The sequence below is a fragment of the Gobio gobio genome, assembly GCF_949357685.1.
Source record: "Gobio gobio genome assembly, chromosome: 22".
In the NCBI taxonomy this organism is placed as follows: Eukaryota; Metazoa; Chordata; class Actinopteri; order Cypriniformes; family Gobionidae; genus Gobio; species Gobio gobio.
In genome coordinates this window covers 37,629,836-37,701,924 of record NC_137118.1, presented here as the reverse complement: position 1 = coordinate 37,701,924, position 72,089 = coordinate 37,629,836, and the positions used below count along the sequence as shown (strand labels likewise).

At 40.3% G+C, this 72,089-nt stretch overlaps 2 protein-coding genes across 4 annotated transcripts; both read right to left on the bottom strand.

Annotated features, from left to right (window-relative positions):
* Positions 1-9,698: 9,698 nt before the first annotated feature.
* LOC307119265 (uncharacterized protein) lies at positions 9,699-16,064 on the bottom strand. 3 transcript variants are annotated; one of them, XM_079805455.1, is made up of 3 exons: positions 15,757-16,061; positions 14,608-15,084; positions 9,699-10,533 (listed from the first exon to the last, which is right to left on the bottom strand). In XM_079805455.1, exons 1-3 carry the CDS (start codon positions 15,867-15,869, stop codon positions 10,413-10,415), a joined length of 711 nt encoding a protein of 236 aa, XP_079661581.1. In that variant the 5' UTR covers positions 15,870-16,061; the 3' UTR covers positions 9,699-10,412. The 3 variants fall into 3 exon arrangements, 2 of the variants coding, with proteins under 2 accessions (XP_079661581.1, XP_079661580.1); XR_013815628.1 differs by lacking the exons at positions 14,608-15,084; positions 15,757-16,061 and adding an exon at positions 11,082-12,354; XM_079805454.1 differs by lacking the exon at positions 9,699-10,533 and having other exon boundaries at positions 13,569-15,084; positions 15,757-16,064.
* Positions 16,065-27,366: 11,302 nt separating this feature from the next.
* On the bottom strand, positions 27,367-57,556 carry clmpa (CXADR like membrane protein a; the record flags this gene model as incomplete). Its single annotated transcript, XM_079804021.1, has 6 exons — positions 27,367-27,715; positions 32,359-32,500; positions 40,576-40,698; positions 51,440-51,607; positions 53,995-54,193; positions 57,266-57,556. 6 exons carry the CDS (start codon positions 57,554-57,556, stop codon positions 27,367-27,369), a joined length of 1,272 nt encoding a protein of 423 aa, XP_079660147.1.
* Between the last annotated feature and the right edge of the window lie 14,533 nt (positions 57,557-72,089).

The following is a 72,089-nucleotide window of genomic DNA, read 5'->3' as shown; positions in this document are numbered from 1 at the left end:
CTCAGAGAACATAGGTTACGCAAGTAACCTGAGACGTTCTCTTTCATAGGTTCACTCGACGCTGCGTCACTTTATGACGTAATGGGAACGATATACCAAACACGCCAAGCTAAAGCGCTGCCATATCTGGCTCAAAGAATACCAGATAACCTGCATGGCCAGGTTAAGCAGATAAAACATGCGAACCCGGAGCCATGTCGAGATCCAAGCTATAGAACCTCACAAAAGTGTGCAGGGAGGACCAACCTGCCGCTACACAAATATCCTCCAGAAGAGCCCCTCTAAAAAGCGCTTGAGAGGAAGCCACACTTCAGGTAGAATGCGCCCTAATGCTAAGAGGTGAAGATATACCACGCACCTCATAAGCCAGCGAAATAGCCTCCGTCCCCCAATGGGAAATCCTTTGCTTCGCGGCGGCCAGCACCGAAGCACACCAAGAGCTGGTTAGATTTCCTCCAACCGTCAGACCGGTCTACATAGCACTTCAATGCTCGAACAGGGCAGAGCAAATTAAGCTTCTCGTCCTCCTCCGAGTCGAAAGGAGAGGGGGGGTGAAAAGAGTGAAGGATGATAACCTAATAAGGTCCCATTAACAGAGAGAGCCTGTAGGTCGCCCACTCGCTTCAGGGAGGATAATGCTAGCAAAAGAGGAACCTTGAGAGTCAGAATCCGCTCTGGGCTGACTCCAAGGGCTCAAAGGGAGCTTTTATTAGACCCTCAAGGACAACTGAGAGGTCCCAAGAAGGAATACCAGGGGGGCGTGCTGGCCTCAGGCGCCTAACCCCTGGCATAAAAGACGAAACCAGTCTATGCTTGCCTAGAGGAACTTCGTCCAACTCCCTAGGAGCAGCGATAGCTGCAACATAAACCCTAAGGGTGGTAGCCGCTTTTCCTGCAGGAACTCCAGAACTGGACCCACCAGGCAGTTAACTGGGTCCACCGCATGGGAAGAGCACCATGACTCAAAGACCCTCCACTTGGAGGAATAGAGCCTCCTAGTGGGGGGAGCTCTAGCACTCGCAATAGTCTCCTGAACATCGGCAGGAAGACCAGTATCCAGCGCTACTGGCCCTTGATGGGCCATACCCACAACTTCCAAATTTCCGGGTGAGGATGCCAAATCCTGCCCTGAAGCTGAGACAATTGGTCCTCTCTGATCGGGATCTCCCAGGGGGGAGAATCCAGGAGGAGAACCATCTCCGAGAACCAAGCCTGGGACGGCCAGAGTGGAGCCACAAGCAGAAGGCTGACTCCACTCTCTCTCACCCTGCACAGAACCGCCGGAATCAGGGCGGGAACGCATAGAGTTTCAGATTGGGCCGTGGATGCGCGAACGCATCTATCCCCAATGAGGCTGGGGAACTCAGAGAGAACCAGAGTCAGCACTGGGACGACTCCTTCGAGGCAAAAAGGTCCACCTCCGCTTTTTCGAACACCTCCCAAATCTGAGATACAGTTTGAGGGTTCAGCATCCATTCTCCAGACCTGAGCTTCTGCCTCGACAGGTAAAGCGCTGCGAGGTTCAAGACTCCGGGTACATGGACTGCTCTCAGGGACAGAAGTTTGTCCTGAGCCCACAGGAGGAGACGGCGCGCATGCCTGTCCAGGGTGCGTGACCGTGATCCCCCTTGGCGAATCACATGAGACACCACCGCCATGTTGTCCGTCCTGACAATGACATGATGTCCCATGAGGGAGGGGAGAAAGTGCTGAAGGGCCAGGGACACAGCTCTCATCTCTAGGCAGTTTATGTCCCAAAAGAAAACGTCCCCTTCCCAGACCCCGCATGCCGGTTTGCCCTCGATTACCGCACCCCAGCCGGTTAGAGAGAAGTCCGTCGTGACCATTTGGCGACGGAAAACAGCCCCCATACTGACCCCCTTCCGAAGAGAGATAGGGCCCCCCCATACTGATAGGGCGCAGAAGCAGCCGCGTGACACCTTCAATAGGCGAAGGGCCGATCCTGTTGACCGAGCCCTTGAGTGTTTCATCCACCAAAGGAAGGGTCTCATGTGGAGCAGTCAAGAGAAGTTGCGGCCATGAGACCCAGGAGCCTGCGACATGTACTCACAGAAACATGATGGCCGAGCCTGAAGCGGGCCAAGCATGTTACAATACTGGAAAACCGAGCAGGGGCCAAGCGGGCCTACATCGGAACGGAATCCAGATGAACCCCTAAGAAGGTGGTCTGCTGAGCTGGGGTGAGAACACTCTTGTCGGTGTTCACACTCAAACCAAGAGACTGAACGTGCCGAAGAACGACATCTCTGTGGTGAGTCACCAACTTCCTGGAGTGGGCCAGAATGAGACAATCGTCCAGGTAATTGAGAATACGGATGCCCTGGAGCCTCAGCGGGGCCAGAGCAGCATCCATACACTTTGTGAACGTCCTCGGTGCCAGGGCGAGGTCGAAGGGAAGGACTTTGAATTGCTAAGCCCTCCCCTCGAAGGCGAATCTGAGAAACTTCCTGTGTCGCCTGACGACCTGAATATGGAATTATGCATCTTTCAGGTCTATCGTAACGAACCAGTCCTCCGCACGTATCTGTGACAAAATAGCCTTGAGTGTTAGCATCTTGAACTTCCCTCTGTAGAGGGTGAAGTTCAGACGATGGAGGTCCAAAACGGGACGCAATCTGCCGTCCTTCTTCGGAACCAGGAAATAGCGGCTAACGTAACCTCCTCTATCGCCCCCTTGAGGAGAAGTAAGTTCCTGTTCTAGAACAGAAGCCTCTGAGGCGCTGTTTACAACAGTTTGAATGACCCCGTCGAAGCGAGGGGGGGTTGCGACAAAACTGGGGTGTGTAACCGGACTAAATTGTGCGGAGGACCCAGGATGATATCCCTGGCAGAAGCTTCCACTCATGGGAGAAATGTGACAGAGGGAGTGGGGTGTTGAGGTGCGGTGGACATACCTGAGATAGGGTGTCGAGCTAAACCTCGAAGGATGGTGTGGCCATCCGCGAAGGAGAGCACATGGCGTCCTGGCGCAGAGTGGGAGATGTCACAGCCAGAGTGGGAAGACTGGGTCGCTCTGTTTCCCGGAGAAGACCGAATGTGTCTCCGTCTGAACGAGCGGTGGATGGTGAGCCAATCAGATGTGAGGGGAGAAAGCAAAAGGCGTCTCTTTCCTTCAGCGCCGGAAAAAGGCGTGGGTCGGGCCAGTTCTGTACTTCGAAGCGCGCTGGCGACGAAAGTAACAGAGCTGGATAAGGAGAGCTGGTGAGAGGCGGGCAGAGACGCTTGCGCGGTCTGACCCAGCTTCGGACATGTGCTGAAGCTCTCCTTTTTCTGACCGGAGGGTCAGGAGCGACTCGAAGGGGCCGGAGCAGAGGGCCGGGCGACCACAAGCTCCCCAGATCGTGGTGGGTGGGGGATGGCTTTGGTCTCTCCTCCTAATGGTAAACTCCCTTCTATAAGAAGGGCGTTCTCTGAGAGGGGGAGGGGCTAGGAGAATCCTTGGCTCTCCTAGACATGGACTGCTTAAAAAGCGGCAGATTGAGATTTAGAAGCTCTAAACTTCTCAACCACCATGTTGACTGCCTCCCCAAACAACCCAGACTGTGAAATCGGAGCGTCCAGTAGGAAAACCTTTTCCTATCACGGATTTCCGTGAGGTTGAGCCACAGGTGGCGCTCCGCCACCACTGCGCCCGCCATTGAACGTCCTATGGCGCGAGCTGTGTGCTTCGTGGCTCCTAAAGCCAAATCCGTGGCTTAGCGCAGCTCCTTAACTGCTTCCGGTGTCAAACAGTAGCGCGCGAAAGCACGTCGACGAGCTCCGTGCATGTCGCTGAACGCAGCGCTTCCTAGCCGTTAGGCGGGAGAGTGTCGTCATTAAAAGGCAGGCCCGAAATCCTCAGAGTCGGTCGCTGCGGTAAACACGACATCATCCAGTCCGGAGGAAACCGTGTCGCGTGCCTCCGGGCTGGGACACAAATAGTTGTGTGAAAAACTCGACGGGCGGAGTCCCGCGCACGTGCTCGGGGGAGAGAGGGAGAGAAAGGGCGAGGCCCGTCTGCTGGCACTCCAATCCTCGAGCTCTATATCTGAAACCCCAGGTCGCGGATCCAAGAGAGGCCTGCGTGGCCTCGGGAGCGTGGCGGGGAAAAGCGGATGACTCCTTCACAAAAACCGCGAGCCTCGAGCGGAGGGTTTTGAGAAGGAGATTAACACAAAATGTGCATTTTGAAAACCCCTGAACCGCCTCGCGCGCGTGTGAAAACCCCAAACGTTTAACACACTTACTGTGGGAGTCGTTCTTCGCGATGAAGCGAGTGCATGGCGGCGGGCAAAGACGAAAATCCATGGCACTTCACCGCAAGGAGAACAATGTTCCACTATCCACAGTCGCTGAAGTGCTGGTGATAAAAGTCGAATGAAATCCAAGATATTTGGGCCAGAAAAAACGAAACCGAAGGGCATGAAATAGCCGCTTCGTGAAGGTAGAGAAATCTGAGGAGCAGATGGCGCGCACGCGCCAGTATAGTATGGCGACGTCAGAGCGTCGGGGCGGCGCCTGCGCCATCAGCCAATGAATTGGTGTGATTCGATAAGGGCTTCAGACAATCGGCACACCCTGAGGGCGTTCCCATTACGTCATAAAGTGACGCAGCGTCGAGTGAACCTATGAAAAAGAACATTAGATTCATCTGATGCACAACTCACGTACAGATGATAAATCCATGAATAACTGCAATTGCAGGTTTCAAACAGAGATGGGGACATAGAGGCAAAACTTACGGACTGCAGCTTTAACTACATGTTTTGAACTCTGAACTTTTTCAGACAAAAAACGAAAATGAGTAAATGAATAGCACCGTTTAATGCAAAATATATGAAGACTTCCAATGTCAAAAGCCTCTAAAAGCCACCTGGTCAAAAATGAGATAATGATACTGAGTGAATGCTCTCCGCACATATACGTTCATCAAATACTTTCACTTCAAACCCACTAAATCCCAGCCTCAGCCCATTCAGAAGTACTGGTTCTTAGGTAGAAACCTATAGGAAGCTTTTGCATCTGAAGTCGTCATATGTTCTTCTACATTGTTTTATGAGCTGAATAATGGCTGTAACAACAGACATGTACACTTGAAATTAAAATAGGTTACAATAAACACTTGTGATGGCGTAAAAAAAAAAAAAAAATCCACAGAGAATTTGTTCAGCTGCCTGGATCTAAATACACTGTAGCTTGTTGCCAAACGTTTTGGGACATCTGCCTTTACATGCACATGAACTTTAATGACATCCCATTCTTAATCCGTAGGGTTTAATATGGAGTTGACCCACCCTTTGCAGCTATAACAGCTTCTACTCTTCTGGGAAGGCTTTCCTCAAGGTTTAGGAGTGTGTTTATGGGAATGTTTGACCATTCTTCTAGAAGTGCATTTGTGAGGTCAGGCACTGATGTTGAACGAGAAGGCCTGGCTCGCAGTCTCCGCTGTAGTTCATCCCAAAGGTGTTCTTTGCTTTCCAGACAGCTTTCCTGTAGCTCAAACAGTAGAGCGTGGCGCTAGCAACGCCAAGGTCATGGGTTCGATTCCCAGGGAAAGCAAGAACTGACAAAATGTGTACCTTGAATTCAATGTAAGTCGCTTTGGATAAAAGCGTCTGCCAAATGAATAAATGTAAATGTAAATGTAAATGTTCTATCGAGTTGAGGTCAGGCCAGTCAAGTTCCTTCACACCAAACTCGCTCATCCACGTCTTTATGGATCTTGCTTTGTTGGAACAGGAAGGGGCCATCCCCAAACTGTTCCCACAAAGTCGGGAGCATGAAATTGTCCAAAATGTCTTGGTATGCTGAAGCATTAAGAATTAATTTCACTGGAACTCAGGGGCCAAGCCCAACCCCTGAAAAACAACCCCACACCATAACCCCCCTCCACCAAACTTTACACTTTGCACAATGCAGTCAGGCAAGTGCCGTTCTCCTTGCAACCGCCAAACCCAGATTCATCCAACGGATTGTCAGACAGAGTGTGATTCATAACTGCAGAGAACACGTCTCCACAGCTCTAGGGTCCAGTGGTGGCGTGCTTAACACCACTGCATCCAACGGTTTGAATTGCACTTGGTGATATAAGGCTTGGATGTAGCTGCTCGGCCATGGAAACCCATTCCATGAAGCTCTCAATGCACTGTTCTTGAGCTAATCTGAAGGCCACATAAAGTTTGAAGGTCTGTAGCTATTGACTCTGCAGAAAGTTGACCACTAACAGTTAACCGTGGAATATTTAGTAGTGAGGTATTTTCACGAATGGACTTATTGCACAGATGGCAACCTATCACGGTACCACAAGGTATTCACTGAGATCCTGAGGGCGACCCATTCCTTCACAAATGTTTGTAGAAGCGTTTGCATGCCTAGGTGTTTGATTTTACACATCTGTGGCCATGAAAGTGATTGGAACACTCAAATTCAATGTTTTTGGAGGGGTGTCACTTATAGTGTATGTTCGATTACTTGTCCTATAAACGGGAAAGACTCAGGAATGAATTCAGTCTAAACTAACTGAATACATGGCAGGTGGTAGCCTACTGCGAGATGAATCATCAATATTTCTATCCATTTTCCAAATAGAGAGTGACTGAAAATGTAGTCTGCTAAAATCTAATTTTGATAATACTACACTAGCACTATACTGTAGATTGCTTCAAAGCGAATAGGCATGGACAAAGATCCACAAAACTCATGTGGCTCTTCCTGAACCGAATACAAAAGAGCCATTGCACCGAATGGGTAACATTTCTGTCCCCAGGATGTCTGTATAAATATGCATGAAAATGAACTCTAAAATACATTTTATGTATTGAATATAATAATAATTTAGTATGTCCTGAACATTAATCTAACTGCAAATATAAAATATATAATTTAAAACATTAATAAAACTACTGAGAACACAAAAAAAAACATTTGTTACATGTTCCGAGAAGACCGAACGTAAACTCCTCTCATTTTAATTTCTGTATATTTGATGAAATTGCTACTATGAGAAGGTCAATCTCAATGTACTGTCATATTACCTAAATTATTTCTTAGAAGTTAACTTTAGGTAAGTCACTAGAATATGCTTAGTGTCATCATGCCATTAGGCATGTATGCATGTGGCCACGTCATGTTTTTGATACTTTCAGTCCAGTTACTCATTTGAAAAATAACAGGAGTGAGTAGAGTCCTCTTTTTTGTTGATTTGATAGTGTAAATATTAGTTGATATAATACTATTCCCGTTTTATAGTTTTACAGTTGAAATTACTTAAATTGTTGACATTTAGGATTAGTTTTACAATGTGAAAACCATACTTACAGGCAGGGCCGGCGTTTGCTATAGGCGAGCTAGGCGGTTGCCTAGGGCGACAAATGTGTTGGGGGCGCAGCCAGGCGCCCTCTTGTGGCGCCCTTAAACTTGCTTCCCATTAAGCATAGAATAACACAAGCGAAATAAAACATACTGTTTATTAAACATGATCATCCTTGGGCGCCCCCTCAGCCGCACGTTTAATTACTTAACCTGATTATTAGATTGAAATTGATAGTGAGTATTGTCGAGCACAGGCGTTCAGGCGTTATGTCAGGCTAGTGCTCAGCACTGGCGCGTTCTTCAAATATGACGCGGTCTAAACCCTCGAGTGCACAGGGACGGAAAAAGAGAAAGGCAGACGATCAAAAGAAAGCCCAGTATAGAGGTAAGTCTTCTCATCTCAGCCATAAAGCTATCAAACGAAATAAATTTACTTCGTATTATCGATATTATCAACTAATATTGGACGGCATTGGACGTTTTATTGCTGTCACTAAGCTATCACTAGCTAGCTAGTTATCTACATATTACTACGCATTTCACTGACAATAAGGAAATCCAGACGAGCCAAATTTTAATGCTGCGTCAATTTTGAAGGTGAATAGAAATGCCAGAAACAACTGTTCATCTTTTATTATTTAAGATAGGGATAGAGCTACAAGAACTTATATATTTTAATTTTGTAGTGGTAAGTACAGTGTATCCATAATAGCACTTTTGTTTGTAGAGGTTATAGTTAATCCAGTTTATGGGTCATAATTTGCTTAAGTGTCTTTACAGGTGCTTAAGAGTGTTTTTGCACAGTTTATGGAGTTAATATTTGGTAAATATCCTTGAACATTCTTTCTAGAATTTGTGTATGAACAATTTATTGCAGTTGATCCTTCAAGTCTTAATTTTCTTGATTAAGTGTTGGAGTGACTATAAAAGCCTTTTTGTTTGTTCATCCATAGTTTGAGTCATAATAGAGTGCCGAAGTAATGACGTCACTTTGTAGGCCAACCCGGAAGTTAGCGGCGCATGGGTTCCCTCGATCAAAAAGCCATTCATTTTTCCCATAGACTTTTGGAAAATCGCAAAAAATAAGATCTGTGTTCAACAAAGAGTTATGACACTTACACGTTTTGTCTACCAAGATAATCTGTACAAGTTAATCCAAAATGTATACATTTTGAAGCCCAAATAAAGCCGTCAGATATAAAATGCTAACGGTAGGCTATAAACGGACTACAGCACACCATCGTCGCGGATCAACGTCATCATCAAGCTTCCTCAAACTTTATTTAAAAACACGCTCGCTCATTATGATCTGCGCTGTGTATGAACACTTACCCACTTTTTCATGAAGAATATTGCCTATTCGTTTTTTCAAAAAATGTTAGAAACTAATTTTGCGTGCCTCTCTGCGATTTTTTTAATCTTTTGTTAATGTTTTATTTATTCGTTTATTATTTTGTTAGTTTATATAAACCTTAATATTATTTTCTTTGTGATTAAGATTAGTATGCCTGATCATTGTGCCCCAAATAAACTTTAAAGATTATCTTTTCACTGTATTATGTTTGATTTTATGTTTGCATACCATTTGCTAATTCGCCAGAAAAAAAACCGCGCTTTTACCATCTCAGAAGCACTAACGACGTTAGCTATGGCCGTATCAATTTCTAATCTTATGTCCTTTTTCTTAGACGATAAAAAAACCATAGATCGAGGAGAGAACCACTATAAATCTGGGCATGTAGAACAGTGCAGCTTAGATGCTGGTTTACTTACCGGTATTGTAAGGGCCAGCATGAGGGACAAAGTTTATCGAGTCTCGGTAAGTAAAACTAGGGAGAGATAGGAGTTATAATAGTGTTATATGTATTTAAGGTAACTATACAAACAATCTCTGAACTAGCATAACAGTTAAATTCCAAACATTTAATATAATAGTTGTATATAATTATATATGTTGAATTTAAATAGAATTGTCTAATAGCAACAACAAATGCTTATTATATTATAATTAAACCATACAGGTTCCCTAAATAAACAGTATATACCATTTTGTTCACATTTTCTATATATTTTTACCATGTAATCCACAAGCCCCAATGTGAGAGCTAGTGTAATAAATGTTCTCACATTCACATTACTGTGAGCTGACTGGAGTGTAGTTACAATAGTATACAAGTAAGTACTATACAATACTTATTGTCACATTAAACTTTCATCAAGATGTAGTTGTGGTTGATCTCAAATTTTTGGTATTTGTCAGATAGGCAACTTACAGTGCATTCAGGGTATACATATCAGCGTGTTCTCTGAGAATTGAACTCGCAACCTTTTGCACAGTTAACAAAATGCTCTAATCACTGAGCCACAGAAACCGGACAGCAAGAGTTGTAGTAAACAGCTTTATTTTCATAAGTAAACTGAAAAACAATATACTAATTGCAAAAATTGATAATTCACATGACAGGTCTCTACAGGGAAAGATGGCATTGTTGCTACACAATGTGAATGCCCACGTGGACAATACAAATGCAGCCATGCAGCTGCTTTGGCCATCTTTGCCATTCACAATTTCAGCTGCACAGACACCCAATGTCAGTGGAAGAAGCCCAAAGCAGCTAAGAGCACACACTCTGTAGAGGAGCTGTTCCCTCCACCGAATGAGCCTTACAACCCACTGACACGAGAGCCAACAGCAGAGGATCGTGATTGGCTGAGGAACAGACTCAGGGGCAGGTTCTCAGGAATGTCCTGGCTTCTCTCACCTGAGCCTGAAGAGAATCCTCACACCTTGGAAGCACATTCTGTTCCTAGAATTGTAGAGTCTGTAGGTCATCAGGGGTCTGAAGCTATCCTGGCCAGTATGGCTTTGTCAGAGGAGGAACGGAGGGCTATTCAGGTGGCAACAACTGGTCAGCGCAACAATCCAAATTGGCATTTATTTAGACGTGGAAGGCTGACTGCTAGCAACTTTGGAGCTGTCCTTAGGTCAAAGCGTGTGACTGCTTCACTTCTTGCTAGGGTGCTGGGAAAGCAACAAGCCCTAGATGGTGTTTTGTCTGTACAGTGGGGTATTGTGAACGAGAGTGAAGCCATCCAGGCATTCACCACAGCAACTCAGATGCCAGTCCAGGAGTCTGGCTTGTGGCTGTCTCCATCAGGAGTGTTGGGAGCATCTCCAGATGGTCTGGTGGGGTCATCTGCAATATTGGAGGCCAAGTGTCCCTACGATGCAAGAGAAAAGACAATTAGTGAGGCAGTTCAAAATAAGGGCTTCTGTGTCAGTATGGAAGGGGGTGTCTACAGCCTGCGCAGAGACCACCCCTACTGGCATCAAGTACAGGGGCAGCTTCACCTCACTGCAAGAGAAACCTGCTACTTTACTGTGTGGACCACAAAACAAAGTGTCATCATCCCCATATCCAGAGATGACACTTGGCAATCAAACCTGCAAGTCCTGGAAGACTTTTTTATGTCCCACATGCTTCCACAGCTGGCACAAAAGTAAACTGTAATTAATATATACATAGTTTATAAAGATAACTGTTTATTATTAAATTGGCTAAAATGTACATAGTTATTATTAAAATGAATGTTAGTTATTGTTAAGTTATTTGGAATGATATGACAATCTTATTTTTTGGGGTAAACTTTCAATTTATTATTTGGCGGGTGGAGTGTGCTGAATGTGGTGTTATGCTTCATTTTGTTAAGAATTAAATAATAGTTGTAAAAAATCTGAACAATCACAATTTTTTTGACATATTTCTTACTGTATGAGGTTGCGGTGCAATGCAAAAATCCCATTAGAACAAGCTGTGTATCACATCGCACCTGGAATGGCTGGATGGAGAGGTGTTTCTGGATGGATGGAGAGCAAGAGCCTGATGTTAATGGATGGATGGAGAGGTGTTTCTGGATGGATGGAGAGCAAGAGCCTGATGTTAATGGATGGATGGAGAGGTGTTTCTGGATGGATGGAGAGCAGGAGCCTGATGTTAATGGATGGATGGATGGAGAGGTGTTTCTGGATGGATGGAGAGCAGGTGTCTGATGTTAATGGCTGGATGGAGAGGTGTTTCTGGATGGATGGAGAGCAGGTGTCTGATGTTAATGGCTGGATGGAGAGGTGTTTCTGGATGGATGGAGAGCAGGAGCCTGATGTTAATGGCTGGATGGAGAGGTGTTTCTGGATGGATGGAGAGCAGGTGTCTGATGTTAATGGCTGGATGGAGAGGTGTTTCTGGATGGATGGAGAGCAGGTGTCTGATGTTAATGGCTGGATGGAGAGGTGTTTCTGGATGGATGGAGAGCAAGAGCCTGATGTTAATGGATGGATGGAGAGGTGTTTCTGGATGGATGGAGAGCAGGAGCCTGATGTTAATGGATGGATGGATGGAGAGGTGTTTCTGGATGGATGGAGAGCAGGTGTCTGATGTTAATGGCTGGATGGAGAGGTGTTTCTGGATGGATGGAGAGCAGGTGTCTGATGTTAATGGCTGGATGGAGAGGTGTTTCTGGATGGATGGAGAGCAGGAGCCTGATGTTAATGGCTGGATGGAGAGGTGTTTCTGGATGGATGGAGAGCAGGTGTCTGATGTTAATGGCTGGATGGAGAGGTGTTTCTGGATGGATGGAGAGCAGGAGCCTGATGTTAATGGCTGGATGGAGAGGTGTTTCCGGCTGGATGAAGAGCAGGAGCCTGATGTTAATGGCTGGATGGAGAGGTGTTTCTGGATGGATGGAGAGCAAGAGCCTGATGTTAATGGATGGATGGAGAGGTGTTTCTGGATGGATGGAGAGCAGGAGCCTGATGTTAATGGATGGATGGATGGAGAGGTGTTTCTGGATGGATGGAGAGCAGGTGTCTGATGTTAATGGCTGGATGGAGAGGTGTTTCTGGATGGATGGAGAGCAGGTGTCTGATGTTAATGGCTGGATGGAGAGGTGTTTCTGGATGGATGGAGAGCAGGAGCCTGATGTTAATGGCTGGATGGAGAGGTGTTTCTGGATGGATGGAGAGCAGGTGTCTGATGTTAATGGCTGGATGGAGAGGTGTTTCTGGATGGATGGAGAGCAGGAGCCTGATGTTAATGGCTGGATGGAGAGGTGTTTCCGGCTGGATGAAGAGCAGGAGCCTGATGTTAATGGCTGGATGGAGAGGTGTTTCTGGATGGATGGAGAGCAGGAGCCTGATGTTAATGGCTGGATGGAGAGGTGTTTCTGGATGGATGGAGAGCAAGAGCCTGATGTTAATGGATGGATGGAGAGCAGGAGCCTGATGTTATTAGCTGGATGGAGAGCAGGAGCCTGATGTTATTAGCTGGATGGAGAGCAGGAGCCTGATGTTATTAGCTGGATGGAGAGCAGGAGCCTGATGTTATTAGCTGGATGGAGAGCAGGAGCCTGATGTTATTAGCTGGATGGAGAGCAGGAGCCTGATGTTACTAGCTGGATGGAGAGCAGGAGCCTGATGTTACTAGCTGGATGGAGAGCAGGAGCCTGATGTTATTAGCTGGATGGAGAGCAGGAGCCTGATGTTATTAGCTGGATGGAGAGCAGGAGCCTGATGTTAATGGCTGGATGGAGAGCAGGAGCCTGATGTTATTAGCTGGATGGAGAGCAGGAGCCTGATGTTACTAGCTGGATGGAGAGCAGGAGCCTGATGTTATTAGCTGGATGGAGAGCAGGAGCCTGATGTTAATGGCTGGATGGAGAGCAGGAGCCTGATGTTATTAGCTGGATGGAGAGCAGGAGCCTGATGTTAATGGCTGGATGGAGAGCAGGAGCCTGATGTTATTAGCTGGATGGAGAGCAGGAGCCTGATGTTAATGGCTGGATGGAGAGCAGGAGCCTGATGTTATTAGCTGGATGGAGAGCAGGAGCCTGATGTTATTAGCTGGATGGAGAGCAGGAGCCTGATGTTATTAGCTGGATGGAGAGCAGGAGCCTGATGTTATTAGCTGGATGGAGAGCAGGAGCCTGATGTTATTAGCTGGATGGAGAGCAGGAGCCTGATGTTATTAGCTGGATGGAGAGCAGGAGCCTGATGTTAATGGCTGGATGGAGAGCAGGAGCCTGATGTTATTAGCTGGATGGAGAGCAGGAGCCTGATGTTAATGGCTGGATGGAGAGCAGGAGCCTGATGTTATTAGCTGGATGGAGAGCAGGAGCCTGATGTTATTAGCTGGATGGAGAGCAGGAGCCTGATGTTATTAGCTGGATGGAGAGCAGGAGCCTGATGTTATTAGCTGGATGGAGAGCAGGAGCCTGATGTTATTAGCTGGATGGAGAGCAGGAGCCTGATGTTATTAGCTGGATGGAGAGCAGGAGCCTGATGTTATTAGCTGGATGGAGAGCAGGAGCCTGATGTTACTAGCTGGATGGAGAGCAAGAGCGTTTTTGCACTATTCTGTTGCCACTTCTTTTATGAGAGGACTTTGGAGGTTCACTAGTGCACAGCATACCTGAACCAGTTTATCTGCAAAGTGCCGCAAGTGAGATGGAATAAATTTCAGAATTTTAAAATCTTTTAAACGGCCATTTGCCCTCTCTACATGAATTCTGTTCTGTGCAATCAGCTTTGTAGCATGTGCTTCACTGTGTGTCAGTTGGCCATGACTGAGGAATGGGGGAATGTTTACAGTGACTCCTTCTGGCAGAATGTTGTGGATTAGGAATCCCTTGTCAGCCAAAATCAGGTCTCCAGGCTTAAAATGGTTCAAAACACCAGAATCCAGTACTATCTCCTTATCACTTACAGATCCTGGGTAAAGTTTGCTGCAGTATGTAATCACAGCATTTGGTGCCACCCCAATGAGCACTTTGAAGGAGTGCATGCCACGGTATGCAGAATAGGTCTCTTTCTGTGTATCCATTTGTTTGGGAATAGCAATTTTGATGTCTGTGCAATCCAATATCATTCTGCAATTTTGGAAAGGTAGAAATGAAGACGGCATGCAGGTCTGGTTTTTCTCCCGGCTGGGAACAGTACTCATAATATCCTTAAAAAGGACTTTGTGAAGAACCTCTATGAATGTTGTTAATACATTACTTACAGTCCTTGTACTACAGTTAAAGAGTGAAGCCAAGTGTAAGTGTGTATAGTTGTGGCGAATTTTCATCAAGGCCATGAAAATCTGGTCCTCGAGGATGATTTCTTTGGGTCTCCATCCAGCAAAGTACGTAATGGAATCCTCAAAACGAGCAACATATTCACACACAGCACTGAAAGTATCTCTATCTGGCAATCCTGTCTCCATCCGAATCACACTTTCACTCATCTGAGAGGCTGAATACCTGTCATGACAGTTACTCATTTGCCCTTGGAGTTTGTCTTTGAGAAACTGAACCTCTGCTATGGAATGCTCTAACTCAATCTCAAGCTGGATTCTTTTTCTTCGTTCCGACTGCAGCTCTTCTTTAGTTGTGCTACAATTTGGTTGTTCCTCAGAACTGATAGTGAGGGTTTGATCAGCCAGAGATGGTTCATCCTCTTTGTCAGCCATACATTGTGTAGCCATTTCCTGCTCTTCAACCATTTCCTGCTCTTCAACCATTTCCTGCTCTTCATCCATTTCCTGCTCTTCATCCATGGGTGGTGGAACATTTTCAGGCACATCAGCGCTATCCTGTCTCAGGGAGTATGAATGATCTTCCAAAATGTGTCCAGTGGGAACATTTGTTGATAAAAACAAAACGGGGACATTTTTTTCCCCTGCCGGAAAATGACAGCTGCAGATGCGAGAATGGACACTGGGCTTCCGGTCAGCTCGTCTAAGGATAAATTCAAAATAAGCAATGTTATCTTTATGGAAGTTACACCTTTACAGATTAAAATTACAGGGAGGGGAGGGGGGGGGGGAATCACACAATCAAATATTTGTATTAAATTAGAATGTTGTTTTTTCAGCATTTACATTAATCTTCGTCATTAATCTGTCCACGTTTATATAGCACATTAAATATAGTTAACAATTACTACTAAAATAAAGACTAATATCATTTTTACCTAATGCCTTAAATAATGCTGTTTACAAATACAATCATATTATTTTAAGTGGGTAAAAGCCAAGTTCACAAATATCAGGGTGCAGGACCCACCCTTTCTATAATTATAGCCAAACTAGTTACAATAAAAGTCAATAAACCAGGTACTAGTTTGAATATTTTAATTAAACACATTTCTCGACGTAACGTTAGCCTTAAATAAAACTGCAGCGGATCTAATCTATTGAACAGTGGCAAAGTAAACAAGCTTTTAGATATTTTAAGAGAAAGACAAAAGGTATTTTGGCTTTTGATTTGGTTAATAAAAAAAGTTTATTCTTGCTAGCCTTTTTAACTCCATCTGACCGTCAAAGTAACATTAGCGTGTTAACATCGTCATGGCCACGTTAAGGCAGAAAATACGGTGTTCATATGGAAATCATCGTTGTGTGAGCTTACCTTACGGCACGAACCCAGAGTCTCCGCTGGGTAACATCGGACGGAAAACGGTAAAACGAGCAACTTTCATTAGACGACTTGTGGTTGCATCTCGGGACAAAACAAAACACCATTGTCGAAGTCGAAGTACAATCTCTCCACAGAAATAAAGAACTGGTAATCGGTTACCTTAATATAACAGAATTCTGTGTACAACAATATTTGGAAAAACTACAATTTTAAAAGACTAAATATATAACGGTATGTAAACTTCTAAGAACGTGAGGCTGAAACGCGGGCTAGTGAGATTTCCTGTTTGTCACGATGACGTCTAAAGTCCCCGCCAAAGGATGTAGTCCCTTTTAGCAACTTGTTAGCAACCACCGTTTTTAAGACACAATAAAGTCTTAAAAAATCACAAGCGGGTTATAACTAGTGTGTTTTATGTCATAGATTAAAACGTGAAAATATATAGAGGCTTTGTTAACCACAGACCTTATTTCAGGCGATTTAGCAAAAACCCATTCAAAAAACCCATAGACTTTAGGGCGAGGGAACCCATAGGGCTAAAATGCTAACTCACTTCCGCGTTTTGGCCTACAAAGTGACGTCATTACTTCGGCACTCTATTTGTTAAATATCCTCCAACGTTCTTTGTAACATTTTTGTATGTGCAATTTATTAGAGTGTATCATTTAAGTCATAATTAGCTTTTTAAGTCTTGGAGTAACTATAGGAGCATTTTTGTTTGTATAGTTTTTATAAATACTTAACCCATTTGTGCCCATTTTTTTTCTGAATGGCATGTTCTGCATTTATTTTCCCCAGGTTTTTGTATTTTTTCTTGAAAATCGTATTTGAATCTGTGGCAACTATAGTTGCCGGTGGGCAAATATGTTGTAGCCTATGCACCCCTTCAATGTCAAATATGTATAAGAGGAGAACATTTAGCATCTAACTCAAAATAACTGCTTTCAACAGATCAATCTGTATTCATGATCAAATTTATTATGTTTGACTAAGTATACTAAAAACTATAGATCTGTTGTAAGATTTGTTATGTTTGGATGATTCTAGAGACCTTCATGATTATGTTGATATATGTCAACTAAAAATACTTATTATTAACATGAAAATATCCTTTCTTTGGGAGGGTTTGCCTTCGTTGTGCTCCCTGGAAGTAGGGGTAGGAAGTGGGCAGTCTCATGTGACAGGAAGGAAATTAATACTTTTTTTTTTTCTTGAAATCCTTTATTTGGTTGTCTGCTTGTGTGTCATTAAGATATAAAACATGGATAATATCTAGAAAAATACTTACAGAAGGAAAATGACAACTATACACTGGCAACTATAGTTGCCGGTGGGCTTAACAATTAAGGGGGGGGGGGGGGGCGCAAAACTCAATCTCGCCTAGGGCAACCAAAGAGCTAGAGCCGGCCCTGCTTACAGGGAGCCAGTCCACCTCAAAGTGACTTAAACTTTGTGTCCTTGTCTTTCTTATCTTTTGTAGAAGATTGAGAGAACCCATACTATGCAGGTGCCAGAAACACCCACCCATGGCAAGGAGTGAAACACACCGCAACTAAGGTTGGGAAAAGTTATTTTAAAAAGTAATGCATTACAATATTGCGTTACTCCCTTAAAAAGTAACTAAATTAGTTACTTAGTTACTTTTTGAGAAAAGTAATGTGTTACATTACTTTTGCGTTACTTTTGCGTCGCATTTTCTCACCTGGGCTGGGCTTGTTTTTTGTTTTTTTATAACAAAAAAGTTCAATTTTTTTGTGCAAATGTAAAGACCTCTTCACACCAAAATTTAAATAATAAGCCAATTTAAAAAAAAAATGTACAGTAGAGGGCGCAGCTCAAACAAGCCTTTCAGCTGTGCTGCCATTCTGTATAATGGAGGAATAAGACGCTGGAGAAAAAAGTTAAACACTTACTTCACACCAATGAAAACAAAAAAACGAAAGTAATTTTTGCTCACGGTTTAACTGAATAATCGAAGGTTAGCAACAAGACATTGATCAATAAAGGTAGATTAAATGCATAACAATATTTGTTTTATTCAATAATTAATTGGAGGCTTGGGTAGTATTCTGATTTAGCATTTGACTGATTTTATTCATTTTGAGGAGTACTGAATCTGAGATGAATAAATGCTCACATTTATTCTAGAACTACAATAATAGTTTACACACTACACCTCTGCACTTACTCTCGATTTTTCTCAACATGGGGACAGTACAGCTGTCAGTCAAATAAATGTGAAAAAGTAATTCAGATATTTTGCTGTAAATTTTAAAAGTAATGCGTTACTTTACAAGTTACTTGAAAAAGTAATCTGATTACATAACTCAAGTTACTTGTGTTACCCCCAAAACTGCCCGCAACCATCTCTTTCCCCCCTCTTTGTCTTTCCTTCCCTCTCTCTCCCCCTCTCTCTTCTCCTTTCTCTCCTTCTTTCTCTTTCCCCTTCCTTCACTGTGAAGTACTACTAGCACATAGCACATCCATTAAATACAAAAATCTCACTCACACAGCCATGTACTCTCTCTCTCTCTCTCTCTCTCTCTCTCTCTCTCTCTCTCTCTCTCTCTCTCTCTCTCTCTCTCACACACACACACACACACACATTTTTTACAAATTTTCAATTCAACAAAAAAATAATAATAATAATGTTAAACCGCTGTTTTTATCAGTTTTGTTTGGTCCATCAATTATACAATTGTTTGATAAATTGAATTATATAAAAAGAAAGTAATGTTTTTATTCATTTAACAAATAGAGAGTGACTGAAATGTATATATTAGTATTTCCCCCCCCCCCCCCCCCCCCCCCCCACAAATATCAATTATTTGAACATATATCCTACCATTTCTTTAAAATAAACATTTTCTCAAGAGGAAATGGCACATGAGTTTTGGTAACAGGTCCGAGAAAACATGCATCCATCTTCTGCTCAGAAACCTTGTAAAAATGAAAGAGTTACCTGAGATTGACCAACACACATTTTGAATAGTTAAATATGTGTAGAATTAGATTCAGTGTTGAAAAAAAGATTTAAAATAATCAAGTTTAGACATTTTGAAGCAAACGTTGGCCAGTGGAATGGCCCAAAAACACAAAAGTCATTGAACTTTGATAGATGCCATTAGACTAGATATAAATGGCCTTTCATTCTCACAATCTCATATTTTATACTGTTGACTTTCATTCAAGTGCAGTTAAAGCCGCACTTTGGCCAGTAGAGGGCACAATTGCACTAACGCTGTGATCAAGCGTCCTGAAACTCTTTACTAGATCATCTAATTGTTACTAACAAAGAGGACAGAAATACATTTTTAGATATTTCAGAACTACAGTGTTCGAGTGGAAAATAATGGATTATATCTATTTGTACAGGAAATTTGGGTTAGTCTTCTGTGCAGAGCTTTGCCTTAAGCACCACGTGCTTACAGGCTCTGTTAATGATTTGTCAGAGTGCATACTGATGAAGCATGCCAGAATCACAATGAGACGGAGAACAATTAGGCCACAAAGGAGGGATTAAGGAACGAATAATTAACTTATTTTCTTCTTTTTCCTTGTTCTTAACCCATAAGACACCCGAGAACTGCAAAACTTGATTCAAACTTACTTGACTCTCAACTTTTTTGAGCAGGAACACATCAGATGGATGGCTGTGGCCACAGGGAATAAATGTATCCAAGGGCCTGTATGTCTGTATACAGGGCCTAAAATACTCACCAAGCGCTAAATACAAGTAAAAATCTGTGTTGGCAGGTTGGCCTATAACATTTTTATGAATTCTAACAATGCAATGTTGTGAGAACATAAACGTGAATGATGCACGTGACAGTTAATGGGCCAGCGCTGCATCATCACGAAAGTTAAAGGTGCGATATGTAGGGGTACTGCAGTCCAAATTCAAAATATTGGAGATTGTTGTTTGCCCCGCCCACTTCTCCTCAGACTTGACGCTCGCGCAGGTTGCCAGCTTTAGGATACGCGTCGGGAACAAGCGCAATTTAGTTGATGAGTTGATTTGTCCGCGTTTTAATATGCTCTCGTTCATAGAGATTTTTAGATGGATGCTGAGGATTTTTAGGTCAGGTAAAATCTGCAATCTATGACCCGTTTTGTTTGCTGACTTCTATGGCAGCAATTATGATCATATTATCATTATCAATCATACACTCACCTAAAGGATTATTAGGAACACCTGTTCAATTTCTCATTAATGCAATTATCTAATCAACCAATCACAAATCAGTTGATTCAATGCATGTAGGGGTGTGGTCCCGGTCAAGACAATCTCCTGAACTCCAAACTGAATGTCAGAATGGGAAAGAAAGGTGATTTAAGCAATTTTGAGCGTGGCATGGTTGTTGGTGCCAGACGGGCCGGTCTGAGTATTTCACAATCTGCTCAGTTACTGGGATTTTCATGCACAACCATTTCTAGGGTTTACAAAGAATGGTGTGAAAAGGGAAAAAAATTCAGTATGCGGCAGTCCTGTGGGCGAAAATGCCTTGTTGATGCTAGAGGTCAGAGGAGAATGGGCCGACTGATTCAAGCTGATAGAAGAGCAACTTTGACTGAAATAACCACTCATTACAACCGAGGTATGCAGAAAAGCATTTGTGAAGCCACAACACGCACAACACGCACAACCTTGAGGCGGATGGGCTACAACAGCAGAAGACCCCACCGGGTACCACTCATCTCCACTACAAATAGGAAAAAGAGGCTACAATTTGCACAAGCTCACCAAAATTGGACAGTTGAAGACTGGAAAAATGTTGCCTGGTCTAATGAGTCTCGATTTCTGTTGAGACATTCAGATGGTAGAGTCAGAATTTGGCGTAAACAGAATGAGAACATGGATCCATCATGTCTTGTTACCACTGTGCAGGCTGGTGGTGGTGGTGTAATAGTGTGGGGGATGTTTTCTTGGCACACTTTAGGCCCCTTAGTGCCAATTGGGCATCGTTTAAATCCCACGGCCTACCTGAGCATTGTTTCTGACCATGTCCATCCCTTTATGACCACCATGTACCCATCCTCTGATGGCTACTTCCAGCAGGATAATGCACCATGTCACAAAACTCAAATAGTTTCAAATTGGTTTCTTGAACATGACAATGAGTTCACTGTACTAAAATGGCCCCCACAGTCACCAGATCTCAACCCAATAGAGCATCTTTGGGATGTGGTGGAACGGGAGCTTCGTGCCCTGGATGTGCATCCCACAAATCTCCATCAACTGCAAGATGCTATCCTATCAATATGGGCCAACATTTCTAAAGAATGCTTTCAGCACCTTGTTGAATCAATGCCACGTAGAATTAAGGCAGTTCTGAAGGCGAAAGGGGGTCAAACACAGTATTAGTATGGTGTTCCTAATAATCCTTTAGGTGAGTGTATCATATTATGGTATTTTTATGCTTTAGTAAAGTGAAAAACTTACATACAACACCTTTAAAGCCTTGCCCATTTAAATATTCAAGCACTTACTACAATTACTCGTGTGCAAACATCCAAAGCGTGCCCAAAAAAGCCGCGTCTCAGACAGCACATGAATACTGAATTAAGCAAACGTCTTCTTGCGCTTGAACAGGACAAATTCATACAATTGGTAAAAGAAATGCCCATATCTAGTAAACATAGTATTAATAAAGGCCTTCTGAAGCGAAGTGATGTGTTTGTGTAAGAAAAATATACATATTTAAAACTTTATAAAGTAAATTAGCTAGCTATATTAGTGGAGTAATGTAGGGAATAGTGAATGAGGGTAAAGGGGGCAATTTCAAACACAGTACTCGTGTATAATTACATTGCATCTGTGCATTTGGTCTTAAAGTCACAGCATCCTAATAATCCTGCTGCCTTCTGTTTTTTTAAAGGTAAAATATGTAAGACCACTAGAACAAGGTTATATATTGTTGACTTGTGAACATACATTTTCCCAAATGTTTCCAAGAATGTTTAAATCCAGAGAAATAAGCTATTTTAACCAGACCTTGTCCGTGCGTCATCAATGACATACCCGCGTTACCCTCGATTTCCGGTTTTATTTTGTATAAACCATGGAAACACCAAAGACGCTTTAATATATTATGTGTTTTATTAGATAGGTGAGAAACTGTTTGGATACATTCATCGACAGAAAACAAATCATTGTTATATAGCTCAGCACAGTTAGTCTTATTGTTTAAATCTGGTTTTCCTAATTTACAGCGAGTACCATGTTTTATCCTGCCTAATATCGATCTAGCTCACTGCAGTGCAACAAGTGTCTCATAGTAGCCGCTGAGTGAACGCACCGAGTAGCATTATAACATAACTTTCAACACACTCAAATGTATCTAATACGATAAAACAGCATTGCGAACATATGACCGGAAAAAGCGGAAGCGGCATCTGCGGCATAATAAAAGCTCCACGAAATCCAGGCATCATCCAGCTACGCCTTTGTTTTGAATAAGTGACCTCAAGCGGCGAAAAATTACATATTTTTCCAATATTGTAGCTTTAATGTTAATCAAACAACAAAGGACAAAGACAAAATCACTTCCTGCTCTTGACTGAATTACTTTTCTAAATTTGCATTAATTAAGACAGCGGCTATTTGCAACTATATTCTAGTGAAAATAACATATTTTCTTAGCGATAGATGATATTTACACTAAGTGCAAATAGCATTAAATATTTTTACGTACTATTTGCCCCTCAGTATTGCTGTACATTAACAGGATGCAATAATAGCATAGAGTGTAATTTATTATATTTATTACAATGATTAAATGGGACAATAAAAACCCTTCCTAACCATTAAATGTTTTTATTTTTATTAAATATTTGTTAGGCACTTTATTTACACTTTTAGAACATTTTCTTATTTTTTATTGAGGACACGCATCAGGAACGAGCGCAATTGACAATGAAAGTCACACTGTAAGTTGATGAGTTGATTTTTCTACGTTTTAATATGCTGAGGATTTTTAGGTCAGGTAAAATCTGCAATCTATGACCCATTTTGTTTGCTGGCTTCTATGTCAGAAATATGATCATATAATCATATCATATTATTGATATGATTTCCGATGTGATATGAGTGAACTCTGCAAAAGGCTGATTCGAACCCGGGTCGATCGGATCAAAACCAAGATCCTTTGTGCTTTACTGATTGCGCCACTGAAGACATGGAATTATGTGTGTGTGTGTTTTTTTATTAATTTTTTTTACTATTGGTCCAATCAGGCATTGTTTAGCGGAGATAGTGCGAATAGCACTTGCCAAGGCACGATAGGCACTTGGTGTGAATAGACACTCCGATAAATTAAACCGAGATTAATCCTTATTAGAGAAAACTATGCAGTGTTATTTTTATATTTGATTTATTACATTTCTGAGGGCTACCTGAAATGTCCAAAATGTTGGTGTCATAACTCTCTGTTTTTGCAAAAATAATTTCAGTGCTGGTAAAGAGTTAGTTTAAGGCCCTGTAAATTTGCTTTGAGTTTGGATTTTGATCCATCCACACAGACGGAAGGCGTTTGAGAGAGAGGAAATCTCCTGGAATGTCTGTGCAATGAACAGAAAATGACACTGTTTTCGTTGGCTTGCCATTGAATGCTTTATTACAAACCAAAGGAAAATCATTTATATACTGTACAAATATACATTTGAAATGAAAGGAAATATCTACAAGGTATTTTATCATTTGTCCAATCAAACAATTGCCAGTAATGTTTTAAAAAATCGGTGCGACAGAGGAAAATGGGTCATGGTTTCCTTACTCATGCAGTCAAAACACCAGACAGAGTGCAAATCATCGACAAGGAGTTAATTCAATGTGTATTCGGTATAATGAAAGTTGACGTATAAATACAAAAAGTATTTACATTAGTAACATTTGAACCAAAATCCTTTTTATAATGCGATTCTTAGTATATAATGTACTGATATTAGCCAAAATACTTGTCTTTCTCTAGCTATCGTTGTCATGCAGGTCCATTGCCAATAGTGTTTAGATGCACATTCTCTCAAGCAATTGTATGCAGGGTGTTTAACATTAGAGCTCAGCATTCAAACTGTTCAGCTGTGACTGACCGAACACAAACTCAACTGAACCATGCGTCTCAGCACATATCAACAGCAGACTCAGCCGTACAGGGACAGCGGGTTGCGAGGAAGTACTTTGAATAATATTACTTCATTTCCTTGCGTTCCCCGCGAGTGGAAAGAGACTTCAAAGACGGGGAATCGACCGGGCTGTGGGTTGAAGCTAAATCAATGGAACTGGGTGCACATTCGGTGTTCTTTTGCACTGGCTTTAAGAGTTGTGAAGGACTGGATTTAGATAAATAAGGTCAGCCTTTGGTTCCTTTACCTCTCGGTGCATTGACATCTAAGTCGTGCTATTCCCTGGTTATCCGGCGAGAAGACATTGTTCTGTCCTTAAGGGTGTCCTGTCACTTTCAATATTTTCTGACATCTCGTTCGTCCATCTAATTCATTTCTAAAGACGTAAAAACAAGAGGGGAGGAATTAATGTTATACCCCCTGCTGTTTACTAATGGAGAGTCAAAAAGCACATTTTTGCAGCTGATTCTGTCTCTCAGAGCACTAGAATTCATCAAACATTGAAATATAAGAGGGGAAAACAACTGAAAAAAAGAGAAAATATATTTGCAATGGCATTAGAGTAACCGGAACACAACTAGGATGCAAAAAAATATTAATATTTATATATATATATAAATCTGCAGTCAAGAATTTAAAGCTTCTAACCTACTGCGGTTACGATGTTGTGTCTTTTGCTAAAATTGCTAAATAATCCTATTAATCTTAAAAATAAATGGTTAAAAAGAAGAAAAAAACATAAAATAGCCAGCTATACAACACATTCAAAGCTCATTTGCAGGCCCAGATGGATTTTTTTAATCTTTTTTTTGTGTTAACAAATGTCTTAAACTGAGCAGAAAGCACTACATTCGTATTAGTAGATGAAAGCATTAGCAGATTAGCCATAATATTTAATAATAATAAAAAAATAAAGGGATAGTTCACCCAAAAATGAAAATTACCCCATGATTTACTCACCCACAAGCCACCCTAGATGAAAAATGTCCTGGCTCTTCCAAGCTTTATAATGGCAGTAAATGGCAGCCCAAAATTTGAAGCCCAAAAAAGTGCATCTGCCCATTATAAAAGTGCTCCACACAGCTCTGGGGGTTAGCCTTCTGAAGCAAATCGATGGGTTTGTGTAAGAAAAATATCCATATTTAACACGTTATAAAGTAAAATATCTACACTCTAAAAAATGCTGGGTTAAAAACAACCCAAGTTGGGTTGAAAATGAACTAACCCAGCAATTGGGTTGTTTTAACTCAGTGAATGGGTCGTTTTAACACAGCGGTTGGGTTAAATGTTTGCTTAAAACAACCCAATTGCTGGGTTAGTCCATTCTCAACCCAACTTGGGTTGTTTTTAACCCAGCAATTTTTAGAGTGTAGCTTTCGGCAGACCACGTTCCATATTCAACTTATGGAAAAAAGTGTAACTGGCGCGACCATGACGTCGGACGCAGCGTAAGTGTTTTGAACTGAGAGAGACGTTACACATTTTCCATAAGTTGAATACGGAAGGCGGTCTGCCGGAAGCTAGATATTTTACTTTGTAACGTGTTAAATATGGATATTTTCTTACACAAACCCATCAATTCGCTTCAGAAAACCTTTATTAACCACCGCTAGAGCCATGTGGATTACTTTTATAATGGATGGATGCACTTTTTTAGCCTGGTCCTACAAGACTCTCAGAGAGTCTGGCCACTCTCCATTGACAAGTTTTAACTTCCTTGAAGGCGGGTACTCTGTTGAAGTTTAAAACTATTGGATCTGCCATAACCGATCGCTAACGTTTGGTCGTGACGTATGTCATCTCAGACTAGCGCACAACATCAACATCATTGTTCTCAGCCACTCGCTCTGTTCGCTGATTGGACCGGTTAACCAGAAAATATACCGCAATTCCAGACGGAGCACTGAAGGAAAATGAAAATTGAGCGGAAGTACGTAGGAGGGCGGAGCCAGGCTAGCACTTTTTTGGGTTTAAAATTTTGGGCTGCCATTCACTGCCATTATAAAGTTTGGAAGAGCCAGGACATTTTTTAATGTAACTCTGATTGTATTTGTCTGAAAGAAGAATGTCAGGATAGCTCGAGGGTGAGTAAATTATGATATAATTTTCATTTTTGGGTAATGCAGAGCAGTGGCCTCAGCAAACTTCCAAAAGAGGCACAGGATGATTTAAATACATTTAAAATGGAAGTTAACTTGAATCAAAATTCCAAACACACACACACACAAAGAATGTAAACTGAAATGTGACTTTTTCCCTCTAAATAACCCGAAAAAAAGATCACAAAATGATTTGTAATTCAATTTAACATATCAGCACTTCCAGTTTATGTTGATAAAACATTTCAAAACAAGCAGTGTTGCCATCATTTCAGCAGAAATATCTTTTAAATTGTGTTGGATAATGGAGGGCCTTCGAGTCAAAAAAGGATGAAGCCGTTCGAAATCTGTGTAAAACTAGTGCTTTCCACGCAGGCAGATTGTGTGTGGGCCTGCTCGTTCGGTTTCATCGTAATCGGTTAGACACTTCAGATCTACATAAACCAGCACTAAATAAGCCTGACACAATCTCATCATACTTGCATCCAATGGGACGCGCCAACCAGACATCTGATTTCAATTGCAAATACCAGGAGCCAAAGCCGAGCCAAACCATTTCCCCATTGAGACGATCAGCCTCATTACTGAAGATTCTGAATGCATTATCCTGGAGAATGTGAGTGAATGATTTAAAGGGATTGTGCACACACGTTACGAACGCCGTTAGATACTTTAACTGAAATATATTTGTATGGAATTCCTATAAATACATTTTAAATACTTCTATTCATATGGAATATTTATAGCTCTAATGAGGAACAAACAAATTTACTGTCATTGTTTATGTCGTGGTGTGTTGGTTTCTCCTCGTTCTGGGCCAATCGGAGCGTCTGCGCCCAGCAGGTGACCTGCCATTGGCTGTTGAGGTGTGATACCTGCTGGGCTGCTTGGCAAATGCTGATTGGCTGAGGAAATGAGTGGCAGATGTGAATCCTCGTAGGGGCGGATGAGCAGGTGCCGGAAAGAGTCCGCTTATGTGAGTTTCTCCTCCAGTTCTGTAGCTGTCAGTTCAAACCCTGCGAGGACAGGAAGTGTGTGGTCAGGTAGACAGGCTGTCTGTCTGGGTAAAGGCAGAGCTGAATCTCTGTTCATATCTGCCTCTTTTGTTTGCTCAAACCACCGTAACAACACAAGGCACAGCCCTCACATCTTTACCCTTTAAAAATACATACACTCTCTTTCCACTTCAGTGTGCACATAAAAACAACAAAAGCATGTATTTTCCAACGTTGAATCAAAAGGCCTGACCACCTGGGTTTTCCGCAGGGAATGGGAAATCCTTTGGGAATGTTCCTGATACCAGATGTGGGAGTTGATGCTCGCTGCAGTGTGTGTATTTATTTGTTTGTGTGTGTGTTAATGTGTGTTTTTTTATATATTCCTACACAGTCTGGAATGCCTTGGTTTGCGCGGGGATCATCACTGGCGTGGCGCCCATCCTCGTCAGGTTCCCTGGGCTGAGCTTTGCCGGGCTGGGTTTGGGGCTACTGCTGGGCTCCAGAAGTTTGGGGACCACGTGGTTGTACGGCGGTGGAACTGGAGGGAAGTTTTCCGACTGCCCGCTTTCTTTGAGGGCAGCCACCACGGGCAGTCGAGGCCTGGGCCCACGGGGGGCGCTGTTGTGCACCATAGACTGAGTGGAGGAGGCCCCGGAGCGAGAACTACCAGAGCGAGAGGAGGAGAGAGAGTTTGGCTTCACCAGTTTGGCTTTGGGAGCTTCCGCATCTTCCCTAAAACATAAAGAGAGAGAGACACTGTGAGATTCTTCATCTTGTTGTGTATACTTCGCATGCAAATGTCTGTGCCAAATTAGCTATAAACATGTCAACGCCCTCAGAAAGATTTGTTTTCAAACTGTTGGTCCTCCAGGACAGTAGTTGACATGAAACTACTAAAATCCTGTTATAACACCATTTTGTGGGAATTATAAGAATGCAATGCACATTTGTGTTTGGCATCCAAAAATGAAAATGCTGTCATCATTTAATCACCTTCATGTAATTCCAAACCTGTTTGATTTAGTTAATTCTCTGTTGAACTCAAAAGAAGGTATTTTGAAGAATGGTGGTAACCAAACAATTTCTGTTCCCATTGACTTCCATTATATATATATTTTTAAACTGTTTGGTTATCAACATTCTTAAAGGGTTAGTTCACCCAAAAATGAAAATTATGTCATTAATTACTCACCCTCATGTCGTTCGACACCCGTAAGACCTCCGTTCATCTTCGGAACACATATGAAGATATTTTTGTTGAAAGCTGATGGCTGAGAAAGGCCTCAGATAGGCCTCCATTGGCATTCAGTACATTTACACTCACAAGACCCATAAAAGGCACTTAAAACGTCATTACAAAGTCCATCTCACCACAGTGGCTCTTCAATAATTTTACGAAGCGACGACAATAGTTTTTGTGAGCAAAAAAAATCTAAATAACGACTTTATTCAACCTCTTCTTGTCTTCCGTGTATGCCTCCACGACGCATGCGCGAGAATATGACGTTGCGCCGGCGTTCAGAAATCGATTAAATGCACACTTTAGCCCCATTTTGAGCACTACGCCAAGACCTAAAGCATGATCAATGTAGAATTAAATAGCTTAGATACGCGCGTCTTCCTCTGCTTGTAAGCAAATCGCTTCTGGGTCATGTGTCCGAACGCCGGATCTGCGTAATATTCTCACGCATGCGTCATGGAGGCACACGGAAGACAAGAACAAGTTAGATAAAGGTGTTATTTAGATTTTTTTTTGCGCACAAAATCTATTGTCGTCGCATCGTAAAATTATTGTAGAGCCACTGTGGTGAGATGGAATTTGTAACAATGTTTAAAAAAAATAAAAGTGCCTTTTATGGGTCTTGGGAGTGTGAATGTACTGAATGCCAATGGAGGCCTATCTGAGGCCTTTCTCAGCCATCAGCTTTCAACAAAAATATCTTCATTTGTGTTCCGAAGATGAACGGAGGTCTTACGGGTGTCGAACGACATGAGGGTGAGTAATTAATGACATCATTTTCATTTTTGGGTGAACTAACCCTTTAATCCTCATCCTTCCCTCGGGTCGCTTGAGCCAAAAAAAAATGTTTGTGCTCATCGGAGTGGTCCAAGACCCGAGGACTTTTGTCGGACTTGAACCACGAATACACAAAAAAACAACTGGATTAAAGGAGTCTTGCACTTGAAATAAAAAAAGTAACAAACCCTTCCCTCGTGGGCCAATTTGACCCCCTTAGGAAATTAATTAATGGAATGCGAGGAATGCTCCAGTACACATAGGAAAACCTAAAAATGCTAAAACTTTACCAAAAAATTATTTTATTTTTACAAGTGTATCTGAATGCATATGGAAGAAAAAAACTTACTTTAGGACCCATCAGAACAGCACATTTGCTCCATATAGAGAAATGAGGCCATCTAGTGGCAAGTAATGAAATATCATGTCATATAATTTTTTTTCTACAAGAGGTCAGCAGAGACACCCAATATAAGGGTGTGTTCACACTTGTAGTTCGGTTCGTTTGGTTCGTTTGGTCCGGACCAAAAACAAAAAAATATAGTCCTGGTTCGCTTAGCGTTCACACTGGCATTTTTAACAGCGAACCTAAAGTTACCAAACCAAACGCATAGGGATACGGTCACAACCTGATTGGTCGGCTTTTATGACGTATATTTCGTGACGGAGCTTGCTTACCGAACATTCAAAACAATGCTGTGTGCTGGATTAAACACGATCATTTTATGCGTGTACATATATTTTTACCAGCTGAGAACTCACAAAGAGCTCATCAAATGTTCAAAACATTCAAAACAGCACCAGGATTTCCTCCGTTGTATGTAGAAACAAAGATCTGCATATATTGATGAGGCACTTTACCTCCTCGTTGCTCCACGTTTGCCCTCAACTCATTTTGGATACACTGATCTTTCCGCGTCATCAAATCAGGTGACTTGTAGCGGCATCTTGTGACAGCACGTCCTGTTTTTGGTTGCTTTACATGTCTTTGGTCCGTGTTGCGTACATTTATCAATCGAACCGCACCAGAGTTCGTTTGGAAGTGGGCCGAGACCCATCTTTTAAGCGGTCTCGGTCCGCTTGTTTGGTGCGCACCAGGGTTCGGATGGCAGCATTCGCATATGTTCAAATGAACCGCACTAACCGAGCAATCGCACCACGGTACGTTTTAATCGAACCAAACATGACAAGTGTGAATGCACCCTAAGATATTTTAAGCTGAATTAAACAGAATTAAGCATGAAATTGTGTTATTTTGAATTTAAGTTGAAAGAATGTGCTTAAATTGTTATTTATTTATGAATTATTGATAAAATCTAGTAATTTAAAGGTAAAAAAATAAAATAAATGACGACAAATCTACAACAAATTTGCATAAAAAAATAGAAACATTTTATCAAAATGAAATTAAATCAAGCGTATAGCGTTAGTTCTGGCAGGTCACGTTAGTCAAGCTCGCATCAGCAGACTGTCAGCTGATCATGTCTACCTATAGGAATACGATGTAAATCACAGCATACATATAAGCTCCTTCAGTATCATCAGCTGCTATCGCGTTTTTCCGGAGCTGATTACCCCCCTCCATCCCCAGCTCCTCCTCTCGTCAGTCAGGATTTGGCATCCAATTCCCCTTGAATCAGACTAAATCCCCGAATTATGTTGTACATTTTAATATTGACATAAATGATATCTACAATACATTGTTGGTTCTGTTCTGTTTACCCTTGGGGGTTTATCGCTGCTCTCCCTGTTCTCATCCATGCTAGGCTGCATGGATGCGCAGGGAGTTCTTGCCCAGAACAGAACCATACCGCCAATCCAAACTATATGCTAATTGTCAATCATCTTTGATGATAGCGGTCCTGACAGAAATAAGCTTTCTGGACACAAAAAAAAAGTATAATTTTATGGCTGCAGCAGGTCATTTTGACCCGCGAGGGAAGGATTTGTTACAAGTGTAAGGGAGGGATGAGGGTTAAATATATGTTTTGAGTTCCACAGAAGAAAGAAAGTTAAACAGGTTAGGAATTACAGAGAACGACAGAGTGAGAACATTTGGATTTTGGGTGAACTATAATATATCAAGGCCGTAACCATGTCTTGAACATTGGGGGGCACCGATTTTGTTATTTTTATAAAGCATAAAGAAACAGAACAGTGAGCGAAATTCTAGGTCCAATTCTAGTTGGGAAATAATCATTTTGGGACTATTTGCAAATAATATTTTCATTAATTAGCGTCAAATATGTCGTCAGTCTCGAGATTCTTCCCGTTAGTGAATAAATACATATCCGCAGAAAAAAATTCAATTTCTTAGTGATCTGGTGGTGGAATTTTTGTAAAAAATGTCGACGGTTACAGTTTCTAGTCCGCCCTCATATATATTTTTTTCTTCATTAAAATCAAAGATGTTCAATGATTGTATATTAAGAGCATGGACACGTTTGTGTGCATTTTGTTTTGTGATTTCACCGGAAAGAATAGATATCCCCGTAATGACATTAAGAGATAGATTGACGCACTTGTCTGTGTGAAGACATAAACCCCGCCTACTTTGATTTGATTGGCCATTTCAATCGTTTTGACATTGACGAGCGCCGTTAGACCTGAGGCAGACCAGAATAAAAATGTAACTTTTAAAAATGTTTGTCTTCCTAACATACAGAGCGCTGTAAAATCATGAATGGAATGCAGGAGAGCAGTGCAGTAATGTCAAATATTGGAGGGGGGGGGGCAATTTGGGCTTTTCTAATTAATCGGGGCTACTTGTCCCCCTCAATGTCTATGGTGGTTACGGCCCTGTAATATATTTATTTCATTCACTAAAATATAACTATGTAAATGTATTTTAAACTAACTTTTATATAATTTGACATTAATTAATTAAAATACAGGTTTAGCGACTAGCTAGAAGCATTTCTGTTTAACAACTCACATGGAGTGCATTTCAGGCCTTTTTTTTAACTAAAATGTCAACAAAGTTTGTGCAGCTAGAAGCATTTGCATTCACAATATGTATGTTTTGGGTGTAAATGCACTTTACAACATTTTTTAAAATGTTTTGATAAATTCCCTAAAGCGTAAAGTCTTCTGTAACCCTCCAGGCTAGTGGCTAACAAGGCTTAACCTCAGCGAGAGAAGCGTGTATGTGTATCTCGCTGTCATTTGCATTGTTGATGCTCACTCATCCTCCAAACCTGCATAATTCATCCTGACACCCGCAAATTAGCCTAGACATGAATGCAAGTCAACAAAGAGAAATAGAGCTGCTAAACATTATAAATGGTGTCAGGCTGTAATTTGCAATTGTGTTCTACGTGCTATTTAAAGAAATGTTTTTTCATTAAAAATGTTTTACCTTATTTCATTCGGCGCTTCCTCCTCCTCATATTTCTTCTTCTCTTTCTTGCGGAAAACAAGCCAGACGATGAGGATGATGAGGAGAACGCCGAAGGACACGCCCACCACGGCACCAGCCACCACGCCCATTCCACGGACATCTGCAAAAGAGCGGACACATCACAGCTCTTTCCATTTTATAATACGCTATGGTGTATGTATGCTAAGGTAAGCTTCACTCTTATTATTGTCAAGTCAAGTCACATTTATTTATACAAAGTTCTGCCATAAAACTCTAGATGGAGCAGGCTGATAGGTCCTTAACTCAATCTTCTTGCAATCACATCATTCTCTACAGGTGCTGGTCATATAATTAGAATATCATCAAAAAGTTGATTTATTTCACTAATTCCATTCAAAAAGTGAAACTTGTATATTATATTCATTCATTACACTCAGACTGATATATTTCAAATGTTTATTTCTTTACATTTTGATGATTATAACTGACAACTAAGGAAAATCCCAAATTCAGTATCTCAGAAAATTAGAATATTGTGAAAAGGTTAAATATTGAAGACACCTGGTGCCACACTCTAATCAGCTAATAAACCCAAAACACCTGCAAAGGCCTTTAAATGGTCTCTCAGTCTAGTTCTGTAGGCTACACAATCATGGGGAAGACTGCTGACTTGATAGTTGTCCAAAAGACGACCATTGACACCCTGCACAAAGAGGGCAAGACACAAAAGGTCATTGCAAAAGAGGCTGGCTGTTCACAGAGCTCTGTGTCCAAGCACATTAATAGAGAGGCGAAGGGAAGGAAAAGATGTGGTAGAAAAAAAGTGTACAAGCAATAGGGATAACCGCATCCTGGACAGGAAAGTGAAACAAAACCCATTCAAAAATGTGGGGGAGATTCACAAAGAGTGGACTGCAGCTGGAATCAGTGCTTCAAGAACCACTACGCACAGACGTATGCAAGACATTGGTTTCAGCTGTCGCATTTGTTGTGTCAAGCCACTCTTGAACAACAGACAGCGTCAGAAACGTCTCGCCTTGGCTAAAGACAAAAAGGACTGGACTGCTGCTGAGTGGTCCAAAGTTATGTTCTGATGAAAGTTAAAACATTTCCTTTGGAAATCAGTCTGGAGGAAGAGAGGAGAGGCACACAATCCACGTTGCTTGAGGTCCAGTGTAAAGTTTCCACAGTCAGTGATGGTTTGGGGTGCCATGTCATCTGCTGGTGTTGGTCCACTGTGTTTTCTGAGGTCCAAGGTCAACGCAGCCGTATACCAGGAAGTTTTAGAGCACTTTGTGCTTCCTGCTGCTGACCAACTTTATGGAGATGCCGATTTCCTTTTCCAACAGGACTTGGCATCTGCACACAGTGCCAAAGCAACCAGTACCTGGTTTAAGGACCATGGTATCCCTGTTCTTAATTGGCCAGCAAACTCTAACTCCATAAAAAATATATGGGGTATTGTGAAGAGGAAGATGCGATATGCCAGACCCAACTATGCAGAAGAGCTGAAGGCCACTATCAGAGTAACCTGGGCTCTCATAACACCTGAGCAGTGCCACAGACTGATCGACTCCATGGCATGCCGCATTGCTGCAGTAATTCAGGCAAAAGGAGCCCCAACTAAGTATTGAGTGCTGTACATGCTCATACTTTTCATCTTCATACTTTTCAGTTGGCCAAGATTTCTAAAAATCCTTTCTTTGCATTGGTCTTAAGTAATATTCTGATTTTCTGAGATACTGAATTTGGGATTTTCCTTAGTTGTCAGTTATAATCATCAAAATTAAAAGAAATAAACATTTGAAATATATCAGTCTGTGTGTATTGAATGAATATAATATACAAGTTTAACTTTTTGAATGGAATTAGTGAAATAAATCAACTTTTTGATGATATTCTAATTATATGACCAGCACATGTATAGGGACAGCTGATTGGTTCCTGCTTCAAGTTCTTCCATTATTAAACGAATACCATTTCAGCTGCAAAGCAGCTCTAAAAAGACAATAGTGTCATTATTCAGCTTAAAGGTACAATATGTAAAATATCCTAAAACCACTAGAACAGTGTTATACATTTTGTTGACTTGTGTACATACATTATCCCAAATGTCTCCAAGAATGTTTAAATCCAGAGAAATAAGCAATTTAAACCAGGACCTGCGTTGCCCTCGATTTTGTAGAAACCATGGAAACACCAAAGACGCATTAATATATTGTGTTATAATAGACAGGTGAGAAACTGTTTGGATACATTCAACGACATAAAGCTAATCATTGTTATATAGCTCAAAACAGTCTTATTGTTTAAATCTGGTTCTCTTGATTTACCGCGAGTACCATGTTTTATCCTGCCTAATATCGATCTAGCTCACTGCAGTGTGCAACAAGTGTCTCATAGTAGCCGCCGAGCGAACGCAGAGAGTAGCATTATAACATAACTTTCAACACACTCAAGCGTATCTAATATTATAAAACAGTGCTGCGTTACTCCACATCATAGACCCACATATGCATGACCGTAAGAAGCGGAAGCCGTCATCTGTTGCATAATAAAAGCTCAGCAAAATCAAAAAATTACATATTGTGGCTTTAATTTAGTACAATGTTGATTCGATTTTTCAATAACCGTGTGAATGTTGCAAAGTTTATTAGTTATAAAGCCCACTCAAAACTCAGAAGTCAACTAAAGCAGCTTTACAGAAGATAATAGTTCAAGTTTCAAGTTCATCAATTTGTAAAATTAACTTAATGCAGTTATTAGCAACTATAAAGAAGGGAATATTGTCGTTATTCAGCTCAAGTTAATCAATTATGACCCTTAGAATTAAACATTGGCACATCATTTGTCCGGAGTCAATTGTGTGTATAAAAAAGGCTAAATTAAATAATTTTAAAAAATAAATCAATAAAATCAATAAGACTAGATAAATGGAACAACCTGAACTGTTTATAGGGACCAAAAATACTACAGAAACTTAAGGATATGAGGATTGCCTCTTTTGACCGAGAACACCCTGACAACTACCTAGCAACACCTTAGAAAACACATAGGAAAATATTAAAAACACTTAAAACACATTAGCAATTTGCATAGTAACATCCTAGCAACCACCCACAACATTCTATTCTATTCTATTCCTCAGACAGCAAATCGTGTCAGCCTCATGAGGATTCAACACATACCAGATGTGTCAACACAATGTTGCTGTCTATTCTATTCTATTCTATTCTATTCTATTCTATTCTATTCTATTCTATTCTATTCTATTCTATTCTATTCTATTCTATTCTATTCTATTCTATTCTAATAAAATCTAATTAGTCTAATCTAATTCACAAATCTAATAAACCTTTGACTATTATGATCAAAACGAACATTCAAATCTTCATGGTGCTGCCGCTGACCCAGAGACAGTAGTTGTCATATATAGGTATGAAACAGCTTCACAGTCTTTTTTGAACCACAGTCTTAAGAAATAATGCTATCAGAGAAGTACTAGGACAAAAAGTTTATAGTTTAAATATGGGCAGTCATTATCTAATGATTAGAGAAGGTTGCAGGTTCGATTCTCAATACCAGCGGGAAATGACTAAGGTGCCCTTGAGCAAGGCACCTGACCCCCAAACACTCCCCTGGCGCCTTAGCAAAATGGCTGCCTATTGCTCTAGGTGTGTGTGTGTGTGTGTGTGTGTTCACTACTCACTAATCCTAATGTGTGTACACTAACATGGATGGGTTAAAGGAATCGTTCACCTGAAAATGAAAATTCTGTCATCATTTACTCACCCTCAAGTTGTTCCAAACTTGTATACATTTCTTTGTTCTGTACCTAAGAAGATATTTTGAAGAATGTCTGTAACCAAACAGTTGATGGAGTTCATACAAGTTTGGAACAACTTGAGGGTGAGTAAATGATGACAGAATTTATATTTTTGAGCAAACTATTCCTTTAAACGCAGAGGCAAAATAGCGAGTATGTGTTACCATACTTGGCCTTCACGTTGTGTCACTTTTTTCACTTTCATAAACAATGATGTGTAGTTTTGACGCTTCAAATAAAGATTGTATCAATTACGCCAGTAGGGGGCGAGAAATGACTGATAAAAATTTATTTGTCATTGAATCGTTCATTTAAGATATTAGTTCAAAAATGCTGATTCATCCAGTAATGACACAAGTGAAGTATTAATGAGTGAATCATTCATTCAAACCATTTTTAGTATGTCATTTTCCCCCACTAGAGGTCGCTTATTCAAAACAAAGGCGTAGCTTGATGACGCCTTGATTTCGCGGAATCATGGGAGCTGTTGTCTTCACCTCTACAGCAGGTGGAAAAGAATCCGACGGGACTCAGGCAGAAATCATTTTCATGGATAAGCTAATGCATTAAAGATTTATTAATGTTACTGTAGTATGAAGCAGGGTGGGGCTGAAAGCCATTGGAGCGGAACAAGGACGCTGGAGCGATTGCTAATGAGAGACAAACACGACACACGGCTCGTGAGCAGTGGAGCTTTTATCATTATTACACACATTATGAAGGATTAAGTTTGCTAGTTTGAAGTTATGATCACTGTGGGGCATCTGTTATGCTGCGTTCACACCAAACACGAATAGAGTGTCAAAATCGTGTCTACCGCGTCTAGTTGGACGCTTCAACATTTTGAATGAATTTTTAATGAATTTCATTAAAAAAATATATTAAACATTAATAGCCACACAAATGTGGTCCAGGCAAAGCGCTACCTACATTATCTTCACTGCATGTATATTTAAATATCCAAAAAAAACAAAAACAATGATGAAACTTCTCTTTGCCCTCAATCAAAACAATTTGGCAGACAACAAATTATAGATTCATGACACCAAAGATCGCCCTTTAGATCTACACAAGAAGAATTCTATCTCATGTTTAACCACTACAGAGACATCAGAGCCAGCGGCAGACGCCAGAAGGACTAGCTGAGGAAAGGCTGCTCTCGCCGGGGTTAATGCACACTGAGCGCCCGCTGATCGCCTGGATCTCACAACTGCAAGATTTTTTTTTTTTTTTAAATAGGCGCTCTCTTTATAAATAAACCCCAGATTTGAGCTTTAAACAACTACATACTCGCCTGAAAAAGTCTTAAAACTACATTTTGTGACACAATAGTAGTATTTTTAAAATATGCAGGATTTCTCATCACGCCACTTTACCGCGCGAACTGGACGCGCGAATGAGGCGGAATCGCGCCCATCGCGCTGCAGGACCGCCAGACGCGCATAAAGACCTAAAGAGCTTTTTTCTTTCTGCCTGCCGCTCCACTAATTTAGTGCCCATTTATGTCAAAACTAGGCTAGTGTCCTGTCAGGAAAGCTATCTGTTCCTTTATCGATACACGTGAAAAGCATCCCGGGGGCATTACAGGGATCTGTTATGTTTAATATATTAAGTTTTGCTATGTACAAGTCTGTCTTTTGAATTAAAGTGCGCAGTGAACTCCGTTGCCTTGAAACTCATGCTGGCGCCGGCTGTTCCTGCCTGGCAAAATGGTGGCCTAAACAGAATTGGTCACGTGACCTCCGGAGCTCTATTGAAAATGACTACTCGTCTTGTTGCCAGGACAATTGTTTTTTTTATTTTGCATTATAATGGATTATAATGTAACAGGCAGGATTTATCCCTTACATCTTAGGACCTTTATTACAAACAAAACAGATGATAGAAAGGTCATATATTTTGTCTAAATTCTAAAAAATAGCATTTTTGAATATGAGATTTTTTTTTTTGTAAGACATAAAATTTCTTGAGACTTGTGACAAAAGACTCCAGACTTGACTCGGACTCCAGTGATAAAGACTTCAGACTTGACTTAAGTTAATACAACAAGATTACAACAAATTATTTCAAACCAATTCGATTTTGTTGGAGGAACGTAATTAAATTTAGTGGAAAAGTTTTCCTTAAAGCTGCACTATGTAACTTTTCCATCCACTAGAGGTCGCCTATTTAAAACAAAGGCGTAGTTTGATGACGCCAAGTTTGAGCGCAGAATCTTGGGACATGTGGTCTCCACCTCACAGCCGGTGGAAAAGAAATGGGATAGGACTTGGGCAGAAATCATGTTCATGGATGTGATTAATAATGTTATTGTAGTATGAAGCAGAGCAGGCGCATTTGTTAATAAGAAGAGCGCAACACAAGCCTCGCGAGCAGCGAGACCTTTATTATGGCATAGTCGCCGGCGGGACTTTTATTATGCCACAGTCGCCGGTGCCATTTCCGCCTTTCCGGTCATGACTATGAGGTAACGCAGCTATGTGTATCATATTAGATACATTTGAGTGTGTTGAAAATTATGCTATGACGAATCTCTATGACACTTGTTGCACACTGTAGTAAGCGTAAAGCGTTTTTGCAAAATAAAACCGGAAACCGAGGGTAACGCAGATATGACGCAATTGACAGGCGACTCCCTCACACGTCCCGGTTCCTTGGTGAAAATAGCAATTTTCTCACATTTTACAAATAGTTGGAAACATTTGGGATATTGTAAGTACTCAACTGAACTAAATATATAACACTGGCCTTGTGGTTTTTGGATATTTTACTGCAAACATTTTACATAGTGCACCTTTAATTTGATTAAGTTTGTCAACAGCTTGTTTTTTGAGTGTGGTAAAACATGGTAATCGCGGTAAATCAAGAAAACGAGATTTAAACAATAGGACTAACTGTGTTGAGCTATATAACAATGATTCGTAATCTGTCGATGATAAATCAAAAAACATCATATATTAAAGCGCCTTTGGTGCTTCCATGGTTTGTACAAAATAAAAATCAAGGGTAAGAAATCGAGGGGAACGTGGGTATGATGTCATTGATAGGCAATGCACGGACACGGTCCGTATCCTGGTTAAAATTGCTTATTTCTCTGGATTTAAACATTCTTGGAGACATTTCGGATAATGTAGTCAACAAAATATATAACACTGTTCAAGTGGTTTTTGATATTTTAATCAAATCAAATTTAAATGACCTTTAAATTTAATACAAAAAAATTCTGAAACTCTAGTAAATTGTGTTATTTTGTTTAATTGCTCATTCAGAATCATGGGAGAATCGTGATCTCTCTTGTAAAATAAAAATAATTTGGATTCTCAATTTATCCAGAATCATGCAGCTCTTCTCTACATTCTTTTAGAAGACACATAGAACAAAGTTTTCATGCTCAGAATAGACTAACAACCAACAAACAGGCTGTAAGAAGCAGCCCCCTCTGCATTGCAGATACCTGAAGGAGTGTAACTCACCATGAGAATACTCCAGCAAACAGCACAGCATTACTCAACCTACCGCACTCACTACGCTCCTTCCTTTAATAATATGCCATTTTTTGCATGAATAATTTTTTTTCTTTCCGCCACGTAATTAATTATTACTTCTAATTCCATCATCTGATATTTAATTATGCAGCAGAGCAGTTTGAGAAAGGTTTGGAGGAAGGAATTAAATCAATGAACACGGTGTTAAAAAAAAAGGATGAATTCTTTATTTGGATGTTAAATAGTGTTGAAAGATCGCGCTGCATAGCAGAATTGGTCAGGATCTCACCGCCATCATCTGTGCGTTGCGATACAGCAATGACTCTGACAGTAATTCAATTACGTGTTGGAAGCAAGAAGAAAACAACAAAGCATAACAAAAAACAAAAAAAACAAGGCTAGGAACAGGAATGTACGGTTTGCATAAATATTTCATCTGTGTATGTATCAAACAATGGTTAAGTTCAGAATAACAACAAAATACTCATATATACTGCTAATTTTATGTATGCATGACTACTGTATCCCACAATGCAAAGCAATGCACTCTACATGACCTTTCATTTTCAGTTTGACAAACAAAGCAGTAGAAAATGTGTGACCTCCTTCTTGGCCTTTTTTTTCAGACTGCAAAAAGCAATTTTTTTTGACAAATTAGCTAAAAAATTTGAATTTGCATATTTATTTTTAAGGTAATGGATAACTGGATGTCACTGGCTAAATTAAACATGAAGCAGGATGAGGTAATGTGTCAAAAGTGTAGAATTACTACTGTTTGAAGCATTTATCAATGCATACTATGCACTATTTTTAGAAAACAGTAGGTAGTTGGCACAGCATGCAGTAAGATATATGCTAATATGCCATTCTGAATGTATCTATACAAACACAGATAATACTTACAGTGAACTTTGACCTCTAAAGTGCAGTTTTCTTCTCCGACATCATTGCTGGCGGTGCATTTATAGACACCCGCACTTTCCCCCGTCAGATTTTTCAGCGTAACAATCTCAGGGTTCTTCAGATCTTAAGACAAAAAACACAAAGTTACTTTGATATCGTAATAGTTTACACAGTATAGCACTGCATCCAACCAGACACAAGACAAGAAATAAATCCTATTTCTTCCATTATAATCTCACATTCATTTTGTTGGTATATGGTATATTTCAACCATATAAAAATATAATTTTGTTCACTTTCACCACCGTTCAAAAGTTTGGGGTCGGTAAGATTTCCTTCCAAGTCTCATTTATTTGATACACTGTTTTCTATTGTAATATATTGTAAAATCGAATTTATTCCTGTGATGGCAAAGCTGAATTTTCAGCATCATTACTCCAGTCTTCAGTGTCACATGATCCTTCATAAATCATTCTAATATGCTGATTTGTTGCTTGTTTCGATTCCAGTCTCGTGTTCCCCTGTCTTGTGTTTAAGGACTCTTATTTTGAAGTGTATGGTTGTTACTATTGTTCCTGCTTTTACTTTCTGTGCCTAGTCCCTGGCCGTTTCTCAATATGCGTTCTTGTCTGTACTTGTGTTCTTGTGGACTTGTGAAACGTCATCAGTCGCTGCCCAGGTACTGTTCCAATTTCACATCTAGCCAAGTACAGTTCAAACCCCCGGATGTGTCCTTGATCCGCCCATTTTATCGAGGATGCATCGAGAGGTGACTTGAGTGGACTTGAGACAGACCGGTATCCCATAATGCATCTCGTACCAACCAACAAGGGTCAATAGCGGATGAGAAACCCTGCGTAATTTAAAAATACTACTGTTAATGTGTCACAAAATGTAGTTTTAAGAGTTTTTCAGGCGAGAATGTAGCCTGGATGCCAGCCGAACTTAGCCCCGCCCACAACATTTTTACTCGGGCAGTTCGGTCTGGACTTGATCCATAGAGAAGTAATTATGCCCGAACAGAAACTGTTCGGACCAATGAAATTGTCAGGGTGGGCTTTAGACGATGATGGACAGATGATAAACAGTAACGTAATCATCCGCGTCATCAAAGGCGCTTGGGTTGAGTTTGTTCTAATCCTAAACGGAGAACTTGTTCGTATATGCATTCACCTTTACTATTTCTCTCAGAAATGATGATCGTGTTGGTAAGTACTCTGTGTATCCTTAAATTCTTTTTTTACAACACCGGCAAAGATCGTTTACACATCTTTTTCTTCTAACGTTAGGCTACTTATTCCAGCGTGCGTGCAGGTACAGGGTTGCCAAGTTTTTACAACAAAACCCGCCCAATTGCTAACGTTCCTCAAAACTAGCCAAAAACAAGCCCAATAGCTTTCCAGGGGGGGTTCTCCGGGAAAAAAAGGCATTTGGGGGGTAAAATATGTGTTATTTTGGCAGGGCTGGCAGCTAAAAATCGCATTCCTGGGTCTGTATATCACATAATTGGGGTTGCTTCAACCCGCGGACATGGCAACACAGTGCAGTTGAGTTCTGTTGACATTTGACAACTAACGTTATGCGTCGCTCCATTGCTCTGATTGGTTGTAGGTCTATCCAATTGAGGTTTTTCCTGGTTCGGTTGAAACACGCCCCATAATCACAGCCCAACGGAACAGTATCTGACTCATATTCTGACTAGAATTGAGTATGACGACGTCAGGCTAGCGAGAATGTACTTTAAAGCTCGAATTTGTGGTTTATTTATAAAGAGAGCGCCTATTTAAAAATTATATCTGCCATTTTCAGAGTGGTGAGATCCAGTCGATCAGCGGGCGCTCAGCACTCATTAACCCCGCCGAGAGCAGCCTTTCCTCGGCTAGTTCTTCTGACGTTTGCCGCTGGCTCTGACTTCTCTGTAGTGGTTAAACATGATATATAAATCGTCTCGTGTAGATCTAACAGGCGATCTTTGGTCTCATGAATCTATAATTTGTTACCTGCCAAATCGTTTTGGCTGAGGGCAAAGTTTCATAACTTAATTTTTTTGTTGTTTCATAACATTATGTTTTTGTTACCTTAGAATGAGCCATTTCTATCTACATACATTGCGGGTCCCCTTGCAGTAGAATCGCCATTTTGCGCCGTCATGTTTGTACAGTAACCCTAAACAGACAAACTTTTCTACAGAGCGCTAGCTACTCTATGCTCTCTCCGACGATGACATTTTTGACCTGTTTCGGCCCCCAATGCTTCTCTATGTGCTTCGAAAGGGAGGGGTGAGTGGTATGTTATTGCAATTCACAACCTCGCCGCTAAAATTCACACAAGTATATTTGGCCAATACTCAAACTTTTGATCAAGATACTTAAAACACACCTGCAAGCTTGTTGCTTTTCGGCGACAATCGCCGTTTTCTTGGTCAACTGGGTAATTTACGTGAATCGCGTAGAACCGGAGAGTTTTTTTGGGGGGGGGGAATTGCGAAACATTATTGGATAATTCTTATAATTGACATTTCTCTGGGCCAATCGGAATCTTAGCACTTTTTCTCTTGGCCAATCGGAATCTTAGCACTTGCGTCAGAATCTTGAAGCACACAGCGTCAACTGAGCTCGCCATTGAATGAGACGCCTGGCTACCACGCGAGTCTGATGGAAGGAAGCTTATTGTTAAATTCAAGGTAAGTCAAGCTTTTTGAAGCAAAAACAACAGCTATTTGTTAGCTTGATTCAATTAACGTTAGCTACCGCTTTTTTATGTGATATAATTTACAATAATATTGTATTGTCGTCTTACCTATGACATTAGCTAGGCTTATCGTTAGCCGGGTGCTCTGCCCTGAGTTCTGAGATATATGGCTACTACTCGAATTCTGAGCTACCCTGAATATTAGGTTGTTGTGCGTCCACATGAGTGCGAAGGTGCGCGCGGCAAAAATGACGTCATTGCAACAGTGCGCGCACCTCCGCATCCGAAGATGCAAAACTTTGAGCCAAATCTGCTTGAGCAGACGGATATTAGTACATCTCATCACACAGGCAACCATTTAAAACCACAACCACGACACTGTCACCTCTTTTACTCTGAGGAGTTTGCAGGTCTGATAAAAATATAATTAAGTATTCTAAGAATACTTGCCTTGTTTTAAGATGTTATTTAGTTTTTTTGGCACACCAAAAATACTCTTGTTGCTTTATAATATTAATATTGAACCACTGTACTCACATGAACTAATTTAAATATGTGTTTAGTACATTAATGGATCTTGAGAGAGGAAATGTCATTGCTGGCTTTGCATCGGATTTCAACAAAAGCATCTTAATATCTTTGTGTCCCGAAAATGAACGGAGGTCTTACGAGTGTGGAACGGCATTAGGGTGAGTAATAAATGACAATATTTTCATTTTTGGGTGAACTAACCCTTTAAGTTAATTTTTTCAATTTTTGTGTTTATTTAAAGGTGAACTATGTAAGATTTTTGCAGTAAAATATCCAAAAACCACTAGGCCAGTGTTATATATTTTGTTCAGTTGAGTTCTTAGAATATCCCAAATGTTTCCAACTATTTGTAAATTGTGAGAAATTGCTATTTTAACCAAGGAACCGGGACGTGTGAACTATGCGTTTGAGGGAGTTGCCTGTCGATTGCGTCATATCTGTGTTACCCTCGGTTTCCGGTTTTATTTAGCAGAAACACTTTACTCTCACTGCAGTGTGAACAAGTGTCATAGCAGCAGCCGAGCGAACGTCATAACTTCCTTTTCAACACACTCAGATATATCTAATACGATAAACAGAGTTGCGTTACCTCATACTCATGACTGGAAAAGTGGAAGGGGCGCCGGCGACCGTGTCATAATAAAAGTCCCGCCGGCAACTATGCCATAATAACAGTCCCGCTCTTCAATCGCTGCGGCCTTGCTCAGCTCCACAACACTCGGCCCTGCTCTGCTTCATACTACAGTAATGTTAATAATCGCATCCATGAACATGATTTCTGCCCGGGTCCTATCCTGACTCTTTTCCACCGGCTGTAAGGTGAAGACCACATGTCCCAAGATTCTGCGCTCAAACGTGGCGTCATCAAACTGCGCCTTTGTTTTGAACAGGCGACCTCTAGTGGATGGAAAAGTTACATAGAGTAGCTTTAAAATAAGACACATCTGATATTATTTTAATCTTATATCTGTTATTTAACAGTTGAGATAGTTCTTTAATGCTTATCTAACCAACAGAAGACACAAGCCGCGGTTTAAGTACCAGTTGAGCAGGTGCGGTGTGTTGTAACACTGTGTTACAATGTGCTCCTATTAGAACTATGTTATTATATTCTTTTGAGAAACCATGAGAAAATGACTGAGAGTCAATGTTCAGAAATTATTAATTATCATTATTATGTTTTTAACTATGCTGTATAGCTGTGTGTTTGTTTGTTGTCAAATTCAAAAATTAATTAATTGTATTTTATTGAAAAAATATTTTAGTTTGTCTTGGATATTTTTTTTAATCATATCAGGTAACATTTTAAACTGTCATGTTACAATTTGCCCCTCATATGTTACAATGTACCCCACCTATGGGGCATGTTGTCACATTTCACTTCCATTCTTTCGGGGTAAATCAAGAAAAAAGTATACACTGTATTAATTAAACAAAACCACATAATTGTACGTGTGAAATTATTGAGGGAAAAAATAAATATTCTGAACCCCAAGTGGATTTACACAAACGGAGTAAGTCAAAAAGCGTTAGGTTGTGCCCTGGTCTCCCCTATACTTAATAAAATGAACTTGAAGTATACTTCTTTTCCTAAGGGAAAGTGGCAGCCCTTCTGGAGCACTCAGTGTCCGAATTTACTCACTCGTTTTCTTTCACTACCTCAAGTGGACTAATGTAGGGAATAGTCAATGAAGGGTATAGAGGGTGATTTTATTTTGTTATATTTTTGTAACAATATAAATGCCTTTTTGATAATTTTAATGCATCCTTGCTGAATAAAAGTACTAATTTACTTTTTTTAAAAACCCATTGACCCCAAACATTTGAATGGCAGTGTAGCTGTATATTAAATATAAACAATGTTCTAATCGGCCATGACTTAAGCATCATCACAACAAACATTTGGACATGGATGAGATGTATTACTTGTCACTTTATCACTCTGATTAGGACACACTGTTCAAGGTTCAAGTACTAAACCTAAACGCTAACCTCTGGTTAGTGTTGATTTCATCAAAACCTCATTTCTGACATGAAACAACTACTGAAAGTGTTCAGCTGAATGAACAGAGCATGATCTGCAAAATTCTCCGATGAAGGGTAGAGAGCGCATTACAGTACGCATACGTAACATCTCCCATCCGATCTCATAAGAGGGGCTAATTGAGGAGGTAGTGAAGCATGTGGGGTAAAAAGTGCTGATGGAATTGATGTAAATTTAATTTGAGAATGCTTGCGGTGTTAAATTGGCCCTGTAGTGTCTTCATCTATTTTCTGCTCCTCCAGAGAGAAGATGTCCACATGATTTACTCCCCACAATTGGAAGATAAACTTAACGCTGCATTTTCTTTCTTCTCGGGAAAGCAGTATTGCGGAGCAGAGCGAGTCAGTTCAGCGTTTAAAAACCTGAGCAACAGGTTACAATCAAAAGATCATTTTCATCAATATCACATTATCTAAATGTGCAACAGATTCTCTCCATAATTATTAGTAATAATTATCACTATTAAAATTTCCTCTTGCTTAAAGGTGATTTTTTTTAATGTTAAAACACATTCTTTTAACTCAGTTTATTGTTAATTGACCACTATGAGTATGCCATTAATAGGTTTATCTCCCCCAAAAGTGTAAACTTTGAGGCCCCCAGGCAGAATCAAATCATTGAGAGCGGCCCACTCAGATCTGTCAATCTCTTTCCACTTCAACCTATAGAGGGTGTGCATTGATGTCACTTTCCCGCCGGAACACGCCCCCCTCAGGCCGGACTGAGTGGCAGAAGAGCTGCTGCATGACTGGATTTAATGGGGGAAACAGCGAAAATGCGAGTAAAACAAACGATTATCAGTTTAAACTAAAGGTTGGACTCGATAGTGTTCCTTACAACTTACCAAAGATCCAGTGATCCATGGATATTATTGACACGCAGCCAGGATTGTGTTTCCTGACATTTATATGAGCCCAATTTCAACACCGGGGAAATACATGAAGCAAATTTGCCTGTGAACGCTTTATATATAAGTACAATATAGGTAGCTGTAAATCCGGGTGATCACTTTTATCAATGTTTATATATATATATATATATATCGTCATACCGTCCAGCGCAGGAGTGTCCAATCCTGCTCCTGGAGGGCCACTGTCCAGAATTAGGTCCAACCCCAATGAAACACAGCTGAACCAGCTTATCAAGGTCTTACTAGGCATACTAGAAACTTCAGCAGGTGTGTTGAGCTAAGATGGAGCTAAACTTTGCAGGACAGCGGCCCTCTCGGACCGAGTTTGGACACCCCTGGTGCAGCGGCTCCAGCCCTAAACTTGTATCAGTGCTTATTTAAAAACATCCAATCATGTAGAATATTCTATGGTGAATATTTAACTGATGAGTTGTCAATACAATATATAACAATACAATATATAGGGTATGACTATGATTTTACCCCAAAATTCAACATGTTGACACAAAATGATAACTGCAAATCCACGTTTCGCTGCCCGGAGTTCAGTTGTTTCTGTGAATTGCAGCGATCCATTTGTTTCTCTTTTCTGTAGCTTTCATCATTCTGTAAGTATGCAACATCAATAAGGTGTATATTGAATTTGGTATTTTAATATCACTGTCTTACCACATTAATACTGACTTCAAACCTGGTAAAAATGACTAGCGGGCAATGGAGGAGAGCCTTGTTTTGCTCTCCAGGTGGGCGTTCCTATAAGCGTGTGACGACACGTGAAAACTATGGATTGGATAGTCCTTCAACCAATCAGACCAATGATCCATCTAACCGTCATTGTTTTAAACCCACCAATAGCACGGCAGGTGGATAAGCCGGTTTGTGATTGGTCCCCGCAAATTTGTAACAGAAGCAGGATAGAAATATGTGCAGGTTTCCAGCCTGAGCTGCAGGGCGAAATCAAATAGCCGGCAGTTCGAGCTGGGTTTACCCAGTCTACTGATAAAGTACATATGCTTGAAAAAAGTACTTGAGTAGAAAGTAAAAATACTGTGTGATGACTGTGTTCTGTATTATGTTTTAGAAATATGTGACCCTGGACCACAAAACCAGTCATAAGTTGCACTGGTATATTTGTGGCAATAGCCAACAACACATTGTATGGGTCAAAGGATATTAAATAAAGATCATGTTCTATGAAGATATTTTGTACATTTCCTACCGTAAATATATCAAAAATGTATTATTAGTAGTAATATGCGTTGCTAAGGACTTAATTTGGAAAACTTAAAAAGGCGATTTTCTCAATATTTAGATTTTTTTGCACCCCCAAATTCCAGATTTTCAAATAGTTGTATCTTGAGAATACAACATGTAGTGTAAATATTGTCCTATCCTAACAAACCATACATCAATTGAAAGCTTATTTATTCAGCTTTCAGGTGATGTATAAATCAAAATTTTTCAAAAAATGTACCCGTATTACTTTTTTTGTGGTCCAGGGTCACATATGTACCGGTACTTCACGAAAGACGTACTGAATTTCTGTCTGAAGTTAAAGCGCAACACAAAGGTAAGCGCATTCTTGTTTTTGTTGGATTATCGCACAGTATGTATCAACATTTTGGCAGTGGTGTGTGCATTAAAGGCACAATATGTAAGAATTTTGTTATAAAATATCCAAAAAACACTTGCACAGTGTGATACATTTCATGCAGTTGAGTACGTACATTATCCCAAAAGTTCCCAAGGATTTGTAAATCCAGAGAAATTCTGGATGGCTCGTCCCTTGTCATTGTCGCCTATAAATTTACATTTATTCATTTAGCAGACGCTTTTATCCAAAGTGACTTACAACTGAGGAATACAGGAAGCAATCCTTCATGAAGAGGTGAAAAAAAAAAAGTGCCTGAAATACTAAGTTTTGGACATTACCCAGAGCAGCACAAGCTAGAATAGGGAGGAAATAGCGAAATTGTTATTATTATTTTTTTTCTTAGCTGAGCGAAAGGCTTTTGGCGGGGGTTTAGACGCGTAGGAGCGAGTCGGAGTATGCGGGTGCTGAGTTTGTGATGGATCTATATGCAAGCGTCAATGCCTTGAACTTGATGCGAGCAGCGAGTGGTAGCCAGTGCAGACAGAGAGATGAAGAGAGGTGTGACATGGGCCCTTTTGGGCTCATTGAAGACAAGACATGCCGCTGCGTTCTGGATCATTTGAAGCGTTTTGCACACGATGGAAGTCCAGCCAGAAGCTTAATATCCACGGTTTCCGCTTGGCAACACACGTATGCGGAAAAATGCGGAAGCACGCCACTGTTGTCGTTCTGACATCATGGATCACGATTATCCATTGGATTATCCAAAACGTAGCTCAAATGAATCCCCAGGTATACTTCACTGAAACTACACATATAGTTACGTATATTGCACTTTGTTTGTACTTTAGTAACGCTTTTATCAAGTCTGGTGACCAAGTCTATGGAAGTGAAATTAAATACAGTATGTGTTGCACAAAAATATTAAGTCATTACTAGCAAATACTGTGGGGGTTCGTTAAAATTGTCTTTTAGTACGATTGTTTTAAACACGTAAAACTGCACAGCATTAACAATGACATAAAATAGTGTGATTAAACGTACAGGTAATACAAAAACAAATTAATAATCTCTTGAATTCCATATATCTCTGGATGGTGAAACGACATCTCCCATCGTTCCTCTCTCCTTCATAGCGTCATCAAGCTTCGCCTTTGTTATTGTTTATTCCAATCACTTATATTGGGCACTTTTTTAATTTACATTGGCTTATTCTTACTGTTTACATTAAAAATGATAGTTTTCCGAGGGTTAAAGTCATCGTTTGATTTCCTGATTCCTGTTTGGATGTAGTTTCCACTTGGACATTTTAGTCATATTTGCTAATGTATTTGTCCTAGTTTAATCCATTTTCCAGGGAAATTGATTTATTTTCATTTAGTCATCATTATTTTGTTTTAAGGTGTTTAAAATGGTTCTTATCATGGTAATACAATTCTATCACATTATTTTGGTAGTTAAAGTCTTGGGTGGGTTTTTCTTGGAGTGGGCGGGTTTTGGTGAGCCTTTGGGCTGGAAATCTGGCATCGACCCAATCTGGCAACACTGGCTGTGGGACCATGACGGATGCGTTACATGGAAAAAGACTTTCAGTTTTGGGTACTTTAACCCTCTGGTGCTCTTCGGTCATTTTTGACCGTAAAATGTTCTGTTTTGAAATTTTAAAAATCACTGCTTCATCGGAATGATATGAAACTTGGTGACTTTTCTAGCATTAGGTATGTAAACACACAAAAAACATTGAGGGCATGATTCGAGCATGCTAAGTGTTCGGAAAAAATAATACTCCCACTTGTGCTCTTCGGTCAAAAATGACCACCATAGGAAATTTAGGAGTTTTAGTACCCTTATGGCACATTGTTGCCCTGAGGCAACAAACCAAAATCTGGTTCAGGGGTGGGGGGCGACACTTTTTATGATGGATATATTATCAGGGACCCCCAAGCTCCCAAAAAAGGGGGTGAAATATTTTTTTCCCCAAAAAATAAAAAGTCATGCCATAGAGGGTTAATGGGAAATCTGCAAAAACACAAATTCACAGTAAACATCTATATTTTTAACAAACAAAAAAAAATCTAAAATTTTATAATAAATAGTCTTTGAGATTTTTTTAATATATATTCAAATCCATCAACAACAACAAAAAAAATCATTAAATGTATTCAAAAGAGAACTAGGGAATTCTCAAGCCTCTCCATAGAGACCTCTAGTGATTGCACCCATGATTGCATGATTTCTTAAATAATTCCAAAAAGGGTGCTAATCTGCCTTAAAAATATATATGTTTTTGAAGGCCTAGTCTCCATTTTAACCTGAAATACTGCAACAAATAAATAAGTAAATTGTATAATTTTCAATGGCAAAAATAGACCATAATTATTGCTTAAATATTTAAAAAAATATCATCAAATCATCTCAAAATACAAAATTAAAAAGAAAAAGTATTATTGTAGAAAAATAAACTGCATTGGTTTCACTGGGGTGGAGGAAGTTTAATTTTTAGGTGTCCGGTCACTTATGACCAGGAAGACAACCAATGCAACCCCCAAACGAAGAGCACCAGAGGGTTAAATATTAAACAGGTCATGAACACGAACAAGGCATTGCTATACAACACGCTATAATAGACGCTTCAATACAACATCATCATCTACCCATTCAGAAAGACAAATGTTCCAGTTTATTTAGTTTACTTTGACGTGTCCAGTGTAGACAGCCTCAAACATCTGTGGCGTGTCATGTCAAAAAATGCACCCAGTGTAGATACGTTGGATCGATTTATTATAAGTGTGATGCTTGCGTGCGATCTAGACAGAGTCTTAGCATACTCAGCAGCTTATTCGTGACACAGAGCAACACTAAAATATACCTGATATGATGTGTTGGACCTTTTATTGAAAGTAGCCTATTGAGACATCCCTTCACACGCAACTGTATGAGCTGTATTTATGATGTTTAAGTTGGGGGAGGCAGAACGTGCAAAAGTATGCTGTATTTTTGTAATTCTGCTAAGTGCCACTAGTATTGCAGAAGCTTCATATCTCACCTTTAAAGACGTAAACGATAAAATGCTATTATTTTTCTAAGAGCTCACCTATGAGGGCCAGAGGTGGGAGTTTGCCAACATATTTCCCCTTGTCCAATACTCTCTCCCATTTGTAGCTGATCGGGTCAGAACCATCTGTGGACTTGCAGCTCAGTCTGACATCACTTCCTTCCAGCAGACGACCCTCCATCCAACAGCGTGGTTTGGACGGCTTCACTGCATGTTGCAAAACAGACATGGTAAGGTAAACATAAGTCAAGCTGCCTTTATTTATATAGCGCTTTATACAACACAGATTGATTCAAAGCAGATTTACAGGGATAACAGTGCACGCGTTTGCCGCCTGTCAGCGCTCGCGCGAGTGTACCGAATCTAGCCTCATTACTGTAGGTCTTAAAGTGAAAGCAACCCAATATGGCCTAGCCTATACCCCCTCCTGCCTGTGTCGTTAATATTAATCAAACAACAACAACGGGGAAAAACAAACAGTAGCCTACCTAAACTTAAAGCACTGTTTGTATCTGTATATATAAGTTGTATTTATTTGTCCTATTGTCAAACAAGATTCATGCATTTTGTTTGTTTTATTGCCATGTGTGACTATTGTGCATATTGTGCACCACCACAAATCAGTCATTTTGATCTCACAAAAAATGTATATACACACACACTACCGGTCAAAAGTTTGAGAACGGTAAGATTTTTTAAATGTTTTTAAAGAAGTCTCTTCTGTTCACCAAGGCTGCATTTATTTGATCCAAAATACAGCAAAAACAGTATTATTGTGATTATTATTTTTTTTTTTACAATTTAAAATAACTTTTATATTTCAATATATATTTTAAAATGCAATTTATTTCTGTGATTCAAAGCTGAATTTTCAGCATCATTACTCCAGACTTTAGAGTCACATAATCTTTCAGAAATCTTTTTTTTTTACTTTCTATTTCAGATAAATGCTGTTCTTTAGAACTTTCTATCCATCAAAGAATCCTAAAAAATTTTTTTTTACATAACTGTGTTCAACACTGATAATAATCATAAATGTGTGTTGATCATCAGATCCTCATATGAGAATAATTAGTGAAGGATCATGTGACACTGAAGACTGGAGTAATGATGATTTGATCACAGGAATAAATGACACTTTACTATATATTCACATAGAGAACAGTCACAACAGAACTGTCACAATATTACAGCTTTGTTGTATTTTTAATAACATAAATGCAGCCTTGGTGAGCAGAAGAGACTTCTGTAAAAACATTATAAAATCTGACCGTTCTCAAATTTTTGACCGGTAGTGTGTTTGTATATTAATCCTGGTGGGATTGAGCTATGAGGAAGTGCAAGTTTACTAATACTTTGTTCAATTTTAATAAATTAATTTGCTTTGCAAGTAATTTTGTGATTCTGCATTTCCTTTTGTACGTTTTTTTTAATTTTTTATTCCGTGATATAGGTCTTAAATTTAAGTCATAATGCTCTTGAAAAGGTCTTAAAAAGTCTTAAATTTGACTTGGTGAAACCTGCAGATACCCTGTATTTGCTTTTTAGTTGATAATTTTTTCACAATATAATATTTATTACAAATCTTGTGCTAAATAGCTGAAACACTTGAGTTTAAAAACAGTCAAACTAATTTTGGGAAGAGCAGTTTAGAGTTTGTAAGTAAAAACAAATCTGTACACTCACACATGCACTTTTACCCTTTTTGCATAATTCCCCATTTAGATCAGTTTTTCCTCACATCATGAACCTTTTAAAACCCAGTGTGATGCCAGCGAGCTCTATAACATGAATCTGTAAAACAACCCGTTCACCATTCGGTCCTCGACCCCCCGCTCCTACCCACCCCGACCATCAGCATCTGCTCCTGCCGCCTCTATCTGCTGAGCCAGGACAATTCTGTCCCGGCACTCGCAGGGGGGGATGCAATTACAGCCGCTGAGTGGGATGCAGGTCCCCTCCATCTCCCGACTCTGTCAGGATCACTTACTGCGCACAGAGGAAGCTGCAGTCGCATCCCTTGCCAAGCCATTATCTTTGTGTTGAACAAGACAAATGCTAATGTTTGCCTCTCGGAATCGAACGTGTCGTTTGAAAGCTACGGATCATTTGTACAAATGCATGCGTAAATTTGTGGCGCTCTTAAATGTCTTTATACAGTTGGCGAAGCGGTTAAGATGGAATGAGGGAATATAGAAAGAAACAATGGGGAAAACAGACGTATAATGTTTCTCTGCAGGAAGAAGTGTTTATTTAACACGTCCTCACAATAACACATGTTGAATGTAGTAACTAAGACTGATTTATGTGTTTTTGAAGCTCAACTATAGTGTGTCCTATAAATTATGTAGATTTACTGTTTTTTTCCCCCTCCATGCTATCATGCATAATGTGTCATTCTTATTGTCACAGAGTCGCTGAATGTCATTTCATGCCTATATCTGGGCACAACTGGCGCACTACGCCCAGAGACAACATCCTGGTGCTATTTTTGTACCCCTTACTCCGTGACATAAGCATCTGTCATGTCTTTTTCGTTCCCCAGGCCTACAAGAGGAGTTAATTAAAGCCAAGCTGCAGGGCCAAAGACTCACGGAGCACGATGAGTTTGACTGTGTTCCAGAAGTACTTCCCGCCGTTCTTGACCTTGCAGATGTACTCTCCGGAGTCGGTGAGCGAGAGGTCGCTGATCATGAGCGAAGCATCACCCTTCAGGTAGTCGCCCGCCAGGGTCAGCCGCCCAGCTTCACTCTCGTTGGGGTCGTAGATCCGACCCGCAAAGTAGGTGATCAACTAGTGAAAGAGAAAACAAACAGCGAATTAATAAATACTGTTTTGATTAAGCTTTTGAAACTCTATGAGCTATGGGTGAAATCCAGTGGGGGTTGAGTCACACGCCTCCAGTAGGAATCTGCTAAACTCCGATGTCACTGTGAATCAGGCCTTTCTTCGCTTAGTTATATTTGTCTTTTGGGTTCCCTGATATACTCAACATCATTTGGTAGCGCTGCAGCGCTGAGGCTATTCAGCTCACCAGAAACCCCCCTTTTAACAGTTCAAAGTTTCCTTTTATCTTAAAAAAAATGTAAGATGTTTTTTACATTGACATATGAGTTCTGAAGGATCATGTGACATTGAAGACTGGAGTAATGATGCTGCAAATTCAGCTTTGCATCACAGGAATACATTTAATTAAATATATATATATATATATATATATATATATATATATATATATATATATATATATATATATATATATATATATATATATATATATATATATATATATATTAGGGATGCTACAATTCTCAATATAATATTGAACCGTTCGGTACGGCATTCACGGTTCAATACGCGCTTGTGAATTGCGGTTTTTTCGGTTTCGCATTTAATTAATTATTTTTCTACAAATTCTATAATTTGCCTCCATCCCAATACTGAACAACGCGACATACATTCACATCACACGTTAGTGGTAGAGTTATACTCACGGAACACTATAGTTATTCACAATCATGAAAGTTCATTATTTGCATGCGTTTTAAAGCCTTGCCGGTTTCATTCGCGTGCGCGGTTTTAACATGCGCTTTTCAGAGCGCGCGCACTAAAAGCCTGTCAAACACGTGAATACTGAACTAAGTAGTCGTCTTACTGCGTTAATACTGTTAAATACACACAAGGTTAACATAAACACAGTCGGTTATGTCTAAAGTGAAAGTAAAATCGCAATCGTGTCTGTAGATGTGTAGAGGTCTTAAACTGACAGCAGCGCAGACAGTGAATACGCGGTCCTTAAAGGGACAGTTCACCTATAAAATTATGTCATTATTTACTCACTCTAATATTGTTTCAAACCTGTATTCATTTCTCGATGACAGAATTTTCAAGAGGTACTAAGGTACTAAAGACGTAATTACAAACTCCATCTCACTACAGTGATTCTACAATAACTTTATTAAGCGACGAGAATAGTTTTTGTGCGCAAAAAAACCCTAAATAACGACTTATATAGCGATGACCGGTTTCAAAGCACGGCATCATGAAGCTTCAAAGCGTTATGAATCAGCGAGTCGAATCATGATTCGGATCGCGTGTCAAACCGCCAAACTGTTGAAATCACGTGACTTTGGCGATCCAAACTGCTGAATCGACTCACTGATTCATAATGCTTCGAAGCTTCAGGGTGCATTGTTTTGAAATCGGTCATCACTATATAAGTCGTTAGTTAGGTTTTTTTTGCACACAAAAACTATTCTCGTCGCTTTATAAAGTTATTGTAGAACCACTGTAGTAAGATGGACTTTGTAACGACGTCTTTAGCACCTTTTATGGGTCTTGAGAGTGTAAAGTGCATTGTGCCAATGGAGGCCTTTCTGAGCCATAGGATTTCAACTAAAATATCTTCATTTGTGTTCCGAAGATGAACGGAGGTCTTACGGGTGTCGAACGACATGAGGGTAAGTAATTAATGACAGAATTTTCATTTTTGGGTGAACTAACCCTTTAAGATTTCTTCGTAGCTACCATTTCAATCCCACGTGTAATACAGCTCACTGTCACCGAACGCGTCATTGAATGATGATATAAAACTCTGGACGAGTTTTCTTGCGTGCGTTCGTTTTTAGCACGCCTTGACTATCGTACAGTCTGACATTAATGACAACTTAGATCTTACAGTGTGACATGGCTTACAGCGGAGATCATGTTCGTACAATCTGACAAGGAACAAACGTAAAGGACTATTATAAATCACACAGCGTGCACCCGGCTTAAGTCATAGGGCGAAATTGACTAAACTAGCAAATTAGCGCAATTCCACAAAAGCGCCAATGGGAGTGGAAAGCTCTTCATATGAAAGAGCACAGACGCAGCCGGACCATAATGACAAACGCTATCTATCAAAAGCAGTGCAAATTAACATCTGGTTTAGTTGGGCGGTAAATAACGGCACAAACACCAGTAAATTGACTAACACAAACCTTAGTAAATCACCTTGCGCGATTCATTTAAATACTCTCCTCCCATAAATTTTGTGTCTGAAAGGGAAACTCCTACAAATGCATATGCAATAAGGTCAGCCGCAAAAATAACCCTGTCCATGCCTTTTCAGCGCTAATTTTTCACTGCGTGTCTTTAGTAAATCCTTACAGTAGTTTTTTTCGCTGATGCAAGCTGTTAGTAAATCTGGCCCATATATTTTTTTTTACTACAATAGAAGTCAATGGATACCGTCAACTGTTTAGTCACCAACATTCTTCAAAATATCTTCTTTTGTGTTCAACAGAAGAAAGGCATTCAATTTTCATTTTTGTGTGAACTATCCACTGCTATTTGGGTGAAAAAGCTAAAATGCACCTACAAGTTTAAATTGATTGTTAAATTGATTGAGAGACAGATCCCTTAGCAGAACAAAAACTAACCCCTAAAAACTATCTTCGTCTCATTAAAAGGCTACATGCCATTTAGAAAAATAGCTCTAAAATGTTTCGTCACTGGCAGGAAGTTCAATTGGCAAAAGGTTTGAGCCCTTCTTGTCAGATATATTGTGTCAGGAAGGACCTCAGGGAGCTGCTTGAGCTGCGGCCAGATTAAAATGTAAAAATTGTCCTCGGGCCAATTCCACATCATTAGGTCATAAAAGTAATTGTTGGGGGTGATACGAGGCAAACCAGTGATTTATTAAAAGCAGTTTTTACAGTGCTGCTTGCAGCACCAGTTGATGGTACGGTTTACAGAAAGACAACCCTTCCCATCATCGCAGCAAAAAGCACTGCACTGCAGATCTGTGAATGTGGCGAACAGCGGAGGCCAGCATCAGCAGCGCAATGTCGCAGTGGCGGGAGATCAGACGCACACGCTCACCACTGTCTGCCGTGAGCTGGATTTATGCAGCATCCATTCAATGTCCAGCAGGGAAATGTCGGCTTGCCACAGCTGATGGTGGCAAGGCAGCGTGGCATTGTCTCCGACCACTCGCTTCATCTCCGTCTGGCCATTTGCCTGAAGCACACTCAGCAATACTGTGGAGAGAGAGACAAAGAGAGAGGAGCAAGCGTTAAGATCCGGTGCCAGGGAGAAGTTATAGGACAGAAGGGCTTTAGTTGGCTTTACTGCAGGATGCAGAGGTAGATTGGGGGTTTTAGAGAGGGACATCAGGGATATCATGCGACTGATCCACTGCGCTCACACACACACACACACACACACACACACACGGGCGCAGCGGCACGGTTCTCATCCAGCGCAGAGAGGAGATGATTCAGGCTAGAGGCCAGAGGCTCCTTAGAGACAATCATTGTTATATTCTCAGATAAATTCCTGGAATTGGACAACGGTTTAACAGCTGAATAGAAAATCATCATGATAACACAAGGGAGGGAAAGGACTATTAGCGATTGCTGGAGATGAAGAAGGCCGTGCTTCTGAATTTATTGAGGTTGAAGCATTTTGTCAAGTAAAGTCACATTTATCTATTTAAAGCAGCTTCACAGTCATAAACAGGACAATAACATACATTTCATCAAATATCAGACTAATTCAAATTCTGCTGCAAAGCAGTAGTGCCATTGTTCAGCTCAGGTGATCCAGTTCAGTTCAATAACTGTAGGTTCATCAATTATGAAATGAGTTCGATTCAGCTATAAAGCAGCTCTACAGAAGACAAAAGTGTCGTTATTCAGCTCAGTTTAGTTCAATGTTGATTCAGTTCAGAAACATTGTCGATGTTGCAGAATTCATCAATTATGAAACGATGTCGATTCAGCTTTAAAGCAGCTCTGCAGAAAACAGTGGTGTCATCATCCAGCACATTTCAGTTTAAGTTTTGTTCTCATCCAATAGTGTCAGTACAGTCACTGAATTTTATGGGCCCTAATTTAACAATCTTAGCGCATGGTTTAAAGCGCACGGCGCAAGTGTACTTAGGGCGTGTCCGAATCCACTTTTGCTAGTTTAGCCAGGCGCATGGTCCAAAAGGGTTGCCCCTATTCTCCCTATTCCCCTATAGAGTCATGGGTGTGTTTTGGGCGTAACGTGCAATAAACCAATCAGAGTCTCGTCTCCCATTCCCTACAAAGCGGATCTGCTCGTCCAATGACGTCTGCTTGCTCGTCATTACTGCCAATAGTTAGGCTAATTCTGATACATGCAATGACTATCCATTATGACATGTAGGCATTTTTTATATTTATGTACACAATAATAATATTTTACATATTAGTCTTTTAATTTTTCATATTTAAAAATGTTTGTGTGATTTGTGTTAGTGAGCGGGTTGTGGACCCGCCTATAGGCGCATATTACAAACGCTCTGTTTAAAGGGTTACTTCAGTGATTTAGCATTAAGCTTTGTATCAGTAGAAACCCCGTAGTATATTTGAATTATGGTACTTTCCCCCCTCATATCCCCCTGAGACGACAGAATTATGCATTTTATTTCTGGAAAAAATCCTCAGATGACGCAAATATCGTCATTTTGCGTCATCTGAGGATTTCTTGGCCAGAGGCTAAAAACTACAGCCAGTAGAAGGAGCTGTTCCGCATGTTTTCAGCCCGCCCACAGGGGAGAGATCTTACACACAGAATGTAAATGCGCTCGGCTTGGCCTCGGGCATTCATAACGGAGCGATGCGGAGCAAAGTGAGTGTTTCAACTTTTCAATTAATTCCTATGAATGTTTAGCTTCCATATGCGATCAGAAAACGCGTCAGACTGGACACGCGCTGAGAATGACAGCCGCGCTTATTTACTTCTTTCAAGTAATAAAGTATTCTCGTAAGTTTATAATATACCATTGAAAATACATACAGGTGAGGGGTTCGAATGCAGGTCGCCATGTTGCCCCTCCATCTTGAAAGTACATTAGCCAAAGAGGGACATACCGGTAAATTCAAGCTTCGCCTTTCGCATTTTAACACTCGATGGCACCGTGTCGAATGTGGACGAGGTCGAGCTGGAATTCATGTTAATCTTGGACTAAATCGGCCACCGTAGGAGTTAAAACGAAATCGGAATTGAGAGGAACAGAAACTAATATTCACTGGATGGTCATATACATTTTCAACGCTAGATGGGGGAAAATATCACACAGTGTAGCTTTAATTATAGTGTTTATTCTCTAACTGAACAAAATTATTGTATTATTATGAATATCAAAACGACGCTGGGGCGGTGTAGGGAGTGGCCTCGTAGGGCAGCAAAGCAAGTGGATTCTGGGAGTTGTTGTCTTTCATCCACATGAGACAAAAGTAAATGTTCTGTCTTTTATCAGTCTAGAAGGCACCAAATTAAAAAATAATTTCACATTTCTACTACATAAATGACAGTTTAAATACACATTCATTTTCCCAGCGCTGAAGTGCCCCTTTAAATAACACAAAAAATACTGCGCTATTGACTTCAGACCAAGTTTTAGTTGGTCAATGGCACAGTCGTTTTCAGTTGCCTCAAAATAGCAACGCGCAAACAATACGCTTGAAGACAACTCGTTTTCAGACCAGGACGCACAAATGGGCGCAAATGCATTTGCTATTTAAACAACGTGGTGCAGGACGTCAAAATGATAACTGCGTTAGGCTGAAACTGGCAAAGAACACTTGCGTTGTGCCTGGCGCCGCATTGCGCCGGGTGTATGGTAGGGCCCTGAGGGCCAGATTTACTAAACAGGGCAAATTAGCCAAATTAGCGCAATAAAAAAAAAAAAAGCAGATGGAAGTGGAAAGTTCTGCGCGTGATCTACTGACAACGCGCAAATTAAAGAACACAGATGGATCATTTCCATAATGACCAGCGCAATCTATCCGTTAACGTCTGGTTTAAGACGTTAAGGTTTTTGGGCATTAAATAATGGCGCCAGTAAATTTTTAAGTAAACCTCTGTAAATCACCTCACATGACTTATTTATATACTCTCCCCCCCATAAATTTTGCGCCTGAAAGGTAAACTACAAATGCATATCAGTGTTAATTTCGTTGACGAATAATTTTCGTCATAATTTTCGAAAACGAGACAATAACTAAATAAAAACTAGTGTTGGATGACTAAAACTATGACGAAAACCTACTGTCATTTTCGTCAACAAATAAAAACGAGATGAAAATGTTAGGGAGGGTTGATTAGGGAAGAGATCCAGTCAGAACTGATGTCCTGTGTAACAGATGCGCATTTGGTTTGAATGTGCTGATCTAACCGCTGGAAAACACGGTGCTGTTGCGTTTCTCCAGGCTCACGCATCCCCAATACAGCGCTCCACAATCGGTTCACAATCAATGAACATTAGCGCACATTTATGCCAGGCAATTGTATATGAACTAATGCTGATGAATAAAGACAATGTTTACTTTATGATGTTTATATAGTAATATGTTTTAGACGGTTGTAACAATACATATTTTATCTCCTGAACTTGAATGAGCTCCTGCAACTGCAATAGTAAGGCGCAGACGTTTTCAAAATAATAGTCAATGTGTATATCAAGCTTGTTTATAATTTAAAAGTTGCATTATATATTCGTATTTACTTATCATTACTTGAAATTAAATATGAATAAATAAACAAACTTTTTGAAACTTTAGCTTTACCTGATATGGCCTACTAACTAAAAGAAATACAAAGTTATAAAAACTATATAGATGTTTTTAAAAAAAACAAACATAAGAGTGAATTGAGCTCTCTTTCGTGTATTTTTTATGTCAAAAACAAAAATGATGTCAAAATTAAATGGAGCTTAAATGCTTAATGTATTACAATTGAACTAAACTCATTAGATTTTAGGAGACTAAATCTACAGTAGATTTAGTCGACTAAAATCTTATGATATTTAGTCGACTAAAACTTGACTAAAACTAAAAACAATTCAGGTGACTAAAATATGACTAAAGCTAAAAGGCATTTTAGTCAAAAGACTATGACTAAAACTAAATCAAAATTTTCAGTCAAAATTAACACTGATGCATATGCAATCATTTTAGCCGCAAAAATAACCCTGTCCATGCCTTTTATGGGCTAATTTATCACTATGTGTCTTAAGTACATCCTAACAGTAGTTTTTTAACGGCAAAAGAGGGTTTGCGCTTGCGGAAGCTGTAAGTAAATCTGGACCTAAGTGTCCACAGCAAAGCAAGGAACCCAAACTCCATCAGGTGACAGCAGAAAAAAAAAAGCTCAGTCAGGGGACCAGTTCTCCTCTGGCCAAATGAACGAACGTGGTCACATTTTGTCTCAAATACTGATTTGTGGGCGTATGGAATCTGTGCTAATCTGTGTTACAACCCCAATTTCCTCCATTCCAAACCATCACAGCCTCCCAGCGTTTCCCATCACGATACATTTTCCGCTCATCAAGCGATAAAATGCAGAGAGTGGACGTCCCACGGCGCTGCTACTGTACTTTAACACCATTTGCGTTTGAACTCCTCTACATTAACACAGGGAGGCAGCTAAATGAAGGCCAAGCTAATTATTTCCCAGCATGCATTCTGAATGCAAAAATAATGCCCACACAGCCAGATGACAAGCAGACAACTCTACACCTCAGCCATATGCAACACCCTTATGCTTGAATAATCCTGATAATGTGAGACACATCATCAAATATCTTTGCTTTGGGCAATGATCAGAATTGAGCACACTGTGTACTGCTTTATAAAAATAGATGAATGATTTAAATACAATTAAATGAAAAGAGCGTTGTATGATATTTCAAACATATTCAAAGTGCCAAATCTTTCAAATAAAAAAAATTATACAACTAATTATGAATGTTGACTTGGAAACAGGGATTTGTTACTATTCTGTAAAGCTTTAGAAAACCCACAAATTACTACTTTGACAGGCTGTACTCAATAGAGTAAGCTAAATTTGTCTCAGGTTCTATCACTATAATTATAAGAAAATATCACCTTAAATTAAAACGATAAATGTGGAACATTTCATTTTCTCCTCTTAATGTGGGATGACGTCGTACCATGTGATATTTTAAGAACATCAAAGAGACTTTTTTGGCTGTTTATTCAGCAAAAGCGTCTATCTCGATATTAAATGGGTTAAAATGCAGGCCAGCTAAAATGGGTTCTGATGGAGGCAGGTGAATTCTGCAGGCAACAGCTTTAATATGGGACGCATTACAGATGATCAGGTTGTTCTTCAAAGGAAATGATAAGATCAGATAAATCCTCATCGGCATGGCCTTGCGGTGTTGTGGAAATCCGTCTTTGAAATACAGTGAAATCATGGAAATCTGGCATATACTGCCTTGAAGTTGAGATTAAGATAATGATATGTGATTTACAAAGGTTTTAAAATAAAATGTCAAAAAAGTGTGTTGCTATGTTCAGAACGGCTGTATGCAGCTCATAGAATACCTCGATATTTGCCAAAAAACATACTGTATATACACTGATCAGGCATAACATTATGATCACTGACAGGTGAAGTGAATAACACTGAATATCTCTTCATCACGGCATCTGTAAGAGGGTAGGACATATTAGGCAGCAAGTGAACATTTTGTCCTCAAAGCTGATGTGTTAGAAGCAGGAAAAATGGGCAATTGTAAGGATTTGAGCGAGTTTGACTAGGGCCAAATTGTGATGGCTATTCGGCGGGTCAGAGCATCTCCAAAATACAGCTCTTGTGGGGTGTTCCCGGTCTGCAGTGGTCAGTATCCACAGGTGGATACACAGTATCCACAATGGTCAGGAGGGCAATGATGCTTTGGGCAATGTTCTGCTGGGAAACCTTGAGTCCTGCCATCCATGTGGATGTTACTTTGACACGTACCACCTACCTAAAGCATTGTTGCATACCATGTACACCTTTTCATGGAAACGGTGGCTGTGGCCTCTTGCAGCAGGATAATGCGCCCTGCCACAAAGCAAAAATGTTTCAGGAATGGTTTGAGGAGCACAACAATGAGTTTGAGGTTTTGACTTGCCCTCCAAATTCCTCAGATCTCAATCCAATCGTGCATCTGTGGGACGTGCTGAACAAACAAGTCCGATCCATGGAGGCACCGCCTTGCAACTTACAGTACTTAAAGGATCTGCTGCAAACATCTTGGTGCCAGATACCACAGCACACCGTCAGGGGTCTAGTGGAGTCCATGCCTCGACGGGTCAGGGCTGTTTTGGTAGCAAAAGGGGGACCAACACAATATTAGGATAATGTTATGCCTGATCGGTATATATATTACAATGTACTCCAGCTGATCTGTCATTTGCAGCATGACAAGTAAACGAAAAGTAATATTTAACAATTTTGAGATATTTTTCTTGACATATTGTTGGATTGGACTGCCAAGTTGTTTTACACAAGATTGGATGTGTGGGGGGGGTAAAAGGTCCCCCTCGCCACCTCATACATTTATACTATTTTTAAACAAAATTAACCACTTATGATTTATTTTCACACAAAATCGGTTGCTCCATCAATGTTCAGTACAAACATATTTTTGTTCTGCAATCATACACTTTGGGAGTAGTGAAAAGCAATTTTTTTCTTAAGATGTGCCTTTAGCCCCGTTGTTCCCAAATAATAATTTAACCCTCTGGGGTACTTCGGGTCAAAAATGACCCGAAGCGTTTTATAATTATTTTTTTTTAAATCGTAGCGTCATTGGAATGGTCCGAATGGTCTGTGACTTTATTGGTACTTGGTATATGAACACCCAAAAAAATCGGGGACAGGATTTGAAAAGTCTAAGTGGTCGTAAAAAAATAGTCACACTCAGGACCTTCGGGTCAAAAATGACCCCCATAGGAAATGAATGGGAAATGGGCAAAAATATGAAAATACAGTTTTTTTGCGCATACAATCTACAAATCAGCCAGAATGCAGAAAAAAAGGACTCAACAGTGAAGGGGTGAATCTCGAAAACGTCAAGAGTGCAAAACAGACAAAAAAACTCTCACACACACACACACACAAACACAATTAGCTTTTGGAATGGCCCGCGTTCATTTGTATGTGTGTGTGTGTGTGTGTGTTTTTGTGTGTATAAGTGTGTGTGTGTGTGAGTTTTTTTTGTCTGTTTTGCCCTCTTGATGTTTTAGAGATTCACCCCTTCACTATTGAGTCTTTTTTTCTGCATCCTGGCTGATTTGTAGATTATATGCACAAAAAAAACTGTATTTTCATATTTTTGTCAATTTCCCATTCATTTCCTATGGGGTTCATTTTTGACCCGAAGGTCCTGAGTGTGACTATTTTTTTTTTTACGACCACTTAGACTTTTCAGATCCTGTCCCCAATTTTTTTGGGTGTTCATATACCAAGTACCAATAAAGTCACCAAGTTTCGGACCATTCCGATGAAGCTACGAGTTTTAATTTTTTTTTAATAAAACGCAAGATCCACTATAGTGGTAAAAATGTGCTATTGTGTGATAAAACTGCTCAATGTGTCCACCGGATGGCACTGATCTCATTTAAAAAATTGCTTTCATGAGGCCTAGGCTTGACTCTAAAATGAAATACAGCTTTAATAAAAATTAAAAAAAAATTATATATATATACAGTATATATATATGGTTCATAATTATAGCATAAATATTAATTATCAATCATAAAATTAGCTCAAAACACCAAAAAAGAAAAGAAAAAATATTATTGAACAAAAATATATTTCATTGATTTTACTCAAATCTTTTTTTATCTTAATCCCTTCCTCCGGGTCATTTTTGACCCGAAGGTCCTGAGTGTGACCCATAAATGAAGTACCCCAGAGGGTTAAATTATTATTATTACTTCCAAATATCAAGTAAACTTTACATTCAATCAGATTAATACTGAATCCCACCTAATGCCATTGTGACACATCCCGATCAATTACAAACTGTGTTCATTCATCTATCCCAGAGAACTCGTCCCCCGACTGAACCTTGTTTCCCACAAGGCTTTTTTTCTCCATTTCTGTCAGCGGACGGAGATTGCCACTGTCACCATTGGCTTGCTTAGTTGCGGACACTAAATATCCAGCAATTGAACTGATCCAGTTATTGAACAGAACTGAATTGACACTGAAATGAGATTAATAATGATTCGATTATCTTGCTACTTCTGCTTTACTTGACTAGAAGAAGAAGCGGGGGAACAGTTAGTATACTAACGTTTACAACCTCAATAGTATGCATTAAACATCACGCTAAGTATTCCATTCTGAAAGTAGTCTGATCACTGACTGGTTCAAGATATTCATGTCAACCAATCCTGAGTCACTTTACCAGAGTGCACATGCTCATTGCAGTACAAAAGCATTTGGGAAACCCACATAAAGGAGCACTTCTCTAGATGTACTAAACCAGAAATCTTTGAAGCACACAGAGGTATCCATACAGCTCTTTTTAAACCGTAAGGAAGGAGCCTGTGGCCATGTTAATGCCTGCAGAGCGAGAAAGGCTGAGTGTTCATCTCTTATGTTCTGCCTCTCCTGTTCTGCCATGAGCTGCAGCTTGAGATTTTCTAGCCCCTTTTGGCACATGGTGGCTCAGGCTGGGGGGAAAAGAGAGTGAAAGAGCGGCTCATTAACAATAGGAACCAAGCAGCTTGGCTGAGATGCACCAAAAGCTGGTGGAAAAGCAGATTTCTATGAAGAGGCCCTAGGGGGAGTTGTGCTCCAGTAAATTCTCCTCCCCACAGATCACAGCAATCTTATTATAGAGCAGCCAATAGCACACATAACATCCATAACCTTCAAACTGTCCAAAGACATGGTACATAGCCTTCCCTGCCTTTACATGGCACTCGGGCTTCGCCACGGGAAAAAGCTGTGATCTACCACCCAATAGCGACCTCCACACGTCCAGCAAGAACAGGGAAATAGAGGAAAGATCTTGCAGCTGAGATCTAATTAAAGGGGACCTATTATATCCTTTTTCAAAGTCTTGATTTTGGGTCTACTAGAACAGATTTTCAAAAAAAGCAAATTATTTTTCACAGTCTCTTCCCAGTCTCTCAGTAACGCTCTGGGGTGTGTTTCCCAAAAGTATTATTAGCCAACTAAGTTTTGTCGTAATCAGCATAGCTCAAGAAGTTGTGTTTTCCGAAACCATAGTCCCAACGAATATTCGAAAAACAGCTTTGTAAAGTTGCATGGTTGGAACTACAGCTCTCAACTTGTAGTTAAATGCATAGTTTCCTTTTAGTCAGTCACATTCAACGTTACGTCAGATGTGAACAGATGAATTGGGATCCCAATTCGTCAGTTCACATCTGAGGTAACGTCGAACGGGGGTTACATGCGTAACCTAGACTTTTCTTATTTCCATGACATGTGGACTTAATTATCCTTATCTTGAGCAAAATAAGCAAGCTGACATTCAGTACAATCTATATATTTTAATTCAAATACAGCTTTAATTTACGTAAGAAGGAGCCTATGATTGAATCTGGAAATACAGTAAAAAATAACTGAGAAAAATGAGAATTTTGTCCGTAATTTATCGCAAAAAATTTGTCATTCATTCGATATCAAGCAGATTAATAAAAAAGTTATTACTCCACCACCTGCATGACATCATTAATCAACGTGGTTGAACGACAAATTTGTGACAATACAGTTTCGATAAACAGTCATGACTAGCTAATTGATTTCATTAACTATGCATCACACTATGGTAGTTCAGCAGCAAGTTGTTGTTGTATGGGAAACTCACCCCTGTTTAGTTCCTGTCTCTATGAAGCCCCTCCTGAAAAACGCAGTTTGCTCTGATTGGTCGGCTGGACAAGTGTGTTGTAATTGGTCAACCGCTTTGAGCGCGTTTTGAAAATGTCACACCCCTTACCATAACCGCGAGTTTCAACACACTACTAACCAGTGATGGGAATAACGGCGTTATAGATAAACAGCGTTACTAACGAGGAAACTCGTTCAGTAACGAGTAATCAAACTAATTACTGTTTCTCCCGTTACAACGCTGTTAGCGTTACTGAGAATAAAATGCGGCGTTATTATAATTGAGCTTACTGAAGCAGTTTTCATTCTAACAGGCTCTCTGTCTGTCAGACCTGCAACGTTTTTTTTTCTTCGGTTGGTTGGTGTGTGTGTGTGTGTGTGTGTGTGTGTGTGTGCGTGCGTGCATCCCATGCGTGTTCTGGTACACATAACTGATGATGATTGGTGGGTGGGAAACAAGGTTGAGGTTGATAGGTTGAGTTCACACACACACACACACACACACACACACACACACACACACACACACACACACACACACACACACACACACACACACACACGTACACACACGTACAGTCACAAACACTAATGACCAGGAGGAGTCAGAGCGATGGCAAGTCCAACGACTTCAAAGGTAGCTTTCGCAAACTGGAAGTATAAGCACTACTTTTCCCTCGTTGAGGTGAAAGGTAAGAATATTTATGTAACGTGCAACTTATGCCCAGGAAGAAATAGTCTCTCCACGTTGGTGGCAAGTAATTCTAATCTAATGAAGCACCTCACATCATCATATGCCGCTACAAAATTAGTGGCTAAAAACCCAGGTGATAACGTGAGCTCCACTACCAAAGGAGTAGTATAGTACTGATAATATTTACACAATATTTACACTATAGTAGGTCTACTGATAATATTTACAATAATGTATTGAATTTGATAGGTGTCTCTTACATTGTCCCACAGCAACATTACAATAGTGTAGATTAATGTACAATGTTTTATAATAATAATTTATTCTATTTAGTGTCCAATTCATTAATTTAACATATTTAATATTGGGGGCAATCCAAGTTATTTGACATATTTGAACATTTGAAAAAAAAAGTAACACAGTAGTTACTTTCCCTGGTAATTAGTTACTTTTATAATGATGTAACTCAGTTACTAACTCAGTTACTATTTGTAAGAAGTAACTAGTAACTATAGCGAATTACTTTTTTAAAGTAGCATGCCCAACACTGCTACTAACGCAACTCAAACAGGCCTTTTGGGTTTTTTTTGCCTATGCCTTGGGTGGGAATTATTTAAATGAGGGATATTTCGACATGCACATTCCCGGAAGAAAACTCAAGACTATGATTGAAGCTTTTCAGGGAAATCAGAAACAGTGCTTACTGATATAGAGAATAACTCCCTTTGGAGAGACTGTGTTTTTGTAACTCAGCACTTTCATGTTCAGCAACATTACACAGTAAAGAAAGGGTAAGAAAGCATAATAGGACATCTTTAATGGTGCTTGCATCGCTATAATGATGGATAGCGTGTTGTTACACTAAGTATTAAACTTCATTGAGTAACTACCACACCATTTGAGACACAGCTTTTTTTCATTAATTAATCATTAATTCTTTCTCAAAGCAAAATCAAACTTTCAATTTCTCCTCTGTATGAGGCTGGGATGTTGGTTCATTTTAGTGAGTCAGTTCGCTCAGACGATTCATGAAATGATTCATTGATTTGCTTCAGTTAATTGATTCAAGTTTTAGTTATATAATCTAGATTTTCTAGTTGCATCGGTTGTAGTTAACGTAATTTCATATGCTGCAATGCTGTTAGTTGTATACTAAAAAAGATATTCCATCCTTAAACGTAGGGTAGGTTATTTTCTGAGAGGCTAGCAATAGCGATCTAGCTTTGAAAGCACAAGATCAGACCCTTCAGAGACCCTTGTTTGAGACCCTTCAGAGCGTCTCCAAAGCCACGCCTCCTTCAAAACACATGAACGCGTACAATAGAGAGCAAACAAAACCGCCACGAGAGATGCGTTTAACTACCTCATGTCTCAAATAGAGGATGGATACCCGACCCGAGCCCGACGGGACCCGTCGGTATCCGACGGGCCGGGCCGGGTTCGGACAGATATTTATAAATAATGTTCGGGTTCGGGTCGGGCTCGGTCACGTCAGCGCAATAAGGCATTGAACATCTGAAATTTAAAACAGCTTATGTAGGTAGCCAATGGGACTTTTTAACTTGATGTTTTTGTGTTTAAAATAAATTTAAAAATATTACCTTAACATTTGTCTTCCTGTGCGCGGAAATTTGTTTATGTAGCTGTGACAACGCGCAACCAGCGCGCAACACGTGCGTGCATACACATGAGGCTGGCAGCGCAACTTCAGCGCCTCTGGCTGGACCATCGAGCAGAGGACAGCCTTAGCCATCCACAGTTGATGCAATCCTTTTTCTGCATAATAACCTGGATTAGCCTAAACTTTGAAGGATGGATTATGTAAATAAATCCCATGTTGCAGTTTAGTAGCATACAGTTTTCGAGAAAAATGGTAAGAGTGATTTTCACTTCAATAAGCTGCATTTGTGTTACGTTGATGTTTTGTTCTGTTAGTTGGGCCATTTTGGTAGACCTTTGTTCATTTAATTTTGGTTTCACAATTGGCTATTTGATTTGGCCCCGTGTTAACGTGTGTATTTATTTGTTTCCCCATCTGCGCGCTGATGCGCTCATCTGTAATCATTTCAGAATGCCTTCCCACAGTTGCTTAATAAAAGCGGGCTTTCCACACGAACAAAAGTACATGTGTCATTAGTATGAGAAAAAAAATAGTGTCATGTCTGAAGAATGACAGACAAGGGAGGTTTCCGAACTTTTAATCAGAATGAAGATGAACACACTCTCACTCAAGCGCACGTCTTCAGGATTTGTTTCCGCCCTCTGAACTCCCTTTGTTAACACTATCACTGCCGGTGCAAAACAAAACAGCAATTTCACAACTATGAAGAGTCTGTGCGCTACATTCGGGCTCGGGTCGGGCTTGGACATAAATATCTTAATGCCTGTCGGGCTCGGGTCGGGTTCGGTTACTACTCTGTCGGACGCGGGCCGGGCTCGGACAGAAAAATGCGGCCCGATCCGCACTCTAGTCTCAAAGCACAACTTAAAGAACACTGACCTGTACCACCTGACTGCTGCAGATTAGTTTCGGCATTGTTAGTGTTGCCATCGAAATGCATATATTCGAGTCACGAACCGCTTAGAGTATAACATCACAGGTTTTCATCTCTTCCCAATTACAGTGGCGTGAACGCAGTATAAGCTTGTTGTTTTGGTTCAGGAGGAACTAAGGTGGTTGCAGTGCTCGGTGACTGACGTCTGTCTAACTATGCATAGCATGAAATGCACTGGTGACTTGTGATGTCTGGGTGCGCGGAAGTATGAAAATACATACGTTGACAGGCAGGCGGGACATTGTATGATTGCATTTGGACCCAATGCAATGATTGGACGAACATTTTATGATCCTAAGCCTTCCACATACGAGATATATACATATAAATCCATTTAGCCCACTTAACTTAGTGAATGCTAGCCTAGACGCAAATCTAGACGCACCCAAGCGGCAGCAAATCAAATTTGCAGCCAGGGCGTCTAGCAACTCTCCGTTGGCTTGCGAGCTGGAAAAGCCAAACTCTAGTCAGGCCAATCACACCGTGTATAGAGTCGGTGGCCGGGCTTAACATAATGACGGCAGAGTTGTGGTGGTTCCGTGTGCTACTTGAAAACAAAGAAGTTGGCGAACAGCTGTCTTTCGAATCGGCTTTGGCCGCAACTCTGGAAGACTTGGAGTTAAGCTTTTCTTTGAGAAAAAAAAAAAAAAACGTCACTGAAGTCATTCTTAAAAAAGGAAGATGTGTTCTGAGTTTTGCCGACCGGATACAGCAAAAGTTGAATCTATCGACAAGCTCCGCTTCACCTTCTTCGTTGCTCTGATTGGTTGTAGCGCTATCCTATTGCGTGCAGAGGGAATTTGAAAGACAACCGTTTATCCCGCCCCTCAGATTGAGCCCTGCCAATGGTGAGTTCCCAGACCCAACATCTTGATGTGGGTCTGGCTTGTCAGGCTAAGTGAATGCTATCAGGATGTGAATAGACTTTCAACCAGCATAACAAAAAAAAATTCTGGAACAAATCACCTACCCTGCCTTTAATCCATAAATGCATACCTCGGGTCTTCATTCACTACCCTCCACCCCCTTCATTTTTAAAGTTAGACATCAACCTTTTTAGTATTCCTTAATCAATTCATTATAAACAATATAACAAGAAAAATGTATTATAAAAGAGTGCCTGTTTTTCCATACATTTTTTGTAAAAATTGTATAGGGTCGTTAACAACCCGAGGTGTGTAAGAGTGTACGTATATTTTTTATAAAATAATTGAATCTTTAAGATACACAATGATGAAGGATAGTTTTGAGAATATGTTTAAGATGGCTAATACGAGCCAGATGCTAAATGTACTGGGAAATGAGGACAGTCATGATGGTATAAAACATCTGCTTAAACAGAACCCTTCCAAGCTCCAAAAGATAACGAAATATGCTTTATTTTATTCTTCTGTAATTGTTACTCTTACTTCATTAAAGTTTTATATTATCGCGACAGGTAGAGATCCATCCGTGTTAGATATAGGTAGATATGGGTCGCTAAAGACCCAAATATGTAAGAATGATTGGTGAAACAGTCATGCATTTAAGGGTTAAAGGTTGTTCACTCAAATGAAATGTCCTTCATTTCATCACCCTAATGACCTTCCAAATCTGTATGACTTCTCAAGATATATTGATGAACAGTGGGGTCGAAACAACATTGGATCTCATTGACTTTTATTCTATGGACCAAAATAGTTTTTTTTTTTTTTTTTTTTACATTGTGTTACTTTCTGTTTCTTTGTAATTATTTTGATTGAAAACAGTAAAAGTTAAATCCTACAAA

Bases quoted from the DNA above. Each gene is read 5' to 3' on its own strand.
- LOC307119265 (XM_079805454.1), bottom strand. From the start codon at position 15,869: ATGGTGTTTTGTTTTGTCCCGAGATGCAACCACAAGTCGTCTAATGAA. The intron at 15,085-15,756 runs GTAAGCTCACAC...ATTTATCCTTAG, and splicing joins CTCTGGGTTCGTGCCGTAAG to ACGAGCTGACCGGAAGCCCA.